This window comes from Sceloporus undulatus, chromosome 4, assembly GCF_019175285.1.
Source record: "Sceloporus undulatus isolate JIND9_A2432 ecotype Alabama chromosome 4, SceUnd_v1.1, whole genome shotgun sequence".
Taxonomy (NCBI): Eukaryota; Metazoa; Chordata; class Lepidosauria; order Squamata; family Phrynosomatidae; genus Sceloporus; species Sceloporus undulatus.
This window is the reverse complement of record NC_056525.1, coordinates 67,129,371-67,200,969: the sequence shown is the minus strand read 5'-3', so window position 1 is coordinate 67,200,969 and position 71,599 is coordinate 67,129,371. Positions and strand designations below refer to the sequence as shown.

Genomic DNA, 71,599 nt, shown 5'->3' with positions numbered 1-71,599 from the left:
TTGCAAAGGGACCACCTTTCACACCCAGTTAAAGTATTGTGATTTCAATATAACTGTCATGGATGCATCCTATAAAACTCTAGGGTTTGTAGTTTTGGGGGGCACTAGAGCTTTTTGTCTGAAAATTCTAAAATATCTCATAAAACTAATCTCAGGATTCCATAGGGTGAAACCATGGCAGTTGAAGTGGAATTATTATTGTATAAAGGGTTACCTTTTTTGCAGTATAACTAACAGAACACCTATAGATGACAGATTCTGGGAGTTATAGTTCATTTCCTGCAACTCTTCCTAGATTTTATAGTTTTCATATTTTCTCATGCAGTGATGTGAATGAAAGTAATAATTAGACGGGTATTTTAGTCTCACAAAAAGCAGTCACCAGAAAATATAGATTATGCTGCCAACTAACCTGATCCAAGAGATGAAGACAGTTGACATAAGCCTGCTCAGTGTCCAGAAGTTCCAACGCTATTTTTTTCTCTTCTGGATCCTGTGTGTTCTGTATTAAGAGAAATGATGGGGGTTGGATCCAGGACCCCACATGGATAACAAAATCCATGAATGCTCAAGTCTCATTATATAAACCGGGGTAGAAAAACTGTGTCCCTGATATAAAATGGCAAAATCAAGTTTTGCTTTTTATATATATATTTTTAAATATTTTCAAGCTGTGGATGGTTGAATCTGTGGATGCAGAGTCTGTGAATATAGATGATCAGTTTTTACAATTCTCCCTGTCCATGAGCTGTTTAAAAATTGTTGCACGTTGGGGATCTAGGCACATTACTTCATAATTTTTTTCTTGTTTTTTGTTCTATAAATCAAACCACACACATAACCCATATTTAAGTAACATGGTTTTTTTCCTCCAGCAACAAAGATACCATCAAAACCCATACCATATCACAGGTCTTATTGAAGAATTTATCAGCCTGATTGACAATCACAGCTTGATCAACAAAACTTTTGACATCCTTGACTAGGGAAAAAAAACACCAATTAATCAAGTGAAGCACCAAGAAAAGATATTACCTCTGGATTCATAACTTTTCTGCAAACCACCCAAATGCAGCTTATAGAATATAAAGATTCTGCCAAGCACAGTTTAAGCACATCTTGGGAGTATCATCATCATCATCTTGGACTACTACTCTCAGAATCCTGAAGTTCTTCTGGGATTCAAGGAGTTATGGTTTTAAAAAGTAATTTTTCGAAACTGTCAGTCAGAGAACTTTTGAAGTAAAAAATGAGCAAGTATTCTTTGTGTCAACTTTCCCAATAATAATCTGACAGTTACTTGCCTGCTTTCTTCTGTTTCCATCGCTGAGTCTTGATTGAGAGTCTGTGTCCAGTTGAATCTTCGAAATGCCTGCATTGATCTTGGCTCGAAAAGAATTGAGGCATTTGACAGTGAGGCCTTTGGGAGTCTCTGGCACTTCCTCCTTTGATTCGGTGCTGCGGGGCATCTGGGCGGGCTGCACAGCTGTGCTTTTATTTACTTCACTCATGGCTCTCACCTTATGTCTGTCTTAGATGGAAGCATGTAGGACACCTTGCAATTTGGTGCTCCCAGCTGGCACCTAGACTGGGGATGGATGTGTTCTTTATCAGGAAACTGACAAAGTGGAGTCACAAAAAGGAAACACTGTACTAGAAACTCCAAATCACGCTATTTAGTCCACTTCTGCAAAATACAGTACAAGCCTATGCAAGACTTCTCACAAGACCAAGGCAAAGCAAAACAGATATCTCTCACGCATGTTATGTTCACACTTGTCCATGCTTACACTTATTGGCTGTGTGTGTGTGTGTGTGTGTGTATATATGTATATGTATATATATATATATATATATATATATATATATACACAGTAGTAAGGTAATGCTGTTTAAGACAGAGGTATGGAATAACAATTTAAACTCTAATTAAAAATAGCATGGAGAAAAAGTTACACCAAGGAAATGAGTCAGTAGCTAATAAGGTGTACACACAAAAAAGAGGACAGTGTGTCTGTATCTTAGCTAGTTTTTCTGAAGAAGGAACTTCAGCCAGTAGACTACATCTACTGAAAATCTCTCTTCTACATAGATGCCTTGTCCCATTTTTCATATGGTCACTGTTATGTTATAACAAGCATCATTGTAGAAAATGCATTTCCTCTTGTACTGCAAGAAAAGAGGTAATGGCTTTCAAAATGGTGCTTGTTAAGTGGCAATTTTTATAAGCACCTATCCTAAAAATAAAGCTGTTTTGGGATAAATGGGAAGTGTGCTTTCACTTATTGTTAAGTGAGTTATTTTAAATATGGAACAATGCATTCATTGTCATGTCTACTCATAAGTAAACCCCACTAAACTCAATGACACTTACTCCCACTGCTTTAGAAATGCATTATATACCAATAAATGTAACCAACAGAAATATAGTATTGTAGGCCCTGTATACAAATATCTTAGATACCAAGAAAAACTTTTTATCCATGTATATTGGGACCAGCATGCCTACATATGTTAATATACCTTTGGACATCAAATTACTCTCTGATGAGATGTTGAGATAAGTGGCCCACCTTTCCTCTATTCTGTAGAGTCAGAAGGTCATCTGTCTGAGCTTCCTGGAAACAAAACTTGCCTGCACTCAGGTAGAGATGGGGAGAGAAAAGGTTGAAAGCATATTCTGTTTCCAAGTTGTTTGTTGTTCCTTAACATCCTTTTTTCGGTTTCACAATTAGCCTTCATAACATACCCCAACTTCCTCATCTATCCAAAAATCAGCTTTTATTTCCTCTCGCTAAGCAAGGTTTCCCTTTTCCAAAATAAACCTCAGTTCGTGATAAACAGTGGCATGTGCTAGCTGCAAATGAATCTAACAGCAACCTTTCCTTGATAAAACAAGCCTTTCTCTACATCTGGTAGACTTTTCACATGGTATGTATTCAGCCCACCTGATACACATAACATCTTGGAATACTAGCCACTCGAGAACCATTCAGAGAGTGGTGCAGAGGAGACAAACCAGATGCATGGAAATATGACCTAATAAATAATAATGATAAAATAATCAGCATGTTAGACCACATATTGAATACCCCAATCAATCTCACCCCCAATAACAGTACCAAAGTGACCAGGGATGGCCTAAATCAATGAGATTATATGAAATGGCAGAGATAGACAAACTGACTCACCTTTTAAAAAAGGGAGATTGGGAAACTCCATAAATGAGTGGAATAATGTAATGCGATTCATAAGTAATATATATGTCGAGGGTTAGCATTAGTTGGATTTCTAGACTGAAGATATTCTTTACAATATCTCTTATGTGTAATACATAAGAGATATCTATATATCTTCGTTACATAGGCAACAGAATTAATGTTAAGAGGGAAAAAGAGATAAGATATTTACAATGTATAAGTTACCAAGAGCTGTTAGGAAGGAAGGGAGGGAGGGAGGAAGGAACAATTGAATTAGAGTGAATGTGTTAGATGTATGCAATTTCAATTTTGTCTTTTTTACATGGATATAATAAATTCTGTGTGTGTGTGTGTGTAACTGAGAGCCAGTGTGGTGTTTGAGCACTGGATTATGACCCTGGAGACCAGGGTCAATTCCCTGCTTAGCACTGGGTGACCTTCCATGAACCCACACTCTCAGTTCCAGAAAATACTGTGATAGGTTTGCTTTAGGATGGCCATAAGTCGGAAACTACTTGAAGGCCCACAACAATATATTTAATTAATTTCTGGGCACCCATCCGTATCCTTTCCCAACAGGTGTCAGGGCTCTCTGGCTCTGCTGAAACGTGTTTGCATGAGTGTTGCGTTCATGCAACAGCAGTACACCAAAAATACCAGTTCTCAGGGAGAGGAACAAGGGAGAGAGATGGGAAGTGCATGCACTTGGGCTCGTTGTGCCATTGTGAGCTAGGCTGGGAGTGGAGTGCTGGCATTGTGACTCATAAGACTTCTTGTTGTACTGGCAGTGTGCAGGGACAAATCTCTCAAGGGTTGGCAGTGAGCCTTCAACAAGGCCCAGCAGCACTCATGAGCCCAGAAAAACTGTACCACATGTCATGTGTACTAAGGGGTTGTTCCCACTCGCTTATACACCGGTTTACAAATCGAATCCAAGGTGTATCGTTCCCACTCAATCCCGAATTAACTCTAGAACAGTTCTAGATTAACCCGCTATCATTCCCACTGCGATTCGAATCTGATTCGAATTGTAACATTTAACCCGGATCAGAAGCCTATAAACTGGCGCAAAAAAATAGTAGGTTTTACCCCGGGTTATCCCTTGATCCGAGATAGGAATCACGGTATTTAAATGGGAACGTTTCGGCGTCTGATTCAGGTTCCACAGGATGGAAGGAGCAGCGCTCAAGGGGCTGGCCTGGGGGTGTCACCCTCTTTGGTTTCTTTCTGCATTGCCAGCGCCATTTTCTTCCATTCGCATAATAGCCTTTCCTCCGGTGGATTGCAACCTCCCCTCTGCTCCCCATTCATAGACCGATGTGTGAGGAGAGCCATTGAACACCATTTTTAACTATTCTTTCTTTTTCACCTCTGTCTAAGCACCAGATGGGCTTTGGAGGACAGCCCAGAGATCAGTGGGGCAGGCAAAGTGAATTTGGGGAACCGAGGCTCTTTCCAGAGGAATTATGGGATGGTTGTGTTTGTTGTGTTTGTGAGACATTTATCCTCCTCTGCCAGAGAGTGCTGGTGCCATAATAAACTACCATTCCCAGGATTCCCTAGCACTGAGTTATGGCAGTTAATATGGGGAGACAAAGAAGAAGACGAATAAGCACCTCCTGATTGGCTCTTTAAAAAAAACCCGTGAAATTTATAATGAATTAAAAATGGCCAGGTAGTGGGAACGCAGGTACAGGCTACATCAGTGTATGTTACTCCGAATTAATGTGACGTCATGATGACGTTGCTTTGATTGACAGCCAAAACAAGTGAATGTGAACGAAAAAGTAACCAAACCAGTTTAAATATACACTGATTCATCCTTGAATGGGAACAAAACAGGGTCAATTACAGCGAATTAAAAAAAAAGTTACATAAATGGGAACGATACAAATAAAGCGATTTGAAAAGTGGGATAACACTTGCTTTATTTTGAATCGCTTTAAAATGAACCGCTGTATTTAAATTCGTTTTAAATCGCAAGCGGGAACGCCTCCTAAAAATAAGGTGGGATGTCAATAGTAGCAAGGATGATGACAACTGTGATAGCTACTGGGCACATCTTGCTTAGCCATCAGAAAGTGCTTGGGTTTTTTGGAATCAAAATCTGGCTCTGAACTCCCAAATTATTTAGGTTTTAGCCAATTTTTTACTGAAATTCTGTCCCATTCATTTTTCTGCTCTTGAAGAAAGTGAGAGTGGGCAGTGAGAATGGGTGTCCAAAAAAAGAGACAAAAGATGAAAAGTAGGAATGAAGGGAGTAGAACCTGGAGAAAGAGATAGACAATCATAGTGTGGATGAGAGAGACTGAGAAACTGAGAGGGTGTGGAAATGGAGAAAGAAAAAATAATAAAAGTGGACCAGTTAACAGACACAAAAGAAGAACATATAAAGCTTTTCTCTAGGCATCCTGCACAAGGAGGATAGCATGGAACATCTGCTGCTAACTCCACATCTTAAGACATTGGAAAATAAAGTTGAACTGTACCAGTTCTGTCTTCCATTGCTGAAAGGTGTGCATGAAACTATTAAAACATGATTTGTCCCCCTTTGGGAGGACACAAGCCTCCTCCCCACTCCTTCTTTGAGGTTAATTTTTAATTTTTTTAGTACAAACAGTCTAATTTATAATCAAAATAATATACATTCAAAGAAAAAGAAAAAGAGAACCTATGCTAATTTGGCTATTTGGGCTGACTCTGCAACATTAACAATTCATTCTTCTATCATTAGTGCATCAGTATGTTTCCAGGTATGAGCAAACAGTATTCTTGTTGCTGTTGTCATATATCAAAGAAGTGATCCATATTCACTATCCAATTTTTTATCTACAATGCCCAACAGAAACATTTCTGGGACTTCAGCACCAAAATCTGAAACCTAGAGTTGTTCCTTTGTGATGGCATCAGGAATGGTCCCTAGTGATGTCATGAAGCATTAACCATCAGTGATCAATCATAGTTGCATAAAATATGCCATTCAAAGTGGTTTTTTTAAGTATTTAAAAATGAGGATATACACACACTCACTTTTCAAGGTAATACTGTCAATACTGGACTCATGCCATAAACATCAGTGCAAGGACCTGAGGTAGATGCATAGATGTCTCTCCTGCACTATCTGAGACTTTTCTTTCATTCTTCAGCCTTGACATGCACACAATAGTCCCCATATCCCACTCAACATCCCTCACATACCTGAAATTCTCAAATGCATACAAGGTTAACTATAGATATTGGTTGGTTCTGTTTCCTCTGCATCAGACTGTTTTTAAACTTATGTCTTAATGCTTGTATTATTTACTTATTTTTTCAACCTTGTAATTAATGTTTTAGTTTTATCCTTTCAAATTATTGCAACCCACTTGGAATCTCATCTTGGGAGAAAGGCAGGATATAAATCCCATAAATACATACATACATACATAAAATGGTCCTGTAGATAACAAATTAGTCCTTGCAATTTTACAGTCACTTACATAGGAGGATCCACAGGAAGACACTGTAAATTTGTAACCAGTCAGAAATCTGTTTGCATGGAAGATTTCCAGTAAAAACAAAGAAAAAAAATACTACTCAAATCACCAAGCAATTTGAAAATTGTTGCTTTCTCTGTGGTGTAGCAAATCTGTATGAAACTGCTGTGGCTTACTATAAATGGCAAAATTATGAGGAACTACTGAGGACAGAGCTTTTAGCAGAAACAGAATTTGCAGAACTTCATAAACAGCTTAGTTTTTTTTTTAAAGGACTGTCATTAAATACATCTTTTCATTTAATGCTTAACATCAGAGTGCAATCAAGATGGCAAAAAGGATTAAAGAAGAAAAACAGACAAGTCAGGAAAGGCTGCCTCAGTTTGCTTTTGCCTGAGCCTAATGCTAAGGACAAGATTCCACCCCCTTCTCTACCTCCTGCTGAATTAATTGAGTGCAAACTACTTGTCCATTTTGAACTTGATTTGCAGCAAATGAAGTAAGCCCAGGAAAAAGGGGGGAAGTGGGAAGAGGAGAGAGAAACCAGGGCAGTTTAAAAGTAGCTAAGAAATTGAGGGATGCAGTGGTTTAAGATGCCAATTCTGACGATTGAAAGGTTGGCAGTTCGAGACCCGAGTGCTGCATAATGGGGTGAGCTCCTGTCACTACTCCCAGCTTCTGACAACTTATCCGTTCGAAAGCATGTAAATGCAAGTAGGTACCACTTCAGTGAGAAGATAACAGCATTCAGTAGAGTCGTGCTGGCCACATAACCACCAGAGCAGTCCTTGGACAATGCCGGCTCTTCGGATTAGTAACAGAGATGAGCACTGCAGTTGGTTATGACTAGACATTCATATCAAGGGACTACCTTTACCTTTAAGAAAATAAGGCAGCAGGGATTAATTGTAACTGTCCCTGAAAAATCAGGACAGCAGAGGCATCACCAGGAGTTGTGGGAGGTGTGGACCACACTGGGTGAAGCCCCGGTCAGTGTACATCTGGTGGGATGGTACACCCTCTGTACCAGTGAGAAAGGGTATTGCTCAGCAGCCACACCAGAGCCCCTCTGGACACTGCAGCAGTCCGTGCCCCACTGTCCCCCCTGCCCCGGATGACACCAACCATACAGACACCACTGCAGGACATTTGGAGGGTATAGTTCATGTTTCACCTGTCTCCTGCATATAACATTTCACTTTGCAATATCTTTGTTTAAATTCAACCTCTCTAAAGCTGCATGCAGAAAAGTCATTTGATTTTTTAAGGCAGAAATCACCTACAGTTACGACAGAACCAACTAACTACATGTGTAGAAAAAAGACGTATAGCATTTTGTGGCTTGTCTCTCATATTCAACTCTCTGTTGGTTATACTAGAATGAGCAATTTTTCAATGTCCTGTAGTTGATACAGAAAAACGCTAGGGAGCACCATAAACATGTTAAGACAATTTATAATCAAAGTAATTAAAAAACTAGTTTGGTGATTTGATGATTACCAGTTCAGCTGACTTCTGACAGAACTTCCTCTTTAATGTTATTCCATAGTTTTTATCCCTCTTGCCTTCAGAAAAGAAAAAATGACAACTGCTCATGAAAAATAAGGGAGAAATCAAGACTATATTAGTTTGATCAGATTACAGCATTCCACTCCCAACAAAGTACAATAAAAGATGAGACTGTGGTCACTCTAACAATATCTTCTTGTATGTATGGGGAAAATTTGAATGACTGGAATGTTTTCTCTTTAAAAGGAAGTTTCTAATAATTTCTTGCACTTGGAAAATGGGTCCCCTCCCCAGTATTAAACATATACCTAGGCAGAATCTTATCAGCTAATTGACCCATTGAATCAGTTTGTCCTTCTCTTTCTCCCATCATCCTCACAGACACATCTTATATAAAACAGAGAGAGAGAGACCCTTCTCAGTGGCTGCCACTAGGCTCTAGAACTCCCTTCCCCTCCTTGCTGTCTTTCTATCAGCAGGTGAACACTTTTTTATTCCAACAGACTTTTGAAAACTGACTGCAAGGGTTTTTCATAATGTTCTGTTCGAATGTTTTCATTTTTGCCTTTTAATGTGCATGTTTTAAATAGTATTATTTCTATAGAAATTAATTTAATTCTACAGATATCTCTATAAATATTTAATTTAATTAATGGTATTAGTGGTAATAATTCTACATTTTAACTATTATTTGGTATGCTTTTATCTTTGTGTTTTTATTGTACTTGTTTTAATTTCTTTAAACTTCCACCTGTCTTGGTTCAGGGGGAAAAAGAACATAAAAAGGAATACAGTAGGGCAAACCAAAGTACAGTGCGCCAGCATCACACACAGGTACCTTTTATGTGGCTTTCATCTTACACTGAAAGCTGTGCAACGGAAGTTGAATGGCACACACGCTGTGCTGTGCTGCACCACGTGTCATGCATGAGCCCCATTATTTTCAATGGGTTTCAAGCATTCACGCTATTTGCCTTATGCGGAGGGGTCCAGAATGGATCCCCGTGTAAGGCAAGGGCGCACTGTATATACCAAAATGTCTTGCCAGCAAGAATTGGAGCTAATATTATGAGAGGGGTGCAAGTAGAAAGGTTATGCTTATGTTTATTGAACACCACCATTGATTTGATGACAGAGGAGATCATACATAGTCAGCTATCAGAAATTAAACAGCAAAAAAGAGCAGAGAAAAATTGAGAGGGAGGCAATGTCTCACAGCCCCACAGTCATCACACACACCAACAAACAGAGAAACACAGCAGGCAGGGCTTCCATATCCAAAAAGGAGACTGCAACAAATCATTTTGCCAGATTAATAATTTGGAACACCACAAAACACCATGTGCCTCACTGGGATCATGTCATAGTAAAAGGTACAATCCCACAACAGACACTCCCACACAGTATCCCCACAGAGCACATCCCATATTCCTGTGGTAGTACCCTCATTTTGCAGGTGAATCTAAGAAGCAAAGTGGAAATTGAAATTATTATTCTTACAGCCCAAGATTGCCAGGGGAATTAAGGCTGAGTGAGAACAGTATTTTCTAACTTTGCTGTAGCACCATAACACTTCATAGGATGTCATGGGTGTTACCACTACCTTGTATTATGATCTTTACATGGGAGTGAGTTTGATAGACAATGGCTTACAATAAAAAGCTCTAATAAGGCCTTTCAGAGCTGTCACTTTTTCTTCCTTTATTGGTGAAATACAACATTACAGATGGAGGCTTCCACCTGACATGTTATGAAGAATCAGACAGTTGAACAATTACAAACTAAGATATTCGAGTAAATTGATCCATTCACTAACAGGCTTTATCTGTTGAACGTTTTAATCCTATACATGCCAGCTCAAAGTTAGTCCCACTGAAGTCATTGTGTATGGCATAGTCTGATATCATTTTGTCATGTCACCATCCTAAGGAATCCTGAGGTTTATAGTTTAGTGAGGTACTTAGCATTCTTAGTTAGACAGTGCACTCTCCTGAATTATATTTCCCAATTTACCATGAGAAGAGGTACTGGAAGTACTTGATGTGCATTAAACAACCAGGTTTTCAGCCAGGGTTTACACATACTAAAGGTAGGATACAGCAGCCCAAGGGTAATATAGTGTTTTTGTTATAGTTACCAAGAATTCCCTTTCAGTCTCGATGTTCTCCTGCAAGAGGGATGTTCTGACTCCTACTCAACTGCCATAGATTATCAGTATAATGTGTTGACTTCCAACAATACTATGACAAGGCTTATGCCTTTAAAATGTATTATGCATACTTCTTTACTTTATTTATATGCCTTTTTCCCAGCAGTGGATTCAAGGTGACTTACATCAAATAAAAACTAAGTACAGGTAAAAAATTGTTAATATAAAAGTTTTTATTTTAAGAACAACACAACAACAATTCTCTTTAGCAACACAAGTTAAAAACAGTTTAAAGACACATTTAAAACATAATAAAAAGATACAGACACAATGCACCCCATTAAATGTTCTGCTTGTTGCAACAAGTTAAAAACCAAAGGCCACTGAGAAAGTTGACCCCCATGTCCTCACTGGTTGTGATGGTGGAGGGAATAAGAGGAAAATAAAAATCAGGCAGGCTCAGATATACCTTTCATGTGACAGCAATTTAGATAAGCCTCTCTGAAAAAGTGAACCTTTTGTTTTTGCAGTAGTGGGACCCTGGTTCTTTGATAGTGATTACTGAATATGCAAAGGTGGAGAGCCATTGTACTAGAACTCTCTAGAAGAGAATTCCAACTGCTTCAAAAACCAACATGTCTCAGGATTCTTTACACTGGAACCTTGGCAGTTAGTACTGCACAGAAGGAAGCAGGGTAACCTCCATTTGAATATCTTTTACCATGAAAACCCCAATGATGAGAAAATCCAAAATGAAACAAGAGTTAGGGGCTGTGCAGACTGCCCCTAAGGGGTGGCCTGCAGCTGCCTTCAGCTGCGCCAGATCAGGGCCACAGCAACCGCATGCTGCGGCCCCAATCTGGCCTTTCCAGGGTGCAAAAAAGAGCCACAAAAAGCGACTCCTTTTTGCATCCTGGAAAGGGCGTGATAGCCATGGCACTGCAGCTTTAAGGCGCTCCTTTGATGCTGCATCATGTGGATGCAGCGCCAGAGGAGTGCCGTGATGCCGCATGCCGTGTGGAGCAGCGTGCGGCATCATGCCTCCCTGGGGGCAGAGTTGGCTGTGCATCATGTGGACGCCATGCCCCGACCCTGACCCCAGACTGGCCTTTATGGCCCGTCTGCATAGACTCATGGTGCCAGAAGATGAGACTTCCGGGTTGGATGGCACTCAGTGAACTACTGGGGTAGAGCGGAGGGCAACTTAGAGTAGTGCTGTGACTAATGATGTAATTGGAGTCAAGCCAAAAGGATGTTCAGCTATTGACATGCTGAGAGGTGAAAGGAAAGTTCAAAGCTGAACAACACATATTATAGGAATGTGAGAAACATGAAATAACAAAACATCCGACTGGCCATGTGCATAGAATGGAAGGAACTAGCTCCCAACAGGCCAAGGCTAGCAAAAGCAGAGAATCCAAGGGAGGAGGAGGCAACCAAAAAGGCTGGGGAATAACAGTTCTACTATTGTTATTATTTTTAAAATTATTCAAATTAAAATTATTAAAAATTACTAAAATTGTTAGTGTCACCACTAGCCTTTTGTTATAGCTGTTATTACTGAACGTTTGTTATTAATGAATTTTATAATAATAAACCGTTATGTTAAATAGTAACTTGTGTGTTCGTGCACTTTGCTGTTTTTTCATCAAAACTTCTAACTTCCCACTTTCCCAGCTGCTTTTAATAATGTACCGGTTTCTCTTCCACTTTCCCCCTTTGTCCTCAGCTAATTATCCCAATTAATCATTTTCCCTTCCCACTGTCTCATTTCTTTTTAAAATGCCCCGGTTTCTCTTTCTTTTTCCTCCGAGTTGTTGAGCCCAATCCCCTGAATACATTGAGCACCATGGAGAGCTCATTTCAGACTATCCAAAGTTGTCTCGCTGCTCAGCTGTCTTCGCATTTACAACATCTGTGTAAGCTAAAACTTACTTTAATGTAAATACTTCTGCATTACTGTTTGGCTCCACTTGCAAGAAACTTGCAAGAAATGATGAACAAGAGAGGACAAAGTAGTAAAAATGGTGTGTGTGTGTGGGGGGGGGGGGGAGTTAAAGAAACCCAGAGCCGATTCACCATCCCACCTGCAAAGGAGCCACCAGCTGCCACTGGTGAATTTTGCTTTGTTTGTATTCTGCTCTGGCATTTTGGCCAAGCACTGAGCTCGGACTGATGATGATGATGATGATGATGATGATGATGATGATGATGATAATGACAAATAGAAAGGCTGTTGAGTTGCTTGGGGAGAGAAAGGGTGTAAGAGGACAACTTTAAAGCCTGGTAGAGTTTGGGCTTAGGGTAACTCCAGGAAAAGAGATTCCATTTAAACGTGAGGAAGAATTTCCTGACAGTAAGAGCTCTTCAACACTGGAAGATCAGACAATAACTTGGATGAAGGAACAGAGGGCATGGTTATCAAATTTGTAGGTGACACCAAGTTAGGAGGAATAGCTAATACCCCAGAGGACAGGATCAACATTCAAACTGATCTCAATAGATAAGAAAGCTGGGCCAAAGTTAACAAAATGAATTTCAACACAGAGAAATGTAAGGGGAAAAAAAAAATCAAAATGCATAGATATAGGACTTTATCACACGGAAACCTATGTGCTTACACCCCAAAAATGGTTAAAGTGCTGGCATCCCAGAAAAGCAAGCCCGTTTGGTAATGCTTATCACACAGAGAGCACAACAAGGGGTCAAAGGCATATTATTAAGATTCCAATGTGAACTTGACTATCAAATGAGTGAGGACAAATCGCCATTGCTAGCTTATGAAATAGCTTTCAGGCACATGCTCCAATCTGTTTTTTCCTCAAGTGCCCCCCCTCCTCCTAGCCCCCATCAGGAAGGAGGGAAAGAAAGAGAGAGGGAGTGGATGCTGGGACCTCTTGTCCCTTTGCCCAGGGCTCTCTCTGTCTCTCTCTCTCTCATCCCGGCAACCCCCTTGTACCCACCTTCCCTCCCCAGAGATGGGGCTCCTTTGCCAGATTCAGGGGTCTCTCCTCTGATTGAGACATCACTGCCCAGGAGGTGGAGGAGCCACACCTAGATGGATGCAGGGACAGAGGGATGGCTGACGGTCTGGACGACGACATGATGGGACTTGTAGTTCCTCCAGGCCTGCCCATGCAGAACCGGTAGGCAAGCTGGGAGTGGGAGGGCAGGAACAGGGAGCGCCACATGTTCCAGAGCCTTGAGCCATGGCAGGGAAAAGTGGGATCAACGCAGATCATTGCTCCAGTGTGGATGCAGCCAAGTCTCTTCCCCCTCCCCTTGATTTTGTTTAATTTCCCCCTTCCCCCTCCCGTGTCTCTGCCTCCCAGCCTCCCTCCTCCTCTCCTGCTGCTGCCCCAAATCCTGGACTTTGCCTGGTCTATAGTTTTTTGTGGGGTTTTCGGGCTATGTGGCCATGCTCTAGAAGAGTTTATTCCTGACGTTTCGCCAGCATCTGTGGCTGGCATCTTCCAAGAATGTTGGCATAGAAGAGAGCTGGACATACACACACACACACACACACACACACACACACACACTGTGTGACCCTGGGTAAGGAGGAAATTCCATTTTAATCTGTGCATTGTTTTGTTGTTGGTGGCGGGGCCTCAGGGTGGGAGGATATGCAAGGAGGATTAATGTCCCCTAATTGGTGATCATTATCTGCTGGAAAGCCCCTGGTCTGTTCATGATCTGTTTGTGCCCCTCCGGCCCTAAAGCAGAAGGGAGCCAGGCAGCACAAGGCTGGCATGGGCAGAGCACTCTCCCTGGATCTCCTCTTCTTCCTCCTCCTCCTGCAGGCTTTCCAGTGTGTGTCCATGGCTGATACTCCCCGATGCTCTCCTTTTTCAGGGCACGTCCAGTGTTGCCACTATCCGGCCAAAAATACCTTCCCGCTCCCAAAAAACCTCCCAACATACCTCCCATCCTGGAAGTCCCACCCGTTTTAGCCTTCCCATAGTGCCTTGCGTGCACCCAAACCCGGAAGTCCTGTCCCCATTCTGGGAAATTTGGGGGGATTCCAGGAAACCAATCAGGGAATTTCCTTTGGGGATGATTGGCAACAGTGGGCATGTCTTCCACTTCTCCCTCCTGTCCAGGAGGAATGGCAAAACATCCTCTCCCATTGACTTCTCCCGGCAGCTATGTCCTTAATTAGAGGCAGCCAAGAGGAGGGGAGGAGCATGGTGGGGGAAGTGTGTGTGCATCCCTTTAAGGATCAAGCCTTCCTTCCTCTCCCTGGCCCAGCAAGGGACACTGCAAAATCTGAGAACAGGAGCCATTCAGAGGGTTGGTTTCCACATGGCTGGAATTACGTGAAGGGAGTCAATTTGCAAGCAAAATGGAAACGTAAATCCGGTAGTTTTGCAAATTTGTTCCTGATTCACCTCCCATTCTCCCTGGATTCTGTCCGGATTGTGTGCAGCGTCATGTGATAAGCTGCTGTGAAATTGTCTCTAAAGCCCTGAAAGACCCTGCATTGGCCCAACTTTAACCTTCTAGTTTTCCTCGTGTGATAAAGATGATAGGGTGACATTGGTCCAAATCAGAGCAGAATCTACTCTAGTTCTAAAATCAGTCAACAACATGGAAATCAAAAGAATGACCCAGAGATTGGGAACTCTCAATATACATTCCAGTCCTTAAAAAAGGGAACACAGTCATAACAGGACCATTTGCATTAATTTTCTATGCAAGCAAAGTGGTGCTCAAAATTCTACAACAAAGAGAAGTGACCAGTGGGGCCCCACAGGGCTCTGTCCTGGGCCCAGTACTGTTCAACATCTTTATCAATGACTTGGATGACAGAATTGGGGGCATACTTATCAAATTTGCAGATGACACCAAATTAGGAGGAATAGCTAATACTCCAGAGGACAGGATCAAAATTCAAAATGACCTGAATAGACTAGAAAGCTGGGCCACAGCTAACAAAATGAACTTCAACAGGGAGAAATGTAAGGTACAGCACTTAGGGCGGAAAAATGAAATGCACAGATATAGGACACCTGGCTTAAGGAGACAACATGTGAAAGGGATCTAGGAGTCCAAGCAGACCACAAGTTGAACATGAGTCAACAGTGCGATGCGGCAGCTAACAAGGCCAATGCGATTTTAGGCTGCACCAATAGAAGTATAGTGTCTAGATCAAGGGAAGTAATAGTGCCACTATATTCTGCTCTGGTCAGGCCCCACCTGGAATATTGTGTCCAGTTCTTGGCACCACAATTCAAAAAGGACATTGAGAAACTGGAGCGTGTCCAAAGGAGGGCGACTAAAATGGTGAAGGGTCTGGAAACCATGCCCTATGAGGAACGCCTTAGGGAGCTGGGGATGTTTAGCCTGGAGAAAAGAAGGTTAAGAGGTGATATGATAGCCCTGTTCAAATATTTGAAGGGATTTCACGTTCAGGAGGGAGCAAGGATGTTTTCTGCTGCTCCAGAGACTAGGACCTGGAGCAATGGATGCAAGCTGCAGGAAAAGAGATTCCACTTCAACATTAGGAGGAATTTCCTGACAGTAAGAGCTGTCCGATAGTGAAACACACTTCCTAGGAGTGTAATGGAGTCTCCCTCCTTGGAGGTCTTCAAAGGGAGGCTGGATGGCCATCTGTCGGGGATGCTTTGATCTGGATTTCCTGCATGGCAGGGGGTTGGACTGGATGGCCCTTGTGGTCTCTTCCAACTCTATGATTTTATGATTCTATGACTTTTACCATATATGTAAAGAAAAATGCTACATGTCCAAGCTGGGTTCAGCAAAGGAAGAGGAACTAGGGATCATGTAGCAAACATATATGTTGGATAGTGGAGTGTGGCAAAGAATTTCAGAAGAAAATCCATCTGTGCTTCATAGATTATATCAAAGGCTTTGACTGCGTTGATTATGAAAAGCTATGGATTATTTTAAACAAACAGGTGTGCCACAACATTTGATTATCCTGATGCTTAATCTGTTCTCAGGGCAAGAGGCTACTGTCAGGACACAATATGGAGAAACAGAACGGTTTCCAGTTAGCAAGGGGGTCTACAGCGAGCATGGCATACTGGTTTGACTATTGGACTATGGTCCAAAACACACTGCAGAAACCAGAAAGGCAAATATACCCAATATCCAAACAACAGTTAGAGCAGTGGTTCTCAACCTTTGGACCTCCACTTGTTTTGGACTTCAATTCCCAGAAGTCCCAGCCAGTATGCTCATTGTTCAGGAATTCTGGGAGTTGAAGTCTCAAAAATCTAGAGGACCAAAGTTGGAGAACCACGGAGTTAGTGGATTAAAACAAGAACAAGGTTTTTTAGTTTGCAAAGCGTGTCGCTCAGATTAGCCTAGCAATGAAATGACAGCCTCCCAACTGCTTTTATATCCTTGGCAGAACCACTGTACTTCATTCCTACGTTTACAGTCCAACATACATTTTATACATACTGTACATACATACATACATATATATATATATATATATATATAAAATACCAAATAAGGCAGAAAGTAATACCTCATACATAGACAGAAATGTCTCACAGACATAGAATATATGGAATATTCTGTAGCAACCTCTTTGTTAGACAAAGAAAATCTTCTGGTTTGAGTTAAAGTTTCCTTGAGTAATAACAATTTAATATTAAGAAATAATTTCCATTCTTGCATCTTCAACAGGGCCACCAAATGCAGCATTCAAACATGGCCTCATAGCCCGAAAAACCCACAAGAAACCATGGATGCCAGCTTCAGATTGAAGCAATTACCCATTCCCTCCATCACCATAACAAAAGGCAGCCCCAAGCAAAGTAGAAAATATGAGCTTTTGTTTGTATCTTAAGAGACTGAAATCAATGGGCCACAAATGCATTGAGGATTCATTGTGATTCATAGCCTTTCCTGAAACCCAAGAGGCACTTTGGATGGATGACCAGGGCACCAATGCAAATCACAAGCATCCGGCACTGGCAAGACATTTTTTAAAAAGGGATTAGAAATATAGTTGCTGTTGCTGCTGTTGTGTGCCTTCAAGTTTCCCACTTTTGGCCACCTCATCAAAGAGTTTTCTTGGCAAGTTGAGGCCGAGAGAGTGTGTCTTGATTTATTCCAATAGAATAACATAAATGTCGGCAATAGAATGGAGTGAAGAGTTCTTTTAATTTGTCGTCTGCTTTATTCTATCATATGTTAATGTGTACTAATATATATTATATTTAATTACTTTTGTAGAATGTACTCCACAGGCAGGTTTATCTATTTCAATTGATTGTACCTACAGCACTGTGTAAAATAAATAAAGCTTAATAATAATAATAATAATTTGCTATTATTTTCCTTTTCTTGCTCCCTAACTAGCCATAAGAGTAAAATGTTGGATGTTTGTGATGTTGTTATTATTATATTATTATTATTTGTGGTGTTATATTATTATTGTTTGTGATGTTATTATTATTAAAATATTATCATTATTTGTGAAGTTATATTATTATTCTTGTTTGTGATGTTGTTATTTTATTATTATTATTTCTGATGTTATATTATTATTATTAGTGATGTTATTATTATATTATTATTGTTTGTGATGTTATATTATTATTATTGATGTTATTATATTATTATTGGTATTATTATTTTATTTATTTATATCCTGCCTTCTTTCCTGCACAGGGACTCAAGGAGGCTATAAATAAAGGATGAACGTGGACGTTATAAACAAACAAATAAATAAATGCTGCTGTTGTTATTTAGTCAGGAGGAGAAAAAGAAAAAGCAACAAAACGAACTCAGAAACTCCTTCCGCCCCTAAAGCCTTCATCGTTTTATAATTTCTATCTCTGTGTAAGAAAATAACGGCATTCTGGTTTTCTCCCCCCCGTCTCCCTGCGTGACGCGATGACGTAGAAGTCCAGCGACGGACACGCCCGCGTCACGTGATGGGGCAAGCCCGTTGTACCCGGAAGTGCGCTTCCGTGTTGGGAGGGAGCCGGCGGCGGCGTCGTCATGGCGGCGGTGACGGTGGTTCCCGGGGCGCCTCGTCCGGCGGTGGGTCCGGGGCCGGCGGAGGGGGCCGACGCGCTCTTCGTGGCCCTGAGCGCCGGCTTCACGGCCTTGAGCCACCCGCTGCTCTACGTCAAGCTCCTGGTCCAGGTGGGGCTCCTCCTTTCAGCGCGAGTTCTTGGGGTCCGCACTGGAGAAATAACCCGGGTTGATACCGCTTTAATTGCCACGGCTCCAGCTGTGGACCTTTGGGGACTGTGAGACTAATAAGGATTAATAATAATAATTAATTAATTAATAATAAATATAATAAGGATAAATAATAATGATAAATATATAATAATATTTAATAATAATATTAATAATAACATATAATAATATAATATAATGATGTTATAAATAATGGCAATATTAATAATAATCTGAATAAATATAAATATTATTTATAAAAATAATATAAATAAATAATAATCTAAATAAATAAACAAACAAACAAACCGCTATATGGTTTAGGTCCAGGTTACCCACAGGATGGTCTCCTCCCCATATACTCTATCTATTTATTTATTACTCCTACTTCTGATTCAACAGCATGGAAGACAGACGATGGTTTGGATATTTTAATGATTGGTAGCAGTATTGCTGGCCATATTTTGTATTTTGCAATGTTGATTTTTTGTTGTGATCCCGCCTCATTCCGCAGGGAGAGGTGGGAAATACAAATAAAATTTATTATTATTATTATTATTATTATTATATTTATTTCTATCCCGCCTTTCTCCCAAAGCTGGGGCAATGCACAATATCAGTTAAAACACATTAATTCAAACATGCAACAATTTAAAAGGACAAATAAGACATACGCGTTCTGAAACAACCCACATTGAAAACTCATTATTGAAAAACCATCTAGATAAGCCTCCTTGGAAGAGCCTTCTCTGTCAGAGAGCTCTGTGTCACAACAAACTACTGTTCCCAGAATTCCATAGTGTTGAGCCATGGCAGTTAAAGCGATGTCAGCCTGGATTATTTCTGCAGTGTGGATGCAGCCTGGGCTGTCTTTTGGGGGCATCCTAAAGACACCCTGAACTAATGGTGTAATCTTGGCTCTAACTCTTGAGGTTGGCCTGGCATCCTTTCATGCTAAACAATTACATCTCTTTTGTTCCACTTTAATTTCCATGACAGCATCCTACTGGGATCCTGAAGGTTGCAGTTTAGGGAGGCCTCTGACCAAACTACCAGCCTTCAAATGTCATAGGCTGCAGCTATGGCAGTTAAAGTGGAACTCTAGCACTATTGTTATGTAGTGTAAAAGGGCGCATAGGCTTGGGCTCTGCATCTAGGTTTTATGGTGTGGGATGGGTGGGTTAATACTTCAAAAAACAAGTATTCACTTCCATTTAGTGTCCCTTTTACTGTTTGGATAAATGCTGTTAAGTACATTACATCTCATGGTAGTTGTTTAAAATAAATGGTGGCCTTTTACCAACATGCAACTAAAATTGATTTTGATTAGGATCAAAATTGATTTGGATTAACAATTCATTACTCAATCTACTTGCAAGTGTGTTAGGAAGCGCTGGGTAGTTATTCACAAGCTATGTTTAAACACACACACACAAATCAGACTTACTGATGTGCAAAGAGCAAAAATGAAAGAGTTGCTTGGCCACATAGTTGATTTGGGTAAAGTCACTTGTCTGAAAATGTTATGAACAGATATGAGCCTTATAATCAGATGCAAGACTCATGTAAATGTATTATCAGTTTGTGGGGCTCTTTCATTCTTTGGCAAAGTAAAATAGAGAAAGAGCAGTAAAACTGTGTCTGTAAGTTAGGAGACCATTTCATAAATGGGGTGGGAAACAATATAGTAGTGATGACTGAAAAGAAATGGAGGGAGCAGTAGCTTCTAGATAGGGATGTCTGAGGAGACAGTGGCCCTCCAGATGGTGTTGGACCATAAATCCAATCCCTGACCTGGGCCTGTGTTTGGGATTGATGGGAGTTAGGAGTTCCACAACATCTGGTGTGACATAAGGCTTTTCACCCCAATGTAGGATGGAAACCTAAGTCAAGATGTGGAGGAGTTACTTGCAGAAGCAGATGTTATCTGACTGGTGTTTCTTTTAAAGGTCGGGCATGAGCCACTACCTCCAACTGTTGGGAGAAACTTATTGGGAAGTAAAGTACTTTACCTTCCTGGCTTTTTCACATATGGTGAGCATGCCCTAATAATTAAATTTTATCTCTGATCCAGAAAGGATAATGCAAAACTCATACAGAAGTCAGCAGTAGTAAACTGCTGATATAATTTAGAAAAGTCAGCTATTCTTTAACAAATACCAATACTGTTTCCCCCCCCTATAAGAATATAAATGGTGGATGAGTAAGAGTCTTTGGTATTCTCTAGATATGAGTTACAGATGTTACTCTTGCAAGAATCACAGGCTTATAAGTGAAAACTAAACTTCAGGAGAAGCAGAAACTAAGAGCTAAAGTTGTGTAAGGTTCCAGTTTGTCTTATTTACATGTACATTATGTTTTCAAAAAATAGTTTTTGCAATCCTATAGTCACTGGAATGGAAATAAACCCCACTGTATGGAGTTGGATTGTTGCATTCCTAGCATTCTGTTTTCTTAAAAGTCTTACTGGCAATTTCTGTTTTATCTTTTGTCTCATTTATTGTACTGATTATCTTGGTAAGATGCAGGCAGTGTGATCTGTCAAAGAATTGTTGGTGCTAACCATATATGTTTAGAAGGATTTGTGCATGCTGCAAAACAAAAATACCAGTTTGATTACCTGAAGTGCAGGTAATATCCAGTGAAAGTTAAAGCCATTGAATTTATTTTTCCATAATGATATAGGTTTACAGTATATTTCTGAGACACCAGTTTAGCTAGAGGTGGATGTTAACACTTGGTACAGATATTAGCTGAACAGCCAAGCCATACCGTAAATGTTCATTTAAAAAAAAACCTTTTCCATAAAAGATATTGTATGAGTATTGATATGGCTGTTGAGGATTTGATGCTCTATTTTCTATCAAACTCCTTTTTGTAAAAGAAGAGTACTAGAGATCTTTTGAACAGCTAACTATTAAAAGGGGCAAACACAGTTATAATATACAGTATTGGGAGACCCCAGCATCTTTCTGAGGAGAAAAATAGTGAATGGCTTTCTGTTATGTTGTAAGAGATTACGCCATGCTCTTGATCAGTAAAACTGTATTTGGTAGTAATAGAACTTCAGTTGGGTCTGTAACTAATGACATATTTGTAAAAGTCTTCTTTAATAAACTGAAGGGCTAAATGATAAGATTTTTTATAATGAAGAGCATATTGTAGATATATTCTTAACAGGCTCTCACTCTTGAAATAAAATATACAAGAGAATAAATACTGCTATACAGCAATCTATGGGCTGGAAAATGTGATCCAGTTTTGTATTACTATTACAGCAAACCAACTATTACATTATAACATGATTACGCTAAAGATATATTTGAGTTTTTCCCTTCTGTCTGTTGCTTAGAATAATGTAGGTGCTATATAATTCCTTTGAAAACATCTTGAAGATTATCAGATGGACCCTTTGAAGTGGAAGTAGGCAGCAGAACTAAACATGAGTAAAAAGAATCTTCATGCTGACCTAGCCCAATAAAATCCAGTGTTAACCCTTTAAAGTAGGCACATGATAGTTAAAAGATTAGTTGAGAATGCTAGGTTTTCCCCCCATTTGTAATATATGTGTCAGCAAGCAGTCTAATGCCCTGAGATCATTTATTGTTTCCAGTAAATATTTACTCATCTGAGTAATAGTGCTGCTAATGACTGATACTGAAATGACAACACCATCATTTCTTCCCTAGCCAGGCACATTGTGGAAGTGGATGGGAAAAGGGGTCTTTTCCGTGGCCTTAGTCCTCGTATTCTCTCTAGCACTTTATCCACCGTAAGCCGAGGTCGAGTGAAAAAGGTAAGGTACACGTTTGCTTTCCAGGCTTGATGAACTGAAAGCTAACTTTGAATCACTGAAAGTTGTGTGGTAAATATATCTGGGTTTGTTTGTTTTTTTAAATCTGGTGAACACTGTGTTTTAAGTGAAGGTTATAGTTGACATTCCTACCCACTGACTTTTGGAAAGGGGTGCAATTCAGGTACTGAAGCAGCCATTCTGACTGTGGTGGCTGGCATATTTTCCTTTATTCAGAGACAGCATATTTCTTTATGGACCTTGAGGTTTCAGGATCCAAAAGCAGCTGCATCTGGCTCGTGATGGGGTGGGGAGGGGAGCTTGATGCTTGTTTTTAACATTGTTTAAAAACCCTGTGAACCATCTTCTGAATCCCCTTTTAGATTTTTGCTACAATCAGATGCTGATGGCTCTTCTGGATCACATTTTAAATTAATTGATTATTAAGTCACCATCAGGTTGCTTTAAGAATGTCTGAATGCCTTCAACCACACTAAAATAATGAGGTGCTGATTCTTTCTTAGTGACCTTTTATTTCCTGTGAGAGCCTGTTAGCTTGACACTTCTTGGCCTGTTCTGCATTTGACAGTGGGGCTGTTGATTTCACTTTTCTAATCTTCAGTGACAACTCCTCATTAAGAATGGGAGGAGAGCTGCTCTGTCTCCTGCCAAGAGGAGTTGGCTGCCTTCCACACCATTCCCTCCTACTGGGCTCAGGAAAGTTCCAAAAGCTCAACATGGTCTGATTCATCTGTACAGGCTACCACCTCCCTCCCTCTGCTTTGCTTTGCTTCAAGGAAAAGCTCATTCATGTTCCTTTAAAGCTTGGTGGCACATGTTTTTTCATGATGCTGCTGTTGCTTTTGACCAAAGGTGATGAGCACAAGGCTCTTTTATGCTTGCAGTATGGAACTTCTCAAAAAGGGGTGCAAACTTCTTCTCCGTTTCTTTGAGAGGAAAGGATTTGTATACCTCAGTAGCACGTAGAGAGAGGAAGGAAGGGAAGTGGAGAGGAGAAGCAATGATGGGTGTGGCTACCTGAGTTCAAATCATTGTATGAGTCATTGGGAAGTCTGGGTCAAGCTAATCTCTCAGGGATTTTATGACGATATAGTGGGAGAATCCCATCTTGTGTTTGCTGCTTTGAGTATTTTGGATGAAGAAAAACATACAGCTTCACTGGCTAGCAGTCCATATCCAGGAAGTATTTAAAGTGCTGGTTATTATTTATAAAGCCCTCCTGGCTATCTGGAAAACTGTGGCCTGTTACAGACTGCCAAAATAAAATTGCTTCGGGTCTCTTTGGAGGTATGCTGTTTAAATGATGCATGCATCCTAAGAATCCGAAAGCTGCACCAAAGCTGCACTCCAGTGCTTAGGAATGGAGTGTGGCTTTGGCGCGACCTCCGGACTCTTAGGACCCATGCATCATTTAAATAGCATACCTCCAAAGAGACCCGAAGCAGCTTTATTTTGGCAGTCTGTAACAGGCCTGTATCTCCCTATATGAGCCTACCTTTAAGCTCTTCAGGGGCAGCCTTTCTTTTGGCCCCAATACTTTCTCAGGCACTGCTGGTGAGGATCTGGGAGAAAGCCTTCTCAGTGGCTTGTCCCAGACTATGGAACTCTTTGTGAGGGGAGTCTTGGTTGGTCCGCTTCCTTTGTCCCCTCCCATAAGCAGGCCAAGACTTTCCTATTTAAATGTGCCTTTACATTTTAATCTGGTTGGGGCAGTGCAATGTGTAGATTTTAATGTGCTTTTAATTGTTTTAAATTATTGTTTTTATTCAAGGGAATTGTATTAATGCTTTTTAAATGTTTGTTTTTCAATCATTTATAAGTGTATGATGTGAGCCACTTTGACTCCCACATGGGAGCAAAGCAGGATATTAATTAATTACTTAAAATATAGGTCTGATTACATTTCTTTTTCCTCACAATTATATTTATCTGATAGGGTGCTGGGAGTACCCATGGTATCAAGATCTCAGCAATAGTTCAGGTGTTATAGCCAATCTTAGTGATGTCTCTGAAAGGAGGTTAGTTTTATGTCTATTTGCTTTCTGTTTTATACCCCAGGCCTTTCCTTTGGAAGATATGGAACATGTTTCTAACAAAGATGATGTGAAAACCTCCCTCCGAAAAGTGGCAAAAGAGGTGAAACCTGCAGTTTCTCTCTGCATAATCATCTACCTAGTGCTTTATAAGTATATTTAATACATAATCTAGGAAGTTCGGTGTGAAGGTTGATATTTCACCGCTCCTTTCCATAAGGGTAAAACATGTTTGAAACACTTTGGTGGGTCAAATAATGTGAGATAGTGGAGAAACTTGTCCCAAGTAGTATAGGGCTGTGGACATGCAGGATTTGACCCCACTTGCCTACTCTACTATTAAACATACATACTTCTAAGTAATTTTTCTGTAGTTCCAATAAAAAGTAAAAGTGTGTCTCTGGCTGTGTGTGTGTGTGTGTTCAGGGCTAAATTCCAATATTAGTCCCACTCCATTTGATGAATGGTGCTTCAGTCTACACTTCAATCATCACCAACAGTCATTCACTCTGGGACTAACAGACATTCACTCTAAAAGATTTTCAACTGGACTGTTGGTTTTCCATCCTCCTCTCTCAACTTTCTTTGAAAAGCTGGTGAGATAAATATTTCTTCTCAACCTGAACTATTCACTACTCAGATTAGGATATAGCGTGTGTGTGTGTGTGTGTGTGTGTGTGTGTGTGTGTGTGTAAAGCCATTAGTAAACTTTTGTTTTGAAATTCAAGCTACAGTGGAGCCTTGTTATACGCTGGGGTTTGGTTCCAAGATTTCCCGTGTATAACAAAATCCGTGTATGCTCAAGTCCCATTGAATATAATGACATAGCAAAATGGTGTCCCTTATAAAAAATGGAAAATCAAGGTTTGATAATTGAAATTTATACTTTTTTTGAACACTTTCAAACCGTGTATGCTTGAATCCGTGTATAAAAAATCCATGTATAAGAAGGGCCGACTGTACTTGTGTTTTTGAAGCAGTCTCACTTCTTAGGGAACAAAAGTTAGAAAAGAGCACATTTCTGCTACTCTGCTAATTTAAAGCTAAACCCTAACAGGATTGACTTTGACATTTTTGATACTCAATACTTCTGTTTCTTTAGCAAAGGCTGAAGCCTTAGGAAACTTAAATTAGCCTACAAAAACTATGGATTTAAACCGCATAATTCTAAAATGTATAAAACTGAAAATTATCCTGTAACATGTTTAACCTAAAATGCTTAGAAAGTTTAAAATAAAAAGAAATTTTCCCTTGGGTCCTGTACTAGAAGAAAGGCAAGAAGTAAATAAAATAAAATAATTCAGACATTACTCTGGGTGCACACTGGAGTAACAACAAGCTGTAGGAATATGCACAACACATTTGTATCTCGTCTTTGAAATTATCTCAGTTTAGTTAGAAAACTTTATGGTGGGCAAGGAGTGGTTTAAGGCAGGGATGGGTCATATCTTGTCCCTTACCTCATTTGCTACTAAAAATTGGTGTTGTAGCAGTGACAAAAAGACCACATGTTGGCTTTAAAAAAAGTGTTGTGGTCCTCATATTTTATTTTACAGGTAGCCACCTTTTGTAGAGTAGGGGCATAATGTTACTGCATTTCAGTGGTAGCCAATTCAGCAGAATTAGAGTGTTGGACCGCCAGTGGGTTCAGGTAAGGTAGCGCAGCCAGCCCTCTGTCCCTGATATAAGATAATGAAGAGACAGTGGGAGTTACTGCATTCTGTATAATACAGCACATAGTTCTGTCATGGGAGAAGGAAAGTAAGATCATTTAAAGGTATCAGGTTCCCTACTTAGTCATACCGACTGTAGGTTCAATTCAGCCAATTTTTCAAAAGCTGGTTCACATCATCCTTTGTTGATATATTTTATCAGACTTCTCATGAGATGATGATGCAGTGTGTATCCAGGGTTATCTCTCATCCCCTGCATGGTAAGTGCTGTAGTTTGTTCTTCTTCAATCCCTATTTCTATATTTGTAAGTAAAAAAGAATAAGTTTTCTTTGTTCGTGTTGAAAGTGGTTTTCATTACAAGATTGAAAATGATAACTTCCACCTTGACAGCTTCAGCTTGAGTCAGTTAACAGTGCGATTATCTTTCCTGCAGTAGAAAATAATTGTCCCTCTTTAGGTGTTAAAACCAGCACAGAGTGAAATATAATATCTCTTGGAACTGTTGTAAATGGAGAACTTTGCTCTTATCTTTTATACATTTGTCTCAGTATATAAATTAAGCAGACTTGCTCCTTGTAGTTTTAGCTCTATTGCTGACAGTTTTCCTCAAACCAAACTACTGAATACAATTTTCCATGTATCTGATACGGCAGGATTTAATTTGTGAATGTTCATTACACAATTAATTTGTTAGTCCTCAAGGTTATGCAGGACTACATTTCTACTACTGTGGAAGAACCCTTGAGTAGATGCTTTATATTTTGATTAAGGATAATGCATGGAGAATAGTAGCAGATAGAATGCTGATAGTTTTGATTACAGAATATATATTTTACATACTGCTTAACAGAGCTCAAATAATTGAATGGGATGTTTTTGCAGTTGATTATCTTTCTTTTCTTTCTTTTTTCTGTCTACCTCAGTAATCTCTATGCGCTGTATGGTCCAGTTTGTAGGACGGGAAGTCAAATACAGGTGAAATTATCTTGTCATACTATTGCTGGAGCTAAGAAAAATAGCAAGGAACCTAAGAGGCTGTACAGACAGGCAGTAAGCACCAGGATCAGGGCAGCATGGTGGCGTGGTGTTTGGATGACACACACCCCACCGCCACCCCGATGCCAATGTCATGCTCCCTGCCTGCCTGCATGATGGACGATGTTGTGATGCTCCTTTGGCACAGCGTTCATACACCACATGCCAAAAGGAGCGCCTAAAAGTGCCACCACAGGGGCAAGGGTTCCCTTTTTCTGGATCAAAAAGAAGTGTAATTTTGCTGCTTCTTTTTGTCCTGGTAAAATGCTGGATTGGGGCTGTGGCGTGTGGTTGGCACAGCCCCGATTTGGCATTCAAAGGGGCGGCACAGAACCGCTCCTTCAGGGCTCTCTGCTTTGCCCCTTAGACATCTTTTTTGCTTAATATAAACATTAACATTCTTACAGTTCCCATTCTTTCCCTCATAGTCCACTCTCTTTGTACATAAAATGAACTCTTTTTATGACCACATAAAAATCTACATGGTTTGATTTTTACCATTTTTTTAGGCCAAAAAGGAGGTTAACATCATTGTAATATCACAATGTGTGAAAAAGAAATTGATTGAGTTGTAACCATAGCTTTGGAGACCCCCTGAAGGAGCACTTGTCCTAGTGGGGTGTTGGTTATGTCCAAGATGAATTGAGCTTGTGCTTGAGGGGAAAATGTGAATGTTATAGAAAACAAGGATGGATTTGTCCATTCTGTTCCACTTGCCTGCTTGCAGCTTTAAGGATCAGGTAACTTCAGAGCAAAGTATCAGATCAGTTAAGCTATGTGGTGACAATTCTTATTTTAGCATTTTTTTTCTCCAGAGGGACATAGGGCTTCCTTGTTTGCATTGTCATCTTAAAGATATGTCTTTTTCTGAATAGATTTCGATTTTGCTCACTAGGACCTCCTGTCCAAACTACACCAGTGCATAGTTTTCTGTCTCCTGTGGATAATTTGGTTATACATTAAAAAGCTACTGTAGGTTTGAAGAGCGATTGTACTCCGCATTTCACTTTCTCTATAAAGTGGAGTGATAATGCCACTGTTTTCCAGGAGATATAGAAGATTATTCTTTCTCATGTTGGAACATACTGTTGCTATTATTTGCTGCAGGCTGGAGAGGTATATGAGTACTTCCCTGTCTCTAAATATGTTCCTTTTTCAACAGGGGTGTATTTAGCTCTATTGTGACAGTTTGGAAAGAAGAAGGACTTTGGGGATTCTTTGTGTACGTGAGTCTAGCTGAATTCCTAACAAACCTCATTAAATCTGAACCTGCTGTGTGTTTGATCTAGTATCACAGATATGAGAAGATCCATCTTGGTCAGCCATTAGTATCCTTTATATGTCAAATGGAAATGACAAGATCTCATAAAATAGTAAATCCATCTCCATAAAGTCAGAGTGAGGGGCGTTTGCCTGGAAGAAGTGTAAGACTTGCTATTTGAGCAAAAATAATTTTACTAGTGCTGACTCAGTCAAAACAGTGATAAGGAGCTTAGCAGGTCTTATTTTATCCATGATTACATTTTAATCACTACTAAGATTGCTGAATTCATCCAGGCAGCTACTGTTTAATAGCATGTAGGATGAATTAGTGGTGTTCTATTGAGTTGATGGAATTTGAGGGTGGAAATTCCTGCAGTAGGCTAGAAATGGGGGGAAACACCAGACTGTCTGGTCACACCGTGCAACTTTTTCTATATTGTCAGGTTCTTCTTTAAAAATCCCTGAATTATAAATCCCTGAATTATCTGTGATCATTCCATTTGGCTCTTCCAGGACCTTTTTCTAACAGAAGGAAACAGTTAACAGGAAAGGCTCTTAATGGGGTGTGCTGTGCTTTTTATTTATTTTATTTTTACTGTATTTCCAATGTGTTTCAGACATTGTTACATTAGTCTTTTAACAGAGTTGCTAATTTCATTTTTAAAAACTTTTTGATTAATATGCTTTTACTGTTCTTTATTTTAACCTATGTTGTATGCTGCCTTGGGTCCTGTGCCAGGTGAAAAGCAGGATATAAATTAATTAATTAAATACAGGCAACATATACTCTTAAGGAAAATGTCATATTATTTTTGCTTGCTAAAATATTTGTGAAGTTGACTGTAGGGCTGATCTAATTTTATAGGGCCTACCAAAAGACTGGAGAGTTCAGAAACTGGAAGAACAGAGATTTAAAAGGTATAGAGGAGGTAACAAATCCATATAAATAGTTGCAACATAGACACATAGCCCTGACAAGGTAATCTCCTTGTACAACAACTTTGCTGGTAACTCATCTGTCTGTAGGCATTATTATTATTATTATTATTAACCTTTATTTATAAAGCGCTGTAAATTTACACAGCGCTGTACATACAGTCTTTTTAATTGGACGGTTCCCTGCCCTCAGGCTTACAATCTAAAAAGACACGACACAAAGGGAGTGGTGGTGGGGAAGGGGCCTCTCTAGTAGCATAATACATATAAAATACATAGCAAAACAGGAAATGATTCAATAAAACAGGCAACAAGAGAACATCAAATAGCAAGTGACAATTATGCAATTCCTGGGAAGGCTTCTCTGAACAGGTTGGTCTTCAACTCCATTTTTAATCTGGTTAAAGAAGTGATGGCTCTTGCTTGTGGGGGAAGAAGGTTCCAGGAGTGAGGGGCAGCGAGTGAAAAGGGGCGAATCTGGGATGGGGCAGAGGAAATCCTGGGCTGAGACAGCAGACCTTGACTACCAGAACGGAGGGTCCTAGTGGGAAGATGAGGAGAAAGAAGGTCTGATAAGTAGGGAGGGGCCAGTCCATGGAGGGCTTTAAATGTCAACAGCAGGAGCTTATACTCAATGCGGAAGGGGAGAGGGAGCCAGTGAAGGGATGCCAACACAGGAGAGATGTGGTCAGAGCAGTGGGTGGAAGTGATAATGCATGCAGCTGAATGCTGGACAGAGATTAAAGGACAGAGGTGAGAAAGAGGAAGCCCAGCCAGGAGGACGTTACAGTAATCATGTCGTGAGACCACTAGGGCATGGACCAGGATCTTGGCAGTAGAGGCGGAGAGATAAGGTCGGATTTTGGCAATATTGTACAAAAAGAATCGACAAGCCTTGGCATAAGTGACGGGGTCAATTATGACCTCCAAAGAAAGCCGTGTATGAATTGGAACAGGGTATTTCAAAGATCACTTTCTGTCAAACAGCCCTGCCTGAAAATTTAAGAATTTTCATGAAGATTTTTCCCTTTCATATCTGGGATTATCCTTGCTCCCAACTAGCTCTTGTTAGTACTATGTAATAAGGAAGTAAGGCTAAACCCCACAAATGACTTAGAGCTTCTGTGTTCTCAGTGCACTAACATTTGGTGTGAATTTCCTGTCTTCCATTGCAGAACAGTAGATCTTGTAAAGAACTGGTATCTTTCCTATTCCATGTATATGCAGCATATTTCACTTTGGTAACCATAATTTAGCATAATCTTTTGCACTCTGTTTACAATGTTCATTTGTATAGCATATATAAGCATAGATGCTGTCATTTTCTGAATCCTTTGAGGTGAATTCAGAAGTCTTTTTTAATTCAAGCTTTTACCTTGTTCTTCCAGAGGATTGGTTCCTCATATCCTAGGTGATGTTATTTTTCTGTGGTGCTGTAATCTTCTTGCTCACCTTATCAACACCTATGCTGTCGATGACAATGTGAGTAGTACCTTTCCTGAATTTGCTTAGTTTCTTGTAGACTAAGAGCAGGCACAGACAATTTCCCATAGACAGAGGGCTGCATTTCCACCCTCCACTTGGTTCTGACAAATTGCCATGGTGCTGAAAAATATCCCAATATTTCCTTGAAAGCAGCAAGCTGAGCACTTTTTAACCCTTTAAATTAGAGTTGTGTTTCCAAGATTTTTTGTGAGTATGATTTTGCTTCAGGAAGCAAGTGGAGAGGAGGCCTGTGGGCTGCAATTCCCTGATTTAGAGAGAACTACTTAGAATGCTATAAAGTAAGAATATGGGTGTGAGAAATCTAGTGTCTTTGTTAATAACTTTAAAAAGTGATGGATTTAGATAGTAGCAAAATTGTAGATGGAGAAATAGAAGATTTCCTGTAGCTGATTAAGACATACGACCAGATCTAAATTGAAGGCCATGGGACATCAGTGAGTGAAGCCACTTTCATTTCTGTTCTGTTCCCATAGCTCACACATGGGAAATCTGTGGCTTCCAGATGTTGGGCTTCATCTCCCAACATTCCTCACCTTTGGCTATGCTGGTTGGGGCTGATGAGAGCTGCAGTCTAACAGCATCTGGATTGCCCACACCAGCCATAGTTTAAAATAAGTATGGCTTATTAAAATGGTAGATGTAACAATCTTAATTTTTTAACCCTGAATAGTTTGGATGTAAATTTCCAAGGATAAGCCTGACCATGCGGAAACTATTCTTGTGGAAATGTGCTTTTCCATGTTCTAGCCAGCTCCTTCTGCTCTGTGCACATGGCTTCTCTTAAGCATCACTGATGCCTTATATGCATTCTTAACCTGGTTTTAGTGTACTAATTCACTCCAAGGGAATATCAGAAAAGTTGATAATTAAAAAACAAAACAAAAAAGAAAACCTCATGAAGCATATTGCTGCTTGGGCATGGAATGGAATATTAAGCAAGTGGAGTATAACCAAAAATTACTTCCATGGAGGGAAGACTTCCTATAATTATGTAATGACTACATGGTCTAGGCCTTCGTCCTGGTGAATTGTAGTTGCAATGTCTTAGATCATTAGGTTTCTCTCAGTATAAAAGGTATGACTACCCATATGGCTCGGATACTGGCTGGATTATAGCCATGACTAGACCTCTGCTAGTTACTTTGCACTTTTCCTCGTTAACAGCACTGATGTCCAGGGATCTTCCTGTACTCATATAATGCATCTGATTGTCTTGATTTAAAGACACATCTGATTTTTTCTTTTCAGTTCAACCAGGCCTCTGTGATCAGGAGTTACACCAAGTTTGTAATGGGGGTATGTAAGCAGTTGCTTTTGGTGGGAAATTCAGGAGCATGGCTCTGTGTATGTGCATGTTCGTGGTCCTTGTTTTGTGTAAATCATTGTTCATTTAGTATCGGTATAAACACTGAATAGCAGCAGCTCATTGTGAGAGCAAGCTTCAAATTGAAGCCATGTACCTTGACTTGAAACAGTAATAGGCAGCCTTTTGTTAATTGTTCTGCAAACCAAAGTGGAGAAGCAAGATCACTTTGCTCTACACTACAGTAGTTATTCTGTCCATTGCCCCCGTACTTGTTTGTTAGTCTGCTGGATTGTCCCCAAATAATAGTACATAATTAGAGTAGGCCTGGCTCATCACCACAATCAGGCTCGCCAAATCTCCGGCTCCACCATTTTACTGGCTCCAGTGTTCACACCATAGGCTGGCCTATTAATACCTATCTACATCTTGTTTTATAATAAGGATAGTTTCTTGGCCTCTTAAAATGTCACCTATCTAAGATACTTCAGGTGAGATAAAAGAAGGACTTGCTTCCAATCGCATCAGCTCTTATTGCATCAGCTGTAAATGCTGTAGGTGTGCACATTGTAGTGGCCTATTAACCCATTCTAGAAAGTTTGCTGATCAATCCTGTTATTCTTTACTGAGAAAATTGCTATGCCTCCAAGCCAAAATCAAATTACCCCACAATTAATGAAATACAGGCTGTTATTATAGGTTATCTTCTATGTATAGTGATCTTTTTCTGGGGTGTGTTCCAAAGTAAATGTGTGGTTTTGGTAGTAAGTGTCATTAGTATTGAGTATCCTCCATCCCTTAATTGTAATTCTTTCTGCTACTTCTGATCATTATTTTTGGCCTGTTAAGTTGCTTTCCTTTGTAAATATTTTCAGACGACGTCACAATTAAAGAGAACTTATCCCAGGAAGTATCAGGAATGCCCAACCAACAAACCATTCACGGGATTTGCTCCTGCAGCATTCCTGTTTCTTCCCGGGTTAAGTCTTCTCTAATTGTGAGGTCGTCTGAAAATCTTCGCCCGTGAACTCGTAACTTTGGGCCCAGGGTACTTGGAGGACTGCCTCTCCCCATGTAATCTGCCCCGCACTCTCAGATCGGTCGGGAAGCAGCTGTTAAGGGTTCCCAAGACAAGATATATCTCGTCTTCTCAAAGGGCATTTTCGGTCTTGGCCCCGCAAACCTGGAACTCCCTTCCCAACAACCTCCGCTCTATCACCTCCCTTGACCAGTTTAGGAAGGAACTCAAAACCTATCTCTTCCGACAAGCTTTCCCCCATGTGTCTTGACATCTGTCCTCTCCCCTATTACTCAGTTGCTATTCAGCTAGTTTGTTTTTGGTTTTATTTTTTGGAATTGTATGTGTTTTATCAGGATGTGTTTTATGATGTTTTAACTTGGTATGTTTTTATATTGTATATTGTATTTCTACACGTATGTTGTAACCCGCTTTGATCTCTGGAAAAGCGGGCTAGAAATAAACAATATTATTACTATTATTATTATTATTAAAGGCAGGTCAAGGAACTGCTATCCCAAAAATTACCTTATGGAATCCCCAAATCTGAAGTCTTTTTTTTTTCTTTTTTGGCATAACTTTCCAGTTTAGCTGCAGCTCATTCAGTCATTTCTTTGTTTCAGATTGCTGTGAGTGTGCTGACATACCCCTTTCTTCTTGTGGGAGATCTCATGGCAGTGAACAACTGTGGGTATGTGATTCCACTTCTCACTACAATAAAGTTTCTAAAATTAAACTTTAGTGAGTTATTTCATATATGAGTTACTTCATATATTTATTTTTTCTATACTAGAGACTCAACCTTTGCATATAGGGACATGTAAAATTACTGCTTTTCACCTCCAGAAGAATGAGAAACTTTAGGCTGATGAATTTGGAGTGGCTTCTTCCCTGAACCAGGATAATAACAAGATTTTAGCACTCTATGGCCTAAATGCTGTTGCTAGTCCTGATTAGTAGACCTATTGAATCAGTGTTGACTTACCGTTCATCATTTGATTGGATGGAGTTAGTGTACTTGGGCTTAACCAATAAGATGCCATCCTGTGTGTGATCAGCAGGTGTTTTACCACACTAAACATGAAGCAAACAGACTGTCTTTTTTAAATTTGTTAATGTCAAAGGTTATAAAATGATCTTGACCAAGTGGATGACTTGTTATTCTAGTATTTTTCATTACCTGGGGTTGGTAGAGCATTCACATGACATGCTCTGTTCTTTTTTATTGCCTTGTTCTAGAACAGAAATCATTTCATTTGCAATTAAATATACAAGAGCGTCCAAATGCAATAATGATAATAATATAATAATAATAATAATAATAATTTTATTTATATACCGCTATTCCTTTTTTAGACCATAGTGATGTACATACATGTTAAAAACAATATAAAAACAGCAAGAACTGTATAAAAACAGCAACAACCCTCCAACCCCCTCCCAATATACAAACCCCGATAGCCAAAATGATAATTGAAACAATGATAGAATGATACTTGTTTCTCTCTCCCTGAGTAGTGTATTCTTTGTATGCTCTCCTCCTTCACTGCTCTGTTTGTTACACAGGTTACTTGCTGGCCTCCCTCCATATGCTCCCATATTTTCCTCTTGGATTCATTGTTGGAAACACCTCAGTGCTCAGGTGAGCAGCAGTTTTTACCCTGATTTGGGATTATCCAGAGCAAAGTGGAAACCCCTAGTTGCTAGCCATGATCTTTCTTGATTTAGTGGATTACACAATTATGTGATCCCTTTTTTCTAGAGTCAGGAGGAAAGAAATCCTAACTATAGGCAAAAATATATTTGCCTTAGATATTTCTTAGGTCTTTATCTTAATGCACAAAAGATTGTCCCACCACATTGGTATTATTATACCCACTCCCAGTAATCTTTAAATTATCCCTTCCAGTCTGGTTCTTCGAGATGTGTTAGGTTGCAATTATAGTCCAGACCATTGGGGGCAGGGACAACTAGAGTTGTAAGGTTTCTGAAAATATAAAAGCCATGGGTTGGGGGGCGCAGGATTTGTTTTGGTCGGGGGGGGGGACAAAATTTTCAGAGAAAGTGAAAAAACATGTTATTAGCACCATTTACTGATTAAAAGTTACTTCATTACTTTAGGAACATATTTATAATTTTGTTTGACATAAAATTGTCACACTTGGTATTGTAAAAGAAGTTTGTTCAGACAGCATTTACAAATTGAATTTCCTTGTTAAATTTTTGATTTTTTTTTCTTACAAGTGTCCCCACAAAGTCTTGAACTGTAAGAAATCTATTTAGTTTCTCCAATTAATTAAGGGCAGGCAAAAAATAGTGAAAAGAGAAAAAAGCATGAACATAAGTAAAACAAACAAAATTATTTTGTCTCTTCTGGTTTTCTGTAACATCAAGCAGGCAGCACTCATTCCCACAAAAAACTGGGGGCAGGGGAAGAAGACCAAGACCAGGAATTTCAGTGATCACATACTGTATGTTGTCTTATACAAACATCTTCCTCTTATATAATTCTTAAATATAATTTTGGAGGAGCAAATACACAAACAATTTGTCCTAAGAATCTTATTCATCATTCTAAAAGTAAATTCCATAACTCGTTTTTTTTATTTTTATTTTTCCCATTTCCCCAGTTTTAGGGGAGAGATGCTCAGGAAATATGGGAAGTATTATTTCAATTTTTCTCTGGGGGCTTTTTCTCCATATGCCTTTCAATCTATAGAAGGGGGACTAAGATAGGTAAAACTAGTTTAAAATCTCCTCCTTTAGACATTAACAGCACTGTTATCTACCTAGTGATACTGTTCCTAACAGATTCAGGCCATGTTCTTTAGTACAGAACTGATTATTCATAGCTTTCCTAGAGGTGTGTAAAAATATGAGATACCATTCAAGAACTATGAAGGAAAATCAGTTTTGTATTTTGTTCCTGCTTTTTGTTGCACCCCCCAAAACTTGCTCCTTATTAACTAAGCACACAATTACTTATATTGACGTATAAGTCTAGAAATATTAGTCAATAAATTGACCCAAAAAACCTGAATCAACTTATCCATGGGCTAGTATAAACACTGTACATTAACTATCAAAAAGGAGCCATCTTTTCTATGAATAGAGTGGCGAAAGGCGAGAGTTTAGTCCATCCTGGGAGAACCTAAAAGAAGTACCAACTCCTCTTCTCTCTCTGCAGCAGCTTCACTTCTGGCCTTTTTGTTTTTGGTGGCTCTTTGATACTTCTCCTCAAAGGAGCACCAAAAGAGTAATCGGTGTGTGTGTGTGTGTCAGTGCTTCTTTTAGGTTCTCCAGGGATGGGCTAAGTTCTCACCTTTCACAACTCTACTCCGTGAAAGGGATGGCTCTTTAGATAAGCATTAATCTTTATTGACATGTGCACATTTTCTTATCTTCCCATGCCTGTTTGCCTCCCCCCCCACACACACACACATTGCACATCTACCATTTACCATAGTTCCCTCCTCATCCACCAAGCCTTTCGGGTGAACACAAACATTTATTCTTGATGGATTTTTGTAAGTTTTTTGGCATTGTTTTCCTTTGCTCTGTCCTTTACATCCTTTGTTACATACTCCTAAATTTTACCCTCAACAAACCCATGAGTCAAATCAAAATCTATAATTTTCACCTCAAAACCTGTACTCGACTTGTACATGAAATCGATTTATACACAGGTATACACTGTACTTTAAGATTGCTTTTTACTATTACTTGAGTCTTCTGTTCATAGCAATTCTATTAAAACATGTGTTTAACCAACTTCTTAAATTTTAAACATGATTTTCTAAATTGCAACGTCTCTGCTTTCAAAATCTCCAATATCTTCTGTGACGGTGAATTTTCCCCAATTTTACACACTTCATAAACAAACATTTTGCAGTTTCTAGCTTTTACCTCAGGTTTAGGCAAAGTGCAGACACAGTCCTCATGTGACCCAGTTTTAATAAGTCCTCCATGCCCCCACCCTGCTAACATAGTTTTGACCCCTAAACATCTCATTCTTACCCTGAAGCCCTTGCTTATGGCAAATTGTGTGTAACTTAACCTGAATTCCTCTGTAGGTGTAATTTGCTGTGTATCATCCCCCTCCAAAAAAAGAAAATCTGCAGAGAATAGAGGGGCAGAAAATGCTGGGTGGCTTTATGGGGTTCTAGGAGGAAAGGAGGCAGCACTTCAACCCTGGGAGTCTCCCTTATCTGTATTTCTTTGCCATTATTTTTCTTAGTACATGTATCCTAGTATTTGTCTCATATATTCCCAAGGCTATTTACTTCAATGTTCCTCTTTTGGGAGTTCAGAAATTGAGATATAAACATTCAATGTCTTCTATAAATGTTGGCTTTTTAAAGAAAAAGTTCTGCAGCTTCTTCAGATTATGTTATCAAATGACAGCATAAATCAGACAGGGTGCAGCTGGCAGTGAAGAGTACATGCTCTGCATCTTGCCCATCCCTTCTGTCTGTCTTGCATTACATTTCCACACTTTTCTTGATTTACAAACCCACTCATCCTTATGTACATGTGGGATGAGTGGAATATGAGCATAATAGCAACTTCTATTTCCATGGTTAGGCAAGGGAGAGACTGGGTTAACCTTTAGTGAGCCCATGCAGATGTGTGGATTCATTCTGTGTTAACAGGGCCTGTTTTCAGAATTAAGTCTGATTTCATCCGAGGAAGAATTTGTCCGGAGACTTAAAAAAATCTCCCAACTCCATGCAGCAGACTATCATCAACCTATGGGATGGCTGAGGGGGTCTGTTGACTGAACGAACTGCTGATTAATGAAATGTTAACAGAGGACTTGACAAGGATAACACTCTGCTATCCAATTTCAAGGGGAGACATTTCTCCACAAAAGGATCTGTCAAAGAAAAACAAAGTTCATTTTTAAATAGTACAGTGGGCCCTCGGTATCCAGTGGAGATTGGTTCTCAGACCTAGCATGGATACCAAATCCATGGAAGCTCACATCCCATAAAATATAGTGGCATAATAAAATGGAGTCCCTTATATAAAATAGTAAAATCAAGGTTTGCTTTTTGGGGGAGATATATATATAACATATTTACAAGCTGTGGGCATACAGTGGGCTGGCTGTAGCTTGCTATATGGAGCTGTTTGCTATATGGTATATTAGATCTGAGCATGTGTGCTAGCAGAAAACAAGGCATAGGCACTAGCAAGTCCATTTTTCCAGCTTCAGAAGAAGGCAGCGTTCTTTGGTGTTCTTTGAACCAGACTTTGCCATGAAAACCTAATCTGGGATAAGCCACCCACCCACACCTTATAACAATAGTATGCAAAAGGATATTGCAGCACCCTGAGACCAACTAAAAGAAAGATTGGTAGCATGAAAGTTTGTGTCCTTGAGCCTAATTAATCATATGAATGGTATAACTTGTAACAATAAGTCCACCAAGCCAGGGACCAGTTGCATGGCAAGCCCATCATCAGGCTTCCAAACTTAAAATGTAACTATTTAGACTAGTTAACAGGCAATTGTGCTCTTCTTTATGGCAGATCCCCTCAAGGCTCTACAGGATGTCTGTATGGGATTTGAAGCAACCCATTAGCAGAAAAACACTCATGGGGGGAGGGGGGTTTCTCCTGGGATGGAGAGGAGGCTGTTTGTCTGTTCGTTTCGATTAAGAATTATTCTTAATCCCCTGTATTAGTTTAGTGAGAACCATCTCATAGTAGAAATTGTATTTTTTAAGTTTCTTCCCTTAAACACACATCTCTGTTTAATATAATATCATGTTTTTTCCAGGCTGCATATTAATATCATGTCTTTCCCAGGCTGCAGTAGGATCTCCCACACCTGCTGGGATTTTGGGTGGCATTGGGGCCAGAGATGGGAAGGAAGGGGGAAGACCAAGAGCTTATCTCCCCATCTGGCAGAGTTCCAAACCTTATGCTAGGCATAGTGCCTGCAGTGGCAATGGCAGAGGCCTCCTGGCAATGACTGCCCTGAGCGAAGGCATTAGATCTGGCAAAGGTACCTTGCTGGTTCCCCCCTTATCCTGTGTCTTCTGACTGGCTTGACTCTCTGACCTTGACCCTGTTTGAAGTGATGCAGAGAAACTCTTTGCCATGGCTTTTGGCTGGCCTGTCCTCTGAACACTGGCCCTAAACGGGCTGGGCAGAGATGGTGCGAAGGGAAGTTTCCATAACTTGTGGCCAGTTTGCTCACTGATCCCTGGCCCTAAAAGGGCTGGGCAGAGGTGATGTGAAGAAACAGAGACATGGGGGGGGGGATACCCCTCACCATCTGTTCCCACGGCTCCCATGTGCTGTAAAACCGTTTGCAGAAAACCCTTGTGCTCACACCATGAAAGGGGGCAGCTTTGGAGGAGAGGGAGAGTCATTAGCAAAATCAAGATCTTTCTCCAATCCTGGGAGCCCTTGCCAGGATAAATCTTTATCCATGTTTCCAAAGCAGCAAGAGAAATGAAGAGAAGAAAAGGACTGGAGTGGCTGTAGTGAAGAAACTGCAGAACAACAGCAAACACATCCTACTGGAGTGATAGGCAGGACAAGACTGGCCTTCTAGGGTTAACTCCACCCACATGGGGTCACCAGAAGGTCTCTATTTTTTACTTCCTGCCTATCTGGAGTGAGTGGGAGGAGCATAACCCAAACTAAAGGATGTGGGAGTCTTATCTACTGGGAAATGCTTTCCAAGCCATGTTTCTTCCCCCCTCCCTTTGCATGCCTCTACTGTTGTGATCCCTGCTCCTCCCTCACCTTCTTGTCTGTTGTATCCACCTCGTGGAGGTTGCTAATACAAAGCAGGCTCTTACTGCAGATCTTATAAACAATATGGAAAACTAGATCTAGGTTTAAAAACTTGAAACTAGGGCATAGAATACTTTCTGATGATGATAAATTTTGATTTCATATCTGCAGGTGGATTGTATCTCTGCAACTGGTGTGCCTGCTGATATCATAGGGTAGTCATGCCATACCTGACTATCCAGTGGTGCTCTGAAAGGTGCAGATTTTGCCTCATCCAGTGATACAAATGCTTACAGTATAATACTTCACTCCGTCTAGACCATGAAACTTCAGTATGGTGTGAGAGGCCCATGTGATTATTGCAGTACTTGTTCTAGCAGCTCGTGGGAGATTGCTGTTTCCTTACAAAGACTGGAACAGAGTTTGGTCTCAGTAAATATTTCCTGATAACTATGTCCTCTTTTCTCTCTAGGGACAGCTTTTCAGAGGCTCCAGCCTGCTTTTTCGTAGAGCATCCACACCAGCAACTTTTCTCACTGATTAATCTCATCTGGCAGAAAGAGACAAATTTAGACTCTTGTGAAGAACCCCTAAAAGCTTTTTGTGACATTTCATTTTAATTTTGAAGTTAGCATTGAAAGTGTGAGAGCATCTTCTCCCAGCAAATTGGACTGGGTTCATAACTGCACCAGGATAGTTTAAGTTATTAGATATTCTTACCTGTTGGAGGAAGGAGGAAGTTTTTCTGGGGCAATCTGACTGGCAAAAAGTTACACTTTTCTCCAAATTTGATATGCAGATGGTTTTCTGAGATTGAGGGGACAATGAAAAGCTATTCTACAGTTTTCCCTGAACTGTAAACCAGATAAGATCCAAATTGGTTGCAGTCATTCTTCCTTGGTGCTATTGCTACATATAGGAGAAAGGTTTAAGTTCTATCAGTTTTGTTTCCTATATCATTGGTTATTCTACATGCTAATTCAGTTACTGTTGGCATATATTTAGGATTCAGCAAAGAGGGCCACATAAAGTGAAACAGCAATGTGGCTGAATTCCTGACAGTGGCACATATAAACCTGAGTCTTTTATTAATCGGAACGTTTTTGTGCATCCTGTCTTCCATCACCATGATTATTCTGAGGGATGTTCTCAAGTCAAATGTTTAACATGTATGAAGCAATTTTATCTGGGTTTCCAAACAACCCGCATTCCTGAGTACTTGAAATGAATGTCAAACACTAAGGGTCAGAGTGAAAAATAATGTGTTTCTTAAGGGACAACACTAGAAGAACATTAAGAGTAAGCTATATACTGTTCACCTGTTTGATCTTACAACTAGAATTAGCATAGTATTTAGTAAAGAAATAACACAGATAGAGGTTGGGATCCAAAGGGAACACCATATGTGTACTGGGGATTTTTTGCCTCTTTTGTCACATGTAAAGCCATTTTTGAAGCCTTTGTGATATAAATAGGTACATTTAGTAGTGAAAAATTACTGGCCTTTCTGTACATGTATGGAAGTGTTTATTTCCCATGCACTTGCATGTATGAAGTGGACCATAGTTGACGTAAGATTGTATGTTAACCAAGAACTAGAATGTGCTCAGCTGACTTATATTTTATACTGACTCAGTATAAAGCAGCTTTCTATGTTCGTGAGGCCATAATTGCTTGGTTGCATGGAATGACTATTTCATATCAACTATCATAGCTATAACTGCCATCCTGTAATGTTAATGGTGTGTTCATTGGACCATGATAAGCTTTTCTAAGATATACTGTAGAACCTAAATGATCTAGAAGAGTGTGTAAGTTAACCTTACCTTTCGTTAGATGTAAGGACCAGTTCCTGCTACCAAATTAGTGACTGTCATGAGATATGGTTGCAGTTTGGCCTGCATATTATGATTTTGCTGTAGCATTATAAATACTTTTTAAAATATCCTCCTGGTAAAGTATCCACTTTATTAATATTGCAGTCATGCCTACTAAACCCATCTTGCCACTGAGTCAAAGGCGGACCAAGCATTCCATAGGTTAATGGAGTTATCCAGATGGCTTCATCACTGCATCTTTATATAGCTCAATCATGTGTCACAAAAGTGTATGAAATTCCCAAATATTGTGATTTGTATTAAGTAAAAAAATTAACAAGGCTGTAGTTGGAAAAAAAATGGCTTTTAAAAAAAATGTAACTATATTAGTGTTTGTCATCAAACAGCTTAGGGGTTCTTTGTGCAGTGATATTGTTGAAGTCTATCTTGTAGCAGTCTGTGCTCAGACTTTATCAGTAAACCATGGGCTGGTACAGACGCCTGGGGCTCCGCGCTCTCCCAGCACCATTTTAGGCACGCACACATCTGCGTCTTGTGCGCCACATCCAAACAGGGTGGCGCACAAGAGATGTCACCGTGCTGCTCCAGGGTGCTAATGGCACCTTGGCAGTGGTGCAGAAAGGAGCTGCTTTTTACAGCTCCTTTTGGGGCAGACCGTTGCTGTGCCTGTGTTGTTGGCGTGGCAACAGTCCTGGGCAGAAAGGGGCGGCATCTCGGTGCTCCTTTCTGCCCGTCTGTAGTGGGCTTAAGAACAGTTTTATTTTCATTTAATGCTACTTTAAATAGATAAGCTTTCCCTGTTCCATGCACTGTGGTGTTTGTTTTTATGTGCATGTGTGCATGTGTTACTTGGTAGTCCCAAATGTATTTGTGTTGGCTTTAGCAGAGCCTGGATTGCTTTCTGGGTTATGTGCCAAGTGTATTAACTTAGCACAAGGTAGGTACATCTGCTTTGTGATTTCTTCCTTTACAATGTACATCCTTGGTTAACGTTAAAAAAAAATCCAACCTCAGCCTCTTTCACCTGAGGAACTGCAGGGACTTATCAAATGGAATTTGTCTTTCTAATGTAGGATCCCAAATCTTTTTGTTTGGACACTGTCACTTTGGCTAGATAAACTTGTTTTGATGCTTTGAAGATGTCCATGCAGCATATTTGTACACCTCAGACAAAATATGCTGGAAGGGGCTCTTGCAGTATTTAGAATGAGGGCTGTCTGTTCGTCTCAATGCCTTTGCCATAACTTTCATGCAGATTTAGGTTAAAGATAAATGCATGGTCTTTTTTTATAGAATAGAATAGAAATTTATTGTTAAACGCTAAAAGCCATCACAATATAAAATATATCCAAACAGTGTTTTAAAAAAAAAACAACACCAAAGCATAAAAATCACCAAAAGCAACATGGTAAAGTTAATAAAAGAGATCCATCATCAAAAAACCAATAATACATCATAAATGATAAAATAATAAAACCATAAAACTAGAATGGATCTAGCCGTCATTCTGATCAAGAAATAATAATGCAAAGCTGTTTTAATACTGTACATTGATTTAATTACTGTAAAACTATAGTGTTCTAATGTTATATCAAAATAATTATTAGTGTTCGATTCCCATCCCTTGTTTGTTGCTATGTAGACATTCTCTTTCAAAAACTGCCATTTCTGTCAAACTGACAGTGTGGATTCCACACTCAGTCAAATGAATGTTACTTGCATTAAAGCTTGTTTTTCATTACTAGTGTTGGTGTCTGGAAGCATTCAAATACTGACATGTTATTATCTTTACCTCTCTACCTATTTGTGCTCCTTTCTCCTCCATCCTTACATTAAATATCATACCTCATAATTTCTGTTTATTGTTGGCAGCATGTGAAGAGTCAGTGCACAACAGATTAAGAAAGTGTTTTTCCTTGTCCTTTGCCAGTTAGTTTTTTGTTTGTTTGTTTCTGTCTAGGGAGATTTTGCATGTTACAATCCATTAATTTGGTAGGTAGCTCATGAAATGCCATTAGGTTATATCTTATTTGAAGTAAAATTGTGAACAGCCAATTTGTTGACCCCATTGCAGTCCTGTTCAGAAAAAAAGGATATTATTTCTATCAGACTAATAAAAATTATTTTTAAAAGTTTACAAAAATCAAGTTAAAGAGGTGTGTTTTGACTTGTTCCTGAGTGGGGAGAGGAGGAGACCAGTTCCAGTTCTAAAGGGAGTGACATCCTTGCTGGGTAACTGAAAATTCTATCTTTGCTAACAAGAATGATGATAATGATGATGAAGAATTTTATTTATACCACCGTTTGCTCACAACCAGGACTCAAAAAGTAACTTTGAAGAATGTCTTCAAAAAGGCCTCACCTGCTAGTTTGAATAATCGAGCTTTCCAAAACAGACATTCTCTCCGATAGCCAGGCCCTAAGCCAGTGGTGGGGAACCTATGGCACGTGTGCCAGAGGGGGCACTTGGAGCCTTCTCTGTGGGCAAGTGCATTATCGCCTCTGAAGGACGTGGGGCCAGGTTCTGATTGATCGCTGGTGGGAATCAGGCTCTCCATTCCAACCTGAGGCAGCTGATGGGGTGGGGTTTGGCCCACGATGGATGCTACATGTCTATGCAAGAGCCACATCAAGGTTGGCATGTGGGTGGGGTGGGGCGGGCCGTCTGTTGGTTCCATGTCCCCACTGCATCTGGCACACACCATGTCCCATAAGTTGACCCTGTCCCTCAATTGCCATTGGCTCACCACCAGCCTTGGTGGTCATGTGGCTGGAAGGGAACCCAGAAGCTACTGAGTGGCCCGGTTGCGGTTTCCTTGGCTACGCTGGAGAGAGGCGGGAGGGGCGGGAAACGCAAGCGGGAGTGAAGGGACAGTCCCTGCTCTGGTGGAGTGGCAGTGCTGCTGCTGCTCTGGAAGGGATGGGAGTGCATCAGGCCTAGCAGGGCAGAGGCTGCCTGGAGCAGAGTAGTGGTGAAAGGCGTGGCAGCGGCAACTGCCTGGCAGGCTGATGGCCTTGCGCCTCCTCTCCACTTCCTAGGGTCTGGTGGTAGTGCTGGCTGTGCAGGCTGTAAGCCAGGAGAAGAACCACTTTGGGTAAGCAGGAAGGGAGGGTGGGCCATACAGCAAAGTACAGCAACATCCATAATCCACAGGTGTCTGAGGAAGTTTGTGATCACCTCTTTCAGTTAGTCTCAAAGGTGCTGCAAGATCTCTTGCAGGCTCATTTTGCAGACTCACAGCTTGGCTTTGAATCCTATATCCACAAAACACTTATACCTTTATTGTGCGTGTGTCTATTGTGTGCTTTCAAGTCATTTTTGATTTATGGCAACCCTAAGGTGAAATTATCATGGAGTTTTCTTGGCAGGTTTTGCTGGGGGGGGCATGGCTGTCCTCTGAGGCTGAGAGAGTATGATGTGTTGTGTGCCTTCAAGTCGCTCCTGGCGACCCTCGGTTGAAACTATCATAAGGCAAGCTTCACCAGAGGGGGATTTCCATTGCCATCATCTGAGGCTGAGACAGCGTGACTTGGATGTGTGGTGCCTTCAAGTAGTTTCTGACTTATAGTGACGCTAAGATGAAACTATCATGGAGTTTTCTTGGCAAGTTTAGTCAGGGGGAGGTTTGCTATTGTTAGCCTGAGGCTGAGAGATTGTGCCTTGGGCTTTTTAATAATAATAATAATATGTTTTATTTATAAACCGCTATTCCAAATAGATCATAGCGGTGTACAAGAAAATTATATAACAGTACAAGAAAAATCTACAATTAAGATACACTGTATCTTCAGGCCAGCCCCTGATGACGCTGGGCCGGCCTGCTCTCTCCCTCAACGGCCGAAAGATGACAGTTATTTTCCCACCTCACTGCCTGGAAAGCAGAAGTCTCCCCCCTGGAAGTCCTCCCCCCAACACCATCACTGCCCTAAGCTGTTTAGAGCTTTAAAAAGTAAAACTAAGATCTTAATCTGTGGCTAGAAAGCATTTGACAGCCATTGCAGTGTGTTTACTGAAATGATGCAATCACGAAACAAATTACTTTGCAATCTCCTTGCAGATAAGACAATTCATGACATATTAAGGAGAGCTAGGTTAATATAGTAATCAGTAGCCCAACCTTAACAGAATTCTGTTCAGCTCAGTATGAGCTATGGCCTTGAAAGCACATAGGAAGGTAATTTGAGTGTAAACTGAGATGTCTCGAGTTCACACTATGTGTAAGCACGAACTTTCTTTTAGCATTATCCCATTTAATATGGAGGTAACTGGTTTCCCAATACATATGAAGAGCTCTGAATCCACTCCAACATTACAAAAATGCTAAGTTATTTGTACATTTGTCAGGGATATTTCACACATTTAATTGGATGGTGCTGATCTGACTTTAGGGTGCAGAATCGTCAGTCAAAGCTATAATGACTCCTAATTTAAGTGTACTTGTATTACTTAACCCTTCTATAATCTCTCAGTCATATTTTCAAGCTGCCTCTGGGCTTATTTTAGCCCTTATAGCTCAAGGGATAATAATAATAATAATAATAATAATAATAATAATAATAATAATAATAATAATAATAATAATAATAATAATAATAATAATATACATTTTATTTATAGGCCGCTATTCCGCAATGATCATAGCGGTGTACAGTACAAAAATGCAATACAATACAATCTCTCTCCCTCAAGATGGTGGCTGAAGGGAGGGCTTTTCTTCTTCCAGGCAGGCCTGGTGGTGCTAGCCTGCCTCTCTCTCCCTCAAGATGGTGGCTGAAGGGAGGGCTTTAGCGAGTGTCCCTTGTAACTTCCAAAACTCACTGTAAAAAGTTGCTACCTGTGTTCATCAGACAACATTGACCCAACCTTCCAGGAATCCCCTTGCTACCATGATGGTGTCTGTGTGGCACGATGCTGTTTAGACATCATCATTGAGCGCCCCTTAAAGACAGGCATGTGCAATGATGGTGCCCATGCGCTGATAGTAGGGCTGGGCACATGTGGACACCCAGCCCTACGTAGCCCTAATTTTGGCCCCAGGCCAGTGCAAAGCCCCGGTCTTTACCGGGCCTAAGTCATTAACTAAAAACAGAATGGAGTGCTGACATTAAAGTCTTTTGTATTGAAATTCCAAAAAATTTTTGAAGACAAGGAACTGAAGAGGACAGCGTATGCTTCCTAGTTTCAATCTGTACCATTACATGAATAATAGAGTTCTCACCGGAGCACTGCTGGACAAGCACACAATGCAAGACTAGGTTACCCTGTTTTGCTTGGAATGAGGCAGTTCCAGAGCGTGGGATGTTATTTTAAACTACGATTTGTTATCATTATACTTCTAAAATGCCTTGTAACAGTTGACTATCTAATTAGAGTTACATTTTTTAAAATAAAAATAACCTTTCTGTTGTTCAAAGGGGATTAAAATAGTTATTTTTTTTAAAAAAAAGAATGCCGGAAGGTGCTCTCCAGAGATACAGAACACACCTCTTTCTCTTTCTCTTGCCTTTCAACAGCTATGAGGCAACAGCATATCCACAGATTCAACTATCCCTGGTTTGAAAATATTCCAAAAATATATAAATTCCAAAAAACAAAGCTTGATTTTGCTATTTTATATGATGGGCACCATTTTACTATGCCATTGTACGTAATGGGACTTGAGCATCCATGAATTTTAGTATTCACAGGGTGGCCTGGAACCAAGCCTCAACAGAATACCAAGGACCCACTATAACTACAGAAGTGATCAAAAGGTTAATGACATGTCATTAACTTAACATTATGGTGTAGTTGTACCTTAGTCACTGAGGAAAGGGATTCGTTTTAAAAGGAATAGAGATTACTTTTAAGCTTTGTATGGTTCTACATTTATTTAAGTCATTTATACCTGATTTTTCAACTGGAAATGCCCTGAGACCAATTTACAGACTAATAGAAGACAATCCTTGCCCTCAGGTTTATAATCTCCAAAGACAAAACCAAAGGAGAGAGGGGATGGAGATTGAAAACACCACCTGACCTAAAGCTTTTTACTCACAATTCACCCAAACCTTTATCTCAACAGCATTTAATTTTCATAGTCCATTGCTGAGGCATCTTCTTTTTACCATGTCCTTTTTCTTCTTTCAGTTTGTAGTTCAGTTTGTCTGTTGCAACAGATAAAATAATTTATATTAGATCAGCTGAAGAAGTGGCTGTTGACAATGATTTTACTGCACAATTGATTAGAGCAACAAAATAGTAAGATCTCAACAAACAAAGGATTAACTGGCCTTTCTCATCCAGTGGTTAAGATGCAAAGTTCTCTGTTTCATATAAAATTAACTTACATATAGAACTAATTGTATATAAAACTAAGTAAGATAAACCAATGAAGCAGATTTCTGCACATGAGATTTTAAACAGTACTGTGGTGATCAAAATGAGGGCATCGTTTCAGGATAATGGGTTAATCCCATGCTAGTAATTGTCATTGAATATTCTCATCCACCCTCTCATAAATGCACACTTCTGTACCTCCCAAAAAGTACATCAAGTAGGTTTCCTACTCTCCAGAACTGGTTTTGAAGGTGCACTGTCATCTGTAGTGTTGGGGGGTTGTTATCCCTAGAATCTACCGTTCTCCCATCATAGAGCCTGCAATGAGACAGTCCCATACCTTTTAAAGTAATCTGTAGCTTATACTCATTACTGAATGTAACAGCTCTATATCAGATGTTTTCCAGATGGATCACAAAACAAAGTAGAGCACGAAACTACTTTTTAAACCCCACAAAGAACATTATTACAAGTAAAACTATTTTAAAAACAGAATTTAGGCTGAGTAGATGGGGCAGGAAAGCATGGGCTGCCTCCCTTTCCCTGTACCTGCCTACCCCTATGCCCCAGACCCAATACTGCTGTGTACCACTTATCTTACCCCTCTGTTGCAGCTAGTGAGACGGCCCCCTTCACCACCTCTGACATTGAAACAGGGCGCTGGCCACATGGGTGCAGCCAGGCTCCCCATTGCTTGTGGTGCTCAGACAGCCTGGTCTTCATAGGGTTTGCCACAGGTTTGTTGAAACTGCAGCAAACGATGGGTCATAGTGACCTGCATTAAGGCACCTTTGCCTTGGGACTGGACCAGATCCACTGGATCCACATTTGGTCTGCCAGATCTGGGCTCAATCCCAGCCCAGGGCTAATGGCTTGCATCGTCCAAACAGGATGATGCAATGCTGGGGAAAGCATGGACCTTTTTGGTCTGTCGACAGCCCCTCAGAAATCCAGGTCTTCACTTGTTATCAAAAAGACAATTAAAATGGTGCTAGGAGACTACTCCTTAGCTGGGTTGCCACCACTCAAAGGCTCCCTCCCTACTAGTTGCTTGCCTCACCTCATTGAGGGATTGATTAGACAGTGAAAATAATCCTAGCAAAATGTAGGTTGAATCTGTGCAATTCACATGAATTTTGAGTGCATCCAATTAAGTTTAGGGAGAGTTGCCAACCCCCTCCCACCCAAAAACCTCAAGATAATCAGTCTTGGTTTTTTCCAAGTTTTCCTGAAAGATTGGTGTTGACAGCTGTGTGAATAACCAATAAAACTGCATGTCCTGAACGTGTTTTGAATACATCTGCATCACCGACTCCATCTTTATTTGCAGTGCTGACATGCGTGAGCAACAGAATTCACAAAGATGAGCATAGGTGTGATTCTGATTAAAAAATAGTCATTCCCATTTGAAGTCAGTTTCGATCAGATTCTGATCTGATACAGTTCCTTAAAAGCAGGGCAAACGTAAAAAACCCGCTCTTATTTGACACTACTTTTTAAGAGGTTCTTTTGAGAAGAACTGAATCAGAAGCGTGCTCAACAAGTGGAAGCAACTTTCGGATCAGAATTACATCTCACTGGAGGAGAGGGACTATGGCAGAGGGGTTGGCAGAGCATGTCACCCATCCAGCCTTTGGCTGCTTGAAATCTGCCATTTTTGAGCGCTGCCCTTTGGCTACCGACACATGTGGTGGCTTTTTAATTTTCTGCCTTTACACTGATCGATTCTTTCTGAATCTGGCCATGATCCTTTCTCCACTGTAAGAGGTTATCTCCCATTGTCCAGTTGAGGCACCTAATCGAGCAAGGGCTTTCCTATAATGACCCTTACCGGCAGACCACAAGGCTAAAAAGTGATCAGAAACAGGGAAAGGATTTGGGGAAGGGGGCACCACAAAGGATCCTCTTGTGTAGCGAAAATTAGGCATGTCTATGTTGCCGAAATGATGACTGGCCACATCACCAATGACGTGGCAATGAGATTAACTTGACTGGCATTTTTTTAAAAAAAAAACGGAATGGATCGAGGGGCACAAATTCTAGTGAGGATAATAATTGTGTCTGAACCCCCCCCCCCTGAAAACAATAAGGATTAAAAAGAATCTGTTTTGTAGTGGGAATGACGCTCATATGAAGTCGATTCATCGATCTGGTGTGAATGCAAATTGCTAACTGGGTTAAACAGTAAGTCCTTAGAGAATTTTTTTGAAGTGTTAGGAATTTAATGGTCAGCCGAGTTGTGAGTGGCTTGTAGTTACTGGAGTCTGAAGTAGGAGGTGAATAAGGAAAAGGAGAGAGAGGAGGTTAGAATTCAAGAGTTAGAAATTGATACAAAATTCATATTGACAAAGTAATATGCAGAGGGATATTGTAGCCCCTTTGAGACTAATGGAAAGAAAGAAGATGATAGTATGAGCTGTCGTAGGCAGTCTCAAAGGTGCTATAAAATGCCTTTACATACTTATTTTCCAGATTAGCATGACTACAATGTTGCTGTTTATTTCAATAGAGATGTTAATCGTCGTATATGGGAACCACCTATATGTATTTAAGTACTTCTTTACAAAGTTTAGTATCATTATTGTTATAAAAAGTTTCAAAAAAGGTCATCCATAGGCTAAACAAACACACACACACACACACACACACACACATATATATATATATATATTGCATTAAAAACGTTACAATGTAAAACACTGAAAAAGCGCTCAAGTAACATAATCAATGGTAAGAGAAGACACTGGAGAAGCGCCCAATTCACATAAGAAATAGCATGTTAAAAAAGGGCCAGGATATCTATTGTTAGTAAATCTCAATGAGTGATGATAGAAGCTTTAACTACTGCTAGAGGTAGGTGCTGATCTTTGCGTTTCTAACAAGATTTTTCCAGATGTGAACTGCTGGTAAGGAATTTCAAAAAAAAATTAATTTCAAAAAAAAAATTTCAAAGGTTGTTTTTTGTTGTTGTGGAATCCCAATGCATCTGTGGAAACACAGTTTTCCATAGTCCCATATGACTCTATTGAAGGAAAAAAAAAATCCATTAAAACAATGCATCGGAGCGTACTGTTTTTTATGGGGATGAGAGAGTGTTTGTGTAATGTGTCCCAAAGGTTCATTCTGACAGATCTATGTACCTATTAAATCTATTTTTGTTTCTGTTGGATCCCAATGCATCTGTGGAAATAGATGTGTAGAGAAGGTATTTGTAATACTGTAAGATCTTTACACATACTATTATTGGTATTGTTTTACCATGACAATGCATCTTTGGAATCAAAAGATAGTGCGGTCACTGTTCCCCAGGCAGAGGTGGCTAAACTGGTGCTCCAAACTTCAAGTCACAACACAGTAATGACACAGGACCAAAAAGGGAAGCTGTATTTTAGGCAACCAAGCCAAAACTTATGTTGGTTCTTTATAGGGGGAGAAGGTGGCAAAGGTGGCAAAGATGTGATGATTTCAGGACGCTTCATATAGGTGGCTGCTGTGGTTTCAGAACTCAAAAACACATTATCCCATAGCAGATGCTGTTTGCAAGTTCCATATGACTCATGGGGAAAAAAAAAAAGGCAATTTCAACAACGATGAGATAGTATTTTTGGGTATGAGAGGTTCATTCTGCCAGATCTGTATACATATTACAATTATTGTGATTGTTGGATGTCAATGCATCTTGGGAAGTAGATGTGTACGTGTACAAATGGTTCGAAATGCTGCGAGGTCTCTGAACATATGTGTATTAATATTGTTGTTGCAGCATGGAAATGCATCCTAGGAAGTTTATGATATTAGGGTAAATGTACCCTTCCTTTCACAGCACATTGCTTACTTTTTTCCTTCCCTGCCCCCTCCATCCTTTCATAAAAGTTATAAAATTAGGAGGAACACACACACACACTCACACACATACACACACACACACTCTCTCACACACACACAAACATCGCTAAGTCACACTGTCTCCGCCCAAGAGGAGACAGTATGGTAAAATTGGCGGGCCACATAGACCATAGGGAAAATTTTTTTAAGTAGTGGGGTTCATCTGCCACTGAGTCATCTCTTTAGAAATTATTTTTGTCCGCTATCACAAAACACATAGCCACATTGTCACAGAATAAACCTGAGAGTATAAGATAATCAATGTTAACTGAAGAGTGCAATTATGTGAAATGGCTTGATTTTACACAGCATTTGGCAGAAATGGGGGAAGGGAAGTCGAGGCTTGTTTGTATTCTGCATTTGGCTCAGGAAATGAATCGAATGACAAAGGAAAAGATAAGTTGCCATTAAAACAATATGAAGGAAGGTATGTACCTCCCCATCAGTTACCTACATCCTGGTGTAGCCAAGGGATGTTTTTTAAGAAAGTAGCCTTGGGTTAAGGGGGAGAGGTAATGGTTTTTTAAAAAAAACTCCATGTGATATTTGCCATTTAAATAGTTTGTACTTAGTCTGTGGCCCCCTTCTCAAAATCCATCCCAATAGTGCTCAGATTTAAACCCACCATCCTACAAACACACACACACACACAAACAAAAATACACACACACACACACACACACACCGTCACACTGCCTTAGATTCAAAGGTAATGCCTAGGAAACACTCAGAGATGTTTTTTACGAGGGTAGTCTTGTGTTAACTGTGAGAGGGAATAGGTTAAAAAAAAAACAGGTCACATTATCACAGCCTACAGGAAAGGTGCAGGGCAGCCAATTCATCCCTCAGCAATGCCATTTTCCTTTCATAGAAGTTGCCATAATGTCATAATGTGATGAAATGACGAGTTGCTCGAATTGCACAGTAGTTTGTTGTGTGTTGCTGGCATAGATTGGTACTTTGCTTTCTTCCAAAACAACAAATCCCAGTGTGCCATTACCGATGCTATTTGCCATATGGTTCTTGCTCATGGCAACCCAATGGCAATATCAGCAAGGGGTTTTCCTGGTAAATGTGTGGAGCAGATTTGGTGTTTATTTCTATACATATTATTATTATTACTATTTGACTCTCAATGCATCCTAGCAAGAACATGGAAGTGTGGGCGCTTTTTCCTTATATTAATATTTCGATGTATTAGGAATGCTGTATGTCTTCCCTGCCCCCTCCACATGCTGGTTGCAATCCAGAGACCAGAGGAGGAGCCCCCCCCAGAAGGCTAAATGCCAGAAATGTTGTCTTCCTGGCTTGTTATGTAAATGAACCTGAATAGCCTTTGACAATGGCAAATAATTGGAGCGGCCCATGCACCCCCCTCTTCCCCTCTTCAAGGTAACTGTTCGAGGTAAAGGCTTGAACCTCCTTTTGTCTAACGGTAAAGGGGAATTTAAAAATTAATAATAAATCAAAATTACTCTGAGCCCCCTTTCTCGTAATACATCCCAATTATTACTCTGGATTTAAAGCTTCCCTCCCTAGACATGACTGATTGGAGTTGAAGTTTGTTGTTCCACCAGACAGACATGGCTGAACATTGCACAGAGTGGTAATGGAATGTAAAAAATCAGTGTCTTCCCAGAGAAGAGGAACTATTGCAGGTGTATTGAAATGTTGAATAACGATGAACTCATACAAAAAAATTGACATTCGATGTAATGATTTATTGATATACAGTATATACAAACACTTTTCATTGACGCATATTCCAGCCACGACAGTATTTCATAGCCATTTCTTAAGTACTGTATAAAATTTATGAATTAAAATATGTCACAAAGGTATCTCTTATTCCCTCCCCCAATTTCCTCTCATCATCATCACTGATGTAACGTCGTGGGTCTATAACAAATGTCTCTGGAGAAGTGTTCCTCCCATTTAGAACCTCCCCATTGGTTTCAATAATGTTGTGGAGAATGCCACCAGCAAGAATTGCTGATGGTAAGTTATCCACTGTGAGATCGAGCCCGCACTGCAGGGCACGAAATCTCGACTTCAATCTCCCAAAGCTTCTCTCCACGATACAACGTGCTTTTGATAGTCTTCTGTTGTACACCCCCTCCCTTTTGCTGTGTCCCACCTTGAAAGGGATCAGCAAGAAAGGTTTTATCGGGTAACCACCGTCTCCAAGCAGAATTGGGCCAACTCGTTTTCCAGCAATAGTCACAGTCGGACGCCTGGGTACATAAATTCCAGCCTTCAGTGCGTGATAAATGGGGGATTCTTTCAGGAGGAACGTATCGTGATTGGACCCAGCGAACCCGGTGAAAAGGTCCAAAAAAATTCCGTTATGGTCACATGTCACCTGCAGAATCATGGAGTGCGTTTGCTTCCGATTGATGTACTGCACGCCCTCATGAGCAGGTGCAATTATAGGAATATGACAGCCGTCTATCGCCCCAACCACCTGTGGAAATCCTAGCCGCTCAAAACCAGCCATTACCTAGGGGTGAAACATTAGAAAACATTGTGTCAGTCGGTTACCGTTGAACAGTTACAAAGTAGATGAATGCGGTGATACATTCCAAGCTCCAAAGCAAAATGTGAGGAAGGGGTAATTTCCCTTCCTATTTGTCTTCGCTTTCAATGATGCTTGTGAAGAAGGAAGGATGGCTTCTATCCCTCCTATTTTCCTCTTTCATAATTACCTCACACTGAGTTAACCTGCACCTGTAGAAAGTTAGGTCCATACCTTTTAGTTTATCCTGCTATCCATCCATCCAGCCAGCCATCCAGCCAGCCAGACAGCTATCTCTCTCTTTCTCTCTCAATCCATCTTTCTTTCCTTGCATGTATCTCTCTCTCTCTCTCTCTCTCTCTCTCTCTCTCCAATTGCAATGGAAGTAACAAATAAAAAAAGTAATATCTGGAAACAGCCTACAAAAATCAAAGAGGTAAAATAAATACAAAACCTTTCTGTGGTCTCCAAGGTAGACAGCTCTACGGAATAGATGTGTCTCCATGCAAAGGAAGACATGAATTATTGCCCTGTAAGCAGTAGACTTGCCCACTCCAAAAAATGTAGCTACTGTTGCATAAGATCCTTTATGGGCAAGGTACATGACGGCCATGGCAATTTGCTTTTCCACAGGGACTGCCTTACGTAGCCTTGTGTCTCTCCGGGTAAGATGAGGACGCAGCTCCTTAACAAGCATATTAAAAAATCGCGCGAGGCATTCTGAAAGTCCGTTTCCACATCTCATCAGACCAGACAGTTCTGGCAAAAACATTCCAGTGAACATCAGATTTGGGGTAAATCCACCACCTTCTAGCCATGGGCTGAATGCTCAATTGGGAATTATGATAGTAGAAACGAAGCATGCCATTAAGATCTTCAAGATGTTCAAGCATATCATCATCATGTTCTCCATTTTCAAATGTGGACATGATTATTTCCCGTTGCTCCATCAAGTGATGCAAAAGCAAGCAAATCAGAGAGAAAAAATTATGAAACTCGCCTAGAGGCTCCATGGCTGTGTGAAGGAGGAGAACAGCGGAGCGAAGCGGGAGAACTTCTAAGGCTCAAAAGCTTTTGACGTTTCAGAAAATCGCATCCTGATTGGTCCTTTCAAAAAAAAAAGGCGCAAAACACAAGGGGAAATGCTAACGGACGGACAAATGGGAACGACTGGAGACTTACATCGATTTAAATTACCCCGGTTAAAAACTACGTCACTACTACGTCATTTGATTGACAACCACGAAACCGGTTTAAATCCTATATTATACACCGATTTATGTCTTAAATGGGGACGATCAGCGACATTAAAATCGATTTATAGTGATAAATGGGAACGAAAAATACAGCGATTCGGAAAGCGGGGTAAATAGCGTGGTATTTTAAAACGGATTAAATACAAGCGGTTTATTCTATAGCGATTTAAAACTTAAGTGGGAATGCCCCCAAAGTCATGACTGATCTTCAGGCCTGCTGTTATAAAGAGCCCTTTTAAATAAAGAATGTGTTGCTCATTACTCAACTTCTCCTTGAGTTGTTTCATTTTGGGAAATGTCTGAGTCTCTTAACAATCATGAAACCTTAAAAATATGCATGCTTATCTTAGGTTTGGAGCTACCTAGAGTACCCTTTAGTGAAAGGATTGAGAAGGAATAAGATAGGTATCAGGAACCCAGCATTAAATAATAAGAGAAGTAGCTGGAAGGGGTTTTCCATCACAATGTTGTTTCTGGTAATCTGGTCCCAAACTCCTGTTATACAGCACACAACCAAGGACATGGAAAACTGCCCAAGCTAAGATTGGAACATCACTACACAGACTCTTTGTAAAAAGCCAGCTTATAATGTTGAGAGACAAGTGGAGGCTGTTTCGGCTTTGAAGGGCTGAAACATTAAAATAGTACATCAGATTTGCTGCAAGAGGACAGGATCAGTTAGCTTTAACTCCTAGTGATAACATGCCAGTTGTCTCATATTTTGTAATGTGAAGTGGCTCTGTTCTGAATGCTACCAGGAAAAGGTTATAAACAAAATTGCTCATTGTTTTGTTTTTAAAAAATCTACATTAACCAAGAGAGGCTAAACAGAGAGTATTTCTCTCACTCACCCATTTTCCAGTAGCAAACTCTGCCCGGTGTAACTTGTATAGCTTAATATTTTTGGCATATAATTTTCTGCCTCTTTTCCCATCCATGTGAGTGGACTTCCATAGTCCAGCCCCAGGGAAAGTCTCTCTCCTTCCCTTCTGTGTCTGCTTCCTTCCTGTTTTATATCTGGTTGTGGCAGCCACTTCTGTCTTTGTCTTTGAGTGCATAGCATGTCTTCTCAAACAGCAAATGGCTTCTCCTTCTGTCCCTTTCTTTCTGTCCCTTCCCACTCCTACAAGCATAATAAGAAATGCTGTTTTGCAAGAAGCTGCAGCTACGGAGGGTTATTCTTCAGAACTTTGGCTGTGTTTGTAATGGCTTGATGTTCTTTGTTAACAAGCACCCAAGCTTAAGGAAGTGTGGCTTCTAGATTCTAGATGATTTCCACTCCAGGAGCTTAGGAATGCCATTCTTTTAATTTTCAAGTTGATAATTAAGGGCCTGAATAGACAGGCCAAAATAAAGCTGCTTCAGGCCACACCAAAGCCATACTCCAGTTCTAAGGACTGGAGCGCAGCTTTGGCACAGTTTTGAGCCTCTTTAGATGCATGTGTCATTTAAACAGCATACCTCCAAAGTGGCCCGAAGCAGCTTTATTTTGGCCTGACTGTTCAGGCACTAAGCTGCAGTGGAAGAGGTGTGTTAATAGCTCACAAAAAGAATGGATTGGCTGTCTCGCTCATTTAACTATCCAAGGCATCCATCTTGTCAAAATCCCGTTAATGGCTTTTGATAACCCATTAATAGTACTTTCATGTTGATAAGCTTATCAGCATTTAATATTTCTCCCAGTGACAGCTTCCCATCAACCCACTATGGAAAGGCTGCTGAAGATATATTTCAAACAAACAGCAAGCAGTCATCATAATTTCCAGAATCAAACAAAAAAATAGAGGAAGATTGATGTTTTTTGAGAGTGTATGTGGATATATTTGAACTTTTTTCAGATTTCAAGTTTTGACTTTTAAGATCTGAATGTGACATTGAAAAGTTGTTACTTAAAATGTGAAAATGCTTATTGAAAAAATTCAGGTACTGGCTTCTCCTTGTGTTGTGGTTTGTTTATTTATGGCAGTGTGAATACAGAAGCTTTTACCGTTAGCTATCATTGTCACAAACAATCAGATGCGAAATACCTTTACAAGCTGTAAGTGTAGTGCAGAAAGGGGACAAACAGAAGACAATCCCTGATCAAACAGTCTCTTAATGTAAAAGCAATTGTGTTTGGCGTCTTTGACACAATTCATCATTGGCTGCAATGCTGCAAATGACTGAACCTATGGGACTGGAGTGTCAGGCTGAGCTTTTAACTTTCAGATAATATACAATGGCTCTGGGTGGTTGAGATGCTAAAACTGTTTTTGTTCTGTAGCTTTGGAACTAGAGCTGCCAAACTGGGATGAAAATAAATTCATTGGGTTCACATTTCTCAAGAAGATCAATTTCACTCCTCCTGAGACTGGCAAAGAACATTTTGCCTAGGAAATCTGTACCTTTGTAAGGTTGGCTATGAGTTTTCACAGGAAAAAAATGCAAAACTGTACATTGGGAGATGTGCATAAACCTATTGTAGTCTAGGCATGAAGCAAGTGTGGCTTACAGCCTACAGATGCACCTCAAAAATGTTTTGGTAAAAAGATTACTAGTCACAACCTTGAAAACCTCCAGGGAGCACAATTGCTCATTTAAAGCTATTTCCCTCTCTGGGCTATTTTAGATGAAAAATAGCCGTATTATTGTTGTTGTTGTTAATTGCTTCTGGATTATTGTTTTTAAGGTTGTCTGTGACCTAAAACAGGAGTTGGGAGGCCAAATAGCTTTTAAGTGGCCAATTCTCTCCTTCTCCTACGTTTTGAGAACACAAATTCTTCAGCATGAGATCAGGGCTTTGAAAAATGAACTGGTGTGGTCCACTGAGGTCTAGGGAAAGATGAAAGTGACCCCCACAACTGCCAAAATTGCATTTTTTAAATAATGCAGGCATCCGATATGGACAACAGTGCGATTACTGGAGAGCAGGGATAGAAAATCCACTCTGGGTTTTTTTTACAGGATGAAAAGGTCCCACAAGCTAACACTGAAATGGGGTGGGATGAGAATGCTAGTGCGATTCTGAGAAATCAATAAAACAGGAGTAAGTGCTTTCAAACGTCTGCTGTTGAATATATTGTTATTTTTTTTCTTAAACTGCTTTCCTTATTTCAGATTCCTATAATAGTTTTCAAATGCTATGATATAAATTAATCGCAAAATTCACTGAATATCTGTCATTATGGCTGCATCTGCAGTGCGGTCTGACACTGCTTTAATTGCCATGGCTTAATGCTATGGAATGCTGGGATTTGTCATTCTGTGAGATAGGTAGCCTTTTTTTTTCTGCCAGAGAGCTCTACAAACTACAAATCTTAGAATTTCATACCATGGAGCCATGCTAGTTAAAGCAGTGTCAAACTGCATTATTACTGCAGTGCAGATGCGGCCTATGTAGCCAAAACAGCACCATGCACTCAGAAGTGAAAGGATTTGCAGGTTTGGGGAAATCCCAACATTTGCAAATTTGTGTGTGTGTCCACATGCATGTGGATGCAAGCACACATCCAGATCTTAAGGAGAAAATACACAAACCAGGGGCTGAACATGTAAATGGCTACAGAACACTTCTGTCTTCTGAGGAAAAGTAATGTGAAAGGTATGGAACACGGAAACTGGATTGAACACTGTATAGGAATATTTCACAATGCAACATCTTGCAGCTCCCACTGATCAAACTCTAGCTACCATTGGTCTGCGATTCTCAAAGTTTTGAAATCAAATGCAGAACTCAGATATCTGGTAAAGTGTTGGACAGCAAGAGAAGACCCAGCACATGTGAACTGACAGAGGAGAATTTCGGGAAGAAAACAAGATTCAGCTCTAGCACCGGTTTTCCTGCATGTGTTTATTTTAAAGCCACGTTCGGAACAAATGGGGTAAAAGAACCTTTTGGAACTTCTACTGAAATAGCTCCAATTCAGTGTGCTTGAGCCGGTCTGTTACCTGTGCACTAAGCTAGGGCGCCTGTTGAGTGCTGAAGGAATACGTGGGACATGATTGAGGATGACGCACTGCCCTGTGCTAAACAGAGGAGCCATTCTTGAGGCCTTGGAGCACGCCCTTGGCCCTGAGCGATAGGAATGTTTGCTTTTCTCTGCTTCTGTTGTACTGTGCCAGAACAGGCAGCACGTAGACAAGAAGACAGCAGATCCCAGATGGAGGGGGAGGGTGGGGCCAGACCTCACATTTCCACTGAGCAGCTCAAAGAGCATGGATGGTTTTGGAATGAAAGCAACAGACAGCCTGCTAAGCTGTTGGCAATGTCACTTGCTTTTAATAGGAGCTGATTTCCTTTGAGAAAGAAATTTAAAAGTTGGTCATAATTGGCAGTCCAGACCAATGGGAAATCTGCCAGGGGCAAGAAGGAGATCATCTGCAATCTAGGTCCTATATATGTTTACTTAAAACAAGACCTTGTGTGTTCCATGGGGTCTATTCCCTGGTCCAACCATGCCCTATGTCAGACAAAAACTCCTATCATATCCAGATAGAATCACCACTAGTTCTTATGGCTAGGGATGATAAAAGTTGGAATATAACAGATTTGAAGGATATTTAATGGAGGAAGACTGCTCTAACACTTTTTATTCTGATACATACAGTAGATGTTCTTTGTTATTGCCATTGTAATAAAAACTAGCTTCTCATATTTTATTTGAACAATATTGTATACATTCCTTAACATTTTTTAATAGTGCATACTGACTGATCAGACTTTCCAGCAAATCTCCAAGTTGGTTTTTATAATCTCTTTTCAAAATGTATATCACCGTAGTCTGCTTCCCCCCCCCCCTGCTCTTGTGTATGACACAAAGGTTGTTGTAAGTTGTTTCTAGATGCGTTATCTTGTGCAAAGATATACTTTCTGGTCAAGGTGTAAGATTTGTAAGCTTTCTTTCTATCCTTAGATGCAAGTTGGATTTGTTCACAATTTGTTGTGAATAATTAGTATAGACACTATTGGAGTTCATATCAATCTCCCCCCCCACACACAAAATAGACTATCATGCTGTAGAAAGAGGACAGTGGGTTTAATTAGATTGAAAGTGCTAAAGCACTGAGAGGAAGGAGAGGAAATTCAATAGATCCCCTCATGTTCTCCTAACTCTCCAGCAGCTCAAAAAACGGCATTCCCATTCTCCATAACCTTAGGATCCCCCACTCTCAACTAGTAATCATTCAAAATTACAAGAAATAAAAACACTTTTTAACCAATTTTCCTCCCAAAGGTCAGTAATGGTATCTGCTAGAGAGGGTGACAGTGGTGATTCCTCCCCTCCCCCATGAAAATGAAAAGTAATGAAAAGGCCCAAGACTGGAATGAGAAGGAACACAGGTATCTAAAACAAGCCCTATTCGTGGCAAAGAGGATAGAAAATACATTTGTTAAAAAATAGACTTTCCCTTCTATTGTTATTGCAGCATATAGCCCAGCTTTCTGTGGGCAACAATTAAATGGAAGAGACAGTGACTCTGTTAAGATGATGCCAATAGGTTGGACATCTTTTCAAAGTGTTGTTTGCTGTTCTTCATTGCATCAGTATAAAAAGCTACATCTTAAGTTGTGAAGTCGAAGGCTTTTATGGCTGGCATCCATAGTTGTTTTTTTTTTGGTGGGTTTTTTGGGATATGTGGCCATGTTCTAGAAGAGTTTATTCCTGACGTTTCGCCAGCATCTGTGACTGGCATCTTCAGAGAATGACCCACGCTTCTTAGTCATGCTCTAAATGGAGGACGTTTTGCATTTCCTCCTGGACAGAAGGTTGAAATGTAGGCCATGCATGTCCTGGAAAAAAGAAGGACGTCCTGGTCACCCTGGGTATAAACATTCTAAATAAACTCTCTTCTATGCCAGTATTCTCTGAAGATGCCAGCCACAGATGCTGGCAAAACGTCAGAAATAAACTCTTCTTGAACATGGCCACAAAGCCCGAAAAAAACCACAAAAAACTATACATCTTAAATTGTTTGTGTTGCAAATGCCTGTAACATCATAAATGGGAAAAACCTCTTTTCTTTAAGAAAAGAATGGAGGCATCCCAAAATGGGATGACTTGAAGTGGCATAGAAAAACACTATAAACTGAGGTGCACTTAATATAACCAGCAGAAAACAGGAGACACATCTAAATACAGTGGTGCCTCGGGTTACGAAAGTAATTCGTTCCGCGGCCGCTTTCGTAACCCGAAAAGCCTTCGTAAGCCGAATTGCCATAGGCGCTAATGGGGAAAAGCCGCGATTCCGTGCGAAAAAGCCGAAAAAAGCACCAAAAGTTTTTTCGTAACCCGAAAAAACATTCGTAACCCAGAACAATGATTCCCTATGGGATTTTTTCATATCCCGAAAATTTCGTAACCTGGGTATTTCGTATCCCGAGGTACCACTGTATGCTCAATGGATGAATGATTTATATAACAATTTTATTTAGTAAATTATATAATATAATTTATATGATAAATTTATATACTGTTTGAGTCTCCCTTTTCCAAATTGCTTGGGACCAGAAATGTTTTGGATTTCAGTCCCCCCCCCCGAATATCTGCATATACATAATGGGATATATTGGGCATGGGCTCCAAGTCTAAACATGAAATTTGTTTATATTTTGTGTACACCTTGTGCACATAGCTTGAAGGTAATGTTAAAATACACAATATTTTAAATAATTTTGTGGATGAACCCAAGTTTGTGTACACTTACTCATCAGAAAGTGTCACTATCTCACTGGATTTTAGAGTATTTTGGATTTCTGTATAAGGGATACTCCTGTAGTAGTAGTAGTAGTAATGATGAAAATATCTTCAGGAATTTTTCCAAGAACATTTCCAGGAATGATTTAAAATTATTTGACAAAGGCCATGCAATTTAAAGAATAATCTGGGGTACTATATTGTTTTAATGTATTTTAAGCATTTTTTATCTTTTTAAAGTATTTGATATTTTAGCATTGAATTTGGTTTAATTATTGTAGTACTGTAATTTAATGCTATTTTAACGTATCATTTTTGTATATTTTTAACTGTATGGTGTTTTTTAATGTTGTAAGCCACCCTGAGTCCTAGTCTTGGGAGAAAAGCAGAATAATAATAACCATAATAATAATAATGGTGATGATGATGTTATGCTATCTATCTATCTATGAAATATATATTTAAATATATGCTGAATGAATACATTTTTATATATGTATTTATGAATATGTGTGCAATGGCTACTAACATCTCTTAATCCCCGCAGCCTTGTTTTCCCCTTGCTTTCGTTTGCTCAAAACTGATATAAAAAAACTTGAAGTGTTAATTAGTATTCATTAGCACCTCATTCCCTCAGCCTCCCTCCTTTTCAAATATAGCAACCTATCTGTCAGGCAGAGGTGTTACAAACTCATGCTCTGTCTCTGTGTAACTCATTGATGAGGTACAAAGTGAAACCTGACATTGCAGAAAAGAATAAATTGCCAGTTGGTCAATTCAACTTCTGACCATTTTGGCATGGGTACCGTTGTGCCTTGCAACGCTGAGGCTTGTGGAATTTCATCTCAATGAAATTTGCCATGAAAAATCACAATAGAAATGACAGAAAACATAGGGGACAATTAGCATTGGTGGTTGCCCTAGCGAAAGATAAAGACACTGCATGTGTTATAGATGGCAGTTTATTGTTCCCATTTGTTTATAAATATAGGGGTACCCAATGTACCCAAGATGGTTTACAATTCAAAGGATCCCAATTCAGTAAGCAGAGAGTAAAAGAAACCTTATTTTATAAGACAGTTGAAGTAGGGCCTGTTTAACCTGAAATATCTGATTTTGCCTGTAGAGGGCTTTGCTTGGGATTATGGACCACAAATGGCAGCCATTACTCAAGCCTTGGAAGGACACCATTTGGATGAAGTGAGTTCACTTTACTACTTGGCTTAAGTACTTTCTTCCTGGCTGTGGAAAAAATCCATCCTAAGCTGTTTGGATAAGATTCAAGAGACTAAAAAGTAAGAAAGAAAGAAAAGGCAGAAAGGGGAATTTTGAGTTTTGTTGCAGGATGTAAAATGCACCTTGGTATACACATGCCCCCCCCACCTTTTATTAATAGAAATGAGAGTCTGCTGGGTAGGAAAGAACATGGTGTTGCAATATTAAAGATTTTTTTTTAAGGAAGCAGCTGAGTTTCTCCTCACTGGCTGCAACAGGACGTGACCGTGATGGGTAAGAGTTTGAAATGTTGCCAGAAACAATCTCTCCCTGGGGCTAAAAAGCCCATTCGTATTTTTAAGCGCGTTGTAGGATCCTGCAGCATACAAAGGCCTTTGCCATCATGGCGTCTCTCCATCTCCTTCATGCAGCAGCCCAGGAAGTTCATGTTGTGGGAGGGGGAAGGATGTTAAAGCCGGATCCCTGCTTCTGGCTTCATCTGTCTCCTCTCCCCCCTCCGCCATTGCTGCCACCACCCCTTTTAATTCTAAATTGCTGTAGCAGCCTTTAGAGGGCCACTTATGTTGATCCAGATGTAAAGGAAAAGCCTCCCCCTCATCCTCTTGCTCTCCCTTGATTAAAACATTATAATTCTTTAATCTCTCTGAATTGAGTTTCTTCCTTAAAAGCTGCCTGTTCTCTTTGATACACCAAAGCAGTTCTTGTCACGCTGCCAAAGGAGGCCGGGTGGAGTGTCACACAGCTCAAACTTTTACAAGCTGAGTGAGCAGGAAAACAAGCAAAGGCACACATGGGGAAGCACAGAGAGAAAGAACGAGAGAGAAAGAGAAAGCGAGAGAGAACCTATTTTCAAAATATGCTTCTTTTTGAATTTTCGGATGATTTTGCAGAAAAGGGAGAACCCTTCTACTGTTGCTAATACTATCATTACTGCTATTATTGTTGACACTCAACCGTAAATGTGATTTAACTTTTCCAGCTAACTTGATGACCAACCTCTGTGAAACTTGGGAAGAGAGAGAGGAAAAATGACGTCACCATAATCTGGGGGTGCCTTTCACACTGCCTGTCGGAGCCGGGAAAAAAAGAACAGGGCAACAAAACAACGGCTGTCTCTGTCTCCTTCGTTAAACACGGCACTAATTGGATGTTAATTTCTCTTTGCTCTTCTTGCTGTTTGATTGTAAGAACTCTCTCTCTCTCTCTTTCCATCTCTCCTCTCCCCCCCCCCCTTGCGCTTTCTCTAGCAAGGCTCTTTGCCAGTCAGAGGCTGCCTCTACTGTACATTCCCTCCCAATTGTGGGCTCAAACAATTCAGAAGCTGGGCAGTATTAAAAGAGAAGGAGGGGGAGAGAGGGAGGGAATGGATTTGGGAGTTTCAAGAAGCTCAACATTTTCCTTTCATTGCCCTGTACAGAGTTCAGTGTATTTTCCCCCCTTCTCTTCTCCCTTGTGTTCTGTCCAGTCTCCTTGGCAGCGTGAAAAAGAAAATTAACCCAACCACTACCCAACCCATGTGTTGAAACAGGCATTTAGAGGAGCCAGTGCAGGCAGGAAGCTGTTGCTGCCAGGGTCACCCTTTGAGGGTGTTTGTGCTTCTTAGCTGGAATTCTAGAGGGTGCTTAATGCATCAGATTGATCCATAATGTGCCCACACAGACACAGACACGCATACATTCATAGATAGCTACATAGAGTGGTGCAGTGGAAAGAGGTAAGTTAAGAACAGGCTTGAGGGAGAGCAGGGGGAGATTTACCAAGGGAGATGGTGGGTGGGTGGAGAAGAAGAAGAAGAAAGGGAGGGGAAGGAGCGAGAGGAGGAAGTGGAGGGTAGAAATGTGGGAGTAAAGTCCTACCTGGGATCGGTGCCAACTTCCTGCACTGGGCTGCAGACCCGCAGCTTTGAGCAACCCACCAGAGGCGACTTTTCTCTCTTGTCACGATTCCAAGAGGCAAAGGAAGGCAACGGGAACAGGTACAACAGATGCAAAGCTGCCTTGTTTGCCAGGGTGCTGGTGGGTAAATTATCTTCTCTCCCCCCCCCCCCTTTCCAATCCTTATTTCAGCCAGCTGTATTTTTTTTAAGGATTCTTTCAAACAGAATTGATGGAGGCTTTTTTTAAAAAAGAAAAAAAAATTAAAATTAATTTATTTCATTTTAATTTTTTGGGCAGGGTGAATTCTCTTGTCAATATCTCTTCTCCGCCAGGATTAACATGCAGAAGATGCGCCTGTCACTTTGCTTTCTGTCAGTTGCCTGTTCAGGGATGGGAGACGGCTTTGTTCCGTGCTGCCTGGGAAGCTGTGCCAACTCTGACTTGGCAGCCAAGCCAGAGTGGGCAGGCAGAGAAGGCGAAGAGAAAGAGCGAGCAAGAGAATGATTGCTGAGGCTTCCAAAGTGGGAAGTGGCTGTAGGCCCATTTCCGAACGAGGCAGCTATTCACTCTGCCCATTTTCTTTCTCTCTGTCTCTCTCGCTAAGGCTGGCACAAACAAAATGGTAAATGTGCACAGGAAGGGGGGGGGGTCTGTTCTTCTCTCTTATCTCTTGGTGGGTTGTTTTATTTTTCTTTTAACAAGCCTCACCTGCCTCTGCCTTAGCTCCATTCTTCAGACAGCAGATGAAGCAATCACAAAAGCAAAAAGCTTGTTGCATAACTAAGATGGTTTTAGCTTGGGTTTGGGTCCCCCCCTTCCGACCTCTATCTCTTTGCCTGTATTAAAGAACTCTGCTGCCTCCAGCATTTCAAGTTCAGGAAAGTAGGACCCAAGATTTATTTTACTGGGCTGACAGTGTGGGGAGATGGAGAAATTAACCATTTGTTTTAATCTGTATTGAGGGAAAGCAAGGGGTGTCGTGGTGGTGGTTTTGTCCTTTGGAGGTCTCTTTGTACAAAAAGCGGAGAAAGTTTTCATGCACTAGCTCCTGAAGAGTCAGTGCAATGTGGCTTTATTAAAAAAAAGTATTTTTTAAAAGACCATGTTAATAAAAGGCGATGATCCCCAGGGCACACTACCCAAGGGTTCTAAGTGCTGGAATTCCTGCCAGTTTCCCTTTGTGCCAGCCTCTTGTCGGCCTTGGCGTCTCATTCGGACGAAGCCTGGCATGCAGGCACCGCCCATTTCTTGGCGCTGAGCTGCTATGAGAAGGAAAAGGGAACGCAAGAGAGGGGGGAAAAGCTGTATTACTCAAAGTGGCCTTCTCGGGGAAAAAAATCCTGATGATTGTCCAGATAATCGGAATTAAAACCAGCGGCTGAGCAACAAAACCCTTCATGGCACATCTCTTTCTGGTACGAAATCAAATGTAGCTCTTTTAAAAATGTTTGAAAATGCCATTTTATTTGTCCAAATGTTCTGGCACTTGCTACGGCGAAACCCTGGCTTCCCTGCTCCAACCTAGCCGCGTTTCGTAATGCAAAAACATCCATTTTCTTTTTAAAGAAAACAAGCAAATTTGATTGTGGATTTTGTTATCCATTTCCTCTGCCCATGCATAGATCAATTTTTTTTCCTGATTCTGAAAACATTCTTGTTCTGGGTATTGGAAGGGTAGATTTGGAGTATTTTTTATTTTATTTTTTGGATTGTTGCCATCCAGCATTGGAGAGAGGAAAGTGTTGAATCATATCAGACTTGCAATTCAACATGGCAGCCCTTTCTAAAATAGTATAGGTTTGCAGTGTCGAAAGATGTGGCAAGAAACATCTCTTTTGGAAGACATGCAATTGGCAAAGCTGAGGTAATAGACAAGCATGGGAATAATAATTAGACACTCGGGGGAATAATTTGGTAAGATTTTATACGGTATCTTCAAGAAAGAGGCGAATATGGCCATATTATCTTCATCTTAGTGTTTTTTGAATGTTAACTAATTATAAGCTGTTCTGTGTCTATTATTTTGATAGTGATGTATTATTTGTTATCTTTTTCTTTTTGCTCACCTGGCAACGATTTGGGGCTTGTGAGGTGCGGAAAGAATTATTCTCTGAGTGTTAGGTGGATTCTGGTTTCCTTCAGGGTTTGGAGGATGATGTCATCACTTGGTCTTTGCGGGGAGAAATCCAGATGCATCATGGAGCTATCTGGAAAGAGTAAAATGGATGCCTGCTCAGGGTGCCCACCTTGACTTATTTTAAAGACTTGCTCTTTGTTAAGGATGGCTCCTTCCTCCAGTTGCCACAAGTATAAGCTTTGATGAACCATAACACAATAGATCCCCTCCTGACTTACACAGAAGGAATGGAGTTCGGAGCTGTGCCTTGTGGCTCTAAATTTGGCCTCTTTATGTCAACCTTAATTTAGGCCCCTATTGCTTATAAGAAAAGAATATTGTTTCCTCACGAGTAACATACTCCTCTTATTTATAACTGCTTCTTTGTAAATGTTTTATTATCAACAAAGGTCCCCAAATGGTGTTAATTTTTACCTTATCATACAGAGGAATAAATAGAAACATTAGCACGGCTTGCTAGATGTACACGTTGAATGCAAAACAACCAGTTTTGGGTGATCCAACAGTGCAGAAACTTCAGCTAGTGTCTTAATAGATTGCTCTAGGAAATTTCTCTTATAGACTGCTCAGGAGGGAACTCCTCTGATAGACTGCTCAGGGGAACTCTATAATCAGGCCTTTTCCTAAATGTTTCTGAGTCCCTTGCTTTCCATTGCCCTACATACAAAGGTTCGGGAACAGAGGATGGACTTGGGCTCCTGGGTCCTCACAAGAAAAGGGCTTACTGTCTGTTAAGATAAAGATAAATCTCTCTCTTTGCAAAATGTAGAACCATCCCCTTTTCTTTGCAGCCTTGTGAACAATTCATGTACAAGAACCTGGGGTTTAAGAGCTTGCTAGCAGAGTGTAGCAAATGACAGACTCTTACTTTTCTCAGTGTATGCTATTCGTATAAGTTTTTGATTTAGTTTTGGTTTGGCACATTCTCTGTTTATTTGTCTTTGGGGATTTAAAAAATAGACTAGAATTTTTTTAGAACTATACAGTATTTGTTTTTGTGAATTAAGGTACTGTAGCAGGTGCTTATCTTTGTTATACACACACCATTTTGAACCTTGATTGCCTTGTTCCTCTGCCATCTCCAATGGAAGCAGGAACTAGATTGTATTTTTAATGTCCTTTCCAGTAAGAGGGAATAATTAACTGTTGTTGCCATACTTGAATGTTCACATAAGTCTGTGTATCCAGTATCAATTTGATTGTTTTATTTATTTATTTAAACATGTAGCAAGGAGGATCAGGGTAGCATGTGATATTTTAGAAGTACGCATTTCTCAACTGGAATGTGAATTTTCGTTGCAGTGCACACACCCATCCCTACGTCATCCTGCTCAAAGCCTCTTCAAAGCCAAGAACAAATAGCAGCTTTAAAATCATACTTAAATCACATTTAAATGATAGAAATCTATTTGGATGCATAAAAATATTGTATGATAGCCTCAACAATACAAAAGTAGGAAATGTAGCTATAACCAATTGAATGCACAAGGCCTGACTGCAATGTATACTAGTCACAATGGCTATATGTTACTTCCAGTATCAGAGATGCTATACCATTGATGAGAAACACAAGTGGGAGAGTGATATTTAATTTCTGTTTAACTGTGAACATTCCAGAGATGTCTGGTTGGCTACTGTAGAAGCACAATGCTAGACTAGATAGGCCTTTGGTTTGATTTAGAATGACTCTTTGCAAGTTCTTATGCTCAGCCTTCCTTTCATTAAATAAAAGTTTAAATATCTATATTTCAGTGAAACACTATTTTTCAGTTTCACTTTCAGTTATTGTTACTGTATACACATGAATCCATTCCAGTTTAGGCCAATAAGTAAGTGGACTCAAAATACTTGGATTGTTCTGGGAGGTGGGGAGATCTAGTATTTTTTATTTGAGTATTTGATAGCAATATGCAAAAAGTTTGTTTGACCAAATAAGTTGAGAGAGGTAAGGGAGATGGCAAAGGGCAAAGGTTAGCAATGAAGATGAAGTCAGGCCCAGCTCAAAAGGGCTTGGCTCAAAATAAAGTAAGACATTTCATCAGAATGTTCATTTCATGTTCCTTCCAGGTCTTCCAAAATCCCTTATATTCAGTTGAACATGTGATTTCTTTCCTAGCTTTAAGAGGGTGATGGTTCCATTTTTTTATAGTTAGTATTCCGGCATATCCAAAAAAAAAATTAAAAAAAAATCCGTTCATGATAACAAGTAACTGAACCATTGAATCAGGTGACTGGCCTTTGCCTTGCTGATGTGGGCAGGAATCTAGGTTTTACTCCTTCACTGTGTGCATCCGTGTGAAGAACTTAGAGATGCAGGATAATTTCATTTGGTCCACATTTTTAAAATGATTTCATCCTTCCTGGGCTAGTATACAGATGGGAAACACAGTTATTGTTTGGATTCTATGTTTTTCTCAATTTTGTAATGCAGTTCTTGGATCAAAAACTGTACACAAAATACATGTTTTTGGGAAAGATGTATTCAAAATACATATATCACAAAAAGCTGTGTACAAAGATATATGTATTAGGGAATATTGCATACAAAATGGATCTGCAAGCGAAAATTGTGTGTGTAGACAATGTGAATTTTCGTGCAGTTTTTAAAAATTCAAAATGAGGTAGAAATTCAATGGGAGAAATTTTGAATACACACTAAGGTGACATGGACTGGATATAGATTTTTTTTTTTGCCCCCACCCCTTGTGGGATTTGATTGCTTTTTCCTCTTATATAACTTACGTACACAATTTTGTAATTGACATCTCCCATGCCCAAACACTCTTAACTATTATTTATCTTTCTCCACTGTGCTTTTTATTTCTTTAGAATGTCATTCATAGAAGCAAATTCTTTCTCCCTTCTTCCTTTTTCAGTAGCATGTCTATTAAATATCTTCTTTACTATGTCTTGCTCCTCTGCCAGTTGTATTTTCTTTTGTTTTCTTCTTTTTATATATACAAATTTCTGCCATTTTCTCCAACAGTCTTCCATGAGAACCAGATTTGAGAATCCAGACTATTCGAAGCACAGAACCAGATCCATTGCTACAATTCAATTCTGGAAGATCTGTGATAGGGGAAAAAAAGGGGGGGGGGAGACTGTGAACATATGCAGAATGCTGGAGAAAAAGAATGACTTCCATGCTAGATAATCATTTCTGTATTAAGCACTACCTTGAAAGAGAGGGCGAGGGAGAGAAAGCACAGACCATACCAGTTAGACCAGAATGTCTTCTCTCACTGGTGCATTCAAATGTCCAATATTCTTGTGTACTCTTAGCAAATCATTCTGCCCCTCCCATTTTACACATATGTTTGTATTTCTTCTCCAAACATGATCCAGAATATCTAGAATATCATAAACCAGAATATCTACTGATATAAAACAAATTCTCTTAGCGGAAATAAATACAGCATACTATATACTGACATCTACTAAAGGTCTGGCACTTTCATCATGATTGATCTTTTAGACTTTCCCTGCCCCATTAAATTAATAGTTATAGATCTTGCCAGAGGTAGAGTAATTCTGAAAGTGTAAATGCCTTTAGCATGACTTTCTAGAAAGATACTACCGTTGTGTGTTAATTTAGAATTTGAGGATAATATTCCAGAGTACAGATTAGTTACTTTTTGGACTACAGTTCCCAGATTAGTTGGAATGGTCACTGAGCATGCTGGCTGGTAATTTTTTATTGATAGATTGATATGATATGATTTAATTTGTATGGTGAGAACATCATATAAAAAGCAGGATTGGACTCAGAGGAGGAAGGCATGAAAATTGGAGGAAAGAGCATGAACAATCTAAGATAGGCAGATGGCACCATAATACTAACAGAAAATATCAGAGACATGGAAAGATTATTGAAGAAGGTCAAAGCAGAAAGTGCAGGTTTACAGTGAACATCAAGAAAACAGAAATCATGACAACAGATAACGTATATAATTTTGAAGTAGACGATGAAGAGATTGAAATAGTCCAAGATACTTGGGTTCAGTCAGCAGAGTGGAAACTG

General features: G+C 40.1%; 3 protein-coding genes and 1 long non-coding RNA gene across 14 annotated transcripts in view; 2 read left to right on the top strand and 2 right to left on the bottom strand.

The window, feature by feature from the left end:
- The window catches only part of FGD2 (FYVE, RhoGEF and PH domain containing 2), a 20,548-nt gene extending 13,743 nt beyond the window's left edge, over positions 1-6,805 (bottom strand). Inside the window, exons 1-3 of one of the 4 annotated variants that reach the window (XM_042466349.1) lie at positions 6,680-6,805; positions 1,305-1,588; positions 413-502 (exon numbers count right to left, since the gene is read on the bottom strand). In XM_042466349.1, the coding sequence (XP_042322283.1) occupies positions 413-502; positions 1,305-1,511 (297 nt within the window). In that variant the 5' untranslated portion in view covers positions 1,512-1,588; positions 6,680-6,805. Of the gene's footprint in view, positions 1-412; positions 506-1,304; positions 1,605-2,948; positions 2,998-6,679 lie in introns of those variants that run through there. The other 3 variants (XM_042466352.1, XM_042466350.1, XM_042466353.1) reach the window with 3 other exon arrangements.
- Positions 6,806-18,263: 11,458 nt separating this feature from the next.
- On the top strand, positions 18,264-43,832 carry MTCH1 (mitochondrial carrier 1). Of its 8 annotated transcripts, none has more exons than XR_006103334.1 (13): positions 18,264-18,467; positions 20,456-20,540; positions 22,196-22,302; positions 24,379-24,456; positions 26,229-26,286; positions 26,951-27,002; positions 28,225-28,284; positions 30,650-30,743; positions 32,016-32,063; positions 33,712-33,779; positions 34,655-34,730; positions 39,546-40,097; positions 40,314-40,355. XR_006103334.1 is itself a non-coding variant. In XM_042461641.1 (13 exons), exons 1-12 carry the CDS (start codon positions 18,321-18,323, stop codon positions 40,058-40,060), a joined length of 921 nt encoding a protein of 306 aa, XP_042317575.1. In that variant the 5' UTR covers positions 18,264-18,320; the 3' UTR covers positions 40,061-40,097; positions 40,314-43,832. The 8 variants fall into 8 exon arrangements, 7 of the variants coding, with proteins under 7 accessions (XP_042317575.1, XP_042317574.1, XP_042317576.1 ...); XM_042461641.1 differs by having other exon boundaries at positions 40,013-40,097; positions 40,314-43,832; XM_042461640.1 differs by having other exon boundaries at positions 40,013-43,832.
- Positions 43,833-53,501: 9,669 nt separating this feature from the next.
- On the bottom strand, positions 53,502-66,164 carry LOC121927772 (putative nuclease HARBI1). The gene is made up of 4 exons (XM_042461639.1): positions 65,421-66,164; positions 56,506-56,777; positions 54,853-55,083; positions 53,502-54,383 (listed from the first exon to the last, which is right to left on the bottom strand). Exons 2-4 carry the CDS (start codon positions 56,710-56,712, stop codon positions 53,697-53,699), a joined length of 1,125 nt encoding a protein of 374 aa, XP_042317573.1. The 5' UTR covers positions 56,713-56,777; positions 65,421-66,164; the 3' UTR covers positions 53,502-53,696.
- On the top strand, positions 62,798-64,712 carry LOC121927774. The gene is made up of 2 exons (XR_006103335.1): positions 62,798-63,528; positions 64,544-64,712. It is a non-coding gene; the product is annotated as an uncharacterized LOC121927774 (long non-coding RNA).
- Positions 66,165-71,599: the final 5,435 nt, after the last annotated feature.

Bases quoted from the DNA above. Each gene is read 5' to 3' on its own strand.
- LOC121927772 (XM_042461639.1), bottom strand. From the start codon at position 56,712: ATGCACTCAAAGACAAAGACAGAAGTGGCTGCCACAACCAGATATAAA. The intron at 55,084-56,505 runs GTGAGTGAGAGA...ATGCTTGTTAAG, and splicing joins AGTTTGCTACTGGAAAATGG to GAGCTGCGTCCTCATCTTAC. The intron at 54,384-54,852 runs GTTTTGTATTTA...TTTCACCCCTAG, and splicing joins ACCTTGGAGACCACAGAAAG to GTAATGGCTGGTTTTGAGCG.
- MTCH1 (XM_042461641.1), top strand. From the start codon at position 18,321: ATGGCGGCGGTGACGGTGGTTCCCGGGGCGCCTCGTCCGGCGGTGGGT. The intron at 26,287-26,950 runs GTAAGTGCTGTA...TGTCTACCTCAG, and splicing joins TATCTCTCATCCCCTGCATG to TAATCTCTATGCGCTGTATG. The intron at 33,780-34,654 runs GTATGTGATTCC...TTTGTTACACAG, and splicing joins ATGGCAGTGAACAACTGTGG to GTTACTTGCTGGCCTCCCTC.